This window comes from Magnolia sinica, chromosome 15 (assembly GCF_029962835.1).
Source record: "Magnolia sinica isolate HGM2019 chromosome 15, MsV1, whole genome shotgun sequence".
Classification (NCBI taxonomy): Eukaryota; Viridiplantae; Streptophyta; class Magnoliopsida; order Magnoliales; family Magnoliaceae; genus Magnolia; species Magnolia sinica.
The window spans coordinates 18,572,422-18,644,510 of NC_080587.1; the positions used below are offsets into that span (position 1 = coordinate 18,572,422).

The following is a 72,089-nucleotide window of genomic DNA, read 5'->3' on the forward strand; positions in this document are numbered from 1 at the left end:
TCGCCGACTCTAGAGATAAAAGAGGAGAGAGATGGGAGAAGGGGGGATCGAAGGCGGGGAACGTGAGAGAGACAGGGGATTGCAATGAGAGAGTTTGTTTCTTTTTATTATTCCTATTATTTTTATTTTAATTTGTTTATTCTAATTTTAAGAGATCTAGCCATCCATGTTTGGCTAAACCTCTTAGCTAGGGCTAAGAGGTGAAGCGTGTAGTGTGATGGGAGACCTTTAGCTTATGCCTTTTATTTTTACTGAACTGATGTTGATTTTAGTTAATTAAGGGAATACTTTCAGTTATTTTTAATGGTTTGTTGTAACTGAAATTACAATAGATATGCGAGGGCTTTGAGTATTTCTTCCTCATTTTGATGTTTATGATGTCAGGAAGCCCTATTGTTCACCATCGTCTCATGGGCATGGTCGGATGGCGGTATCCTTCCTAACTTTCATGCATTGTTGATTGGTTAGTAATTAGTTTAATTCTGTTATTTGCTTTGTCTCTTGGGCATGGTTTGATGATGGAATTCATTCTGATTCATATACCTTTCATCTTGTGAAGACTAAATCAAGTAAGTTCAGTTTGATTTCCATGATTCTTGATACAGGCATAAGATCTCCTTGATCTCTACAAGTGGATCCTCTGAATCCCTAGTTTCCTTCTTCTGAATTCCTTAAGTTTTAGATTAATCTCTCTCCATTATTCATCACTTTATATTGGATTTAGATTTCATCTTAAAGGCTAGTTCTATTTCTACCTAGTTTCAGGTAACGTACAAGTATCATCCCTTGGGATTCGACCTCGATCTCACCGAGTTTATTACTACATCACAACCCTATACTTGGGGAGTGAACGGGTTCACCCCCTTGTGGGGCCCAAATCTATGGGTTCCACGAGCCGCCCATCTTGAGTGTGCCCCCACATCCCACAGACCACCCCACTCAAGCCTGGTTAGAAGCCATAGATCAGAGGAGAAAGCTTCGCTTTGATACCAAACTGATGCAGGGAAGGACGTGTTGAGGTCGAGCACCATCTTCCTTAAGGGGTAATTATTCAGAATCCACGGAGCTTCTCTGGACTCCTCACAAAGATGCCTCAAATCCATGAGGAGAGATAGAAAATAAAAATAAATTCTAATTAAATTTTAAATAAATTGATTGATCATTGTCTAATGTGTGTGTCCCTGTTATACCATTAATAAAGAGAAAAAAAATCAAAATTTGTAATTACCAAAAATAACAAAATTCTAGCTCTAATAAAAATTGTAATTATAATAAAACTATTCTAAAACCTAATTTCTAAAAATAAAATTTCAAATAAACTTTTGCTAGAAGAGTCTTATCATGATTAAAAGCTATTTATAAAAAAGAAAAATAAAAAACTCCAAAAATAAGAAAAATATAATAAAAATTGGAATTATTTAAAATAGTAATTTTTTCTTAAATTTTCATTTTTGAGCTGAAAGCTCGTGTGTTTATGGTGAAACGGACAAATGCAACCCACTTTGTGGATCAATTCACCTCGGATGGCCCATTTAGGTTGTGAGTGTCGTAACGATACCCGAATTAAAAGTTATGATCAATTTACAGTCCACCTTCTTTCGGTCCAACCATGCTACCTTCTTTTTGTCCAACCATGCTAGGAATGTATCAGTGCCACATCCTACACCACAAGTAGTGTGGTGCCGTCTGGCTAGAGAGATATTTTCATCTCCTGACATGTGGGCCCTACAAGTTTAATGATGGATGTTTGGATTACTTCTTTAATTGTTGCAAGTTTTTGTGGACTAGTTTTTATGTACTTGGTAATTGGATGTTTCTAACTATCTGATCGACTATCCTCAGTTCTGCATTAGGAAAAAAAGGAACAAGATTACCCGTTTATGTTGAAGAGAGGCTGCAATTATATTGTTAGGATTGTTTGATCATCGAGGCTTTTGGGCTATGGCCCATCCCTAAGAGGGCATATGAGATGAAGAAAACTTGTCTATGGTGATAACTCGAATTGTGTCCCATCACTAAACCCATGGAACAAAAACCAAACTAGATTGCCCCCATCAAGTGACCAGTTGCAATCACAATCACCATACATATATCTACGGTGGAGATTGGAGTGAACACAATTTGAGGTGCCCTATTCCTTTTCTATTGAAACATGAGCATTCAAAAGTATCCAGCATTTTCAAAGAAGTGGCTTACCCTATTGATGATAGGAAAGTGACAGCATTGGCAGCTTCTTGGAGCTTTCCGGGTGCTTTCTTTATCCTCTTCCTATGACTACTTTTTCTCTCACTTGATGGAAAATAGCATATAAGCAATATTTTCCCTTTCACATTGTCATCATTTTCAGTTGTTGGGCATTTTCACCCAAATGAAATGTTGTAACTTACTAGGTCTCTATTATGGTAATCAACATGCATATGGTTATCCAGTTTGTCCATCCAGGAGACTACACTGGTCAGCAAAAAATGTATAGTAATCATTGTGCGATGCTGATAAAATTCATGAGTTAGGAGTGTGGTGCCATACAGCCAGCATGATATTTTCATCTCCCAGCTGCTGTGGATCTAGCAGGGTTGATGGTTGCCTGGATTACTTTTTAAAGAAATTGGGAGAGAGATGTCCGCGATTTAATTTTACAAGGCCACCACTATGATAATTATATGAAATCCACTCTAACTATTAGATGCCACACCAAAATTAGGAATGGAGCCCAAAAATTAATCCTCTCTATGATTCAGGTGAGTCACGCCAAGGGAAATAGTTTGGAGATTAAGTGTTGCTCTATTATCTATTTCCAATGTGTGGTCCACCTGAATCAAATGGGACCGATTTCTAAGCCCTGGGCCTAACATGGGGTGATGCACTTGTTAGTTGAAGTCGATTTCATATAAACATCATGTTGTGTCATACCTAAATCACCATTCTTTGCTTGCAAATTTCCTTTAAACATGAAAACCATTTTATAAAGGTATCAGAAGATAAATTTTATATCAAGTAGGTGGTTTTTTAATGTTTAATTTCCTTCCTTTAATTTAAATGACAGGAATGTAGATATTCATAGTATTTTCGTTCATCCTTCCGTGTAAATGACTGCAAATCAAGTCAACAATGTGCCCTCCCTTATAGTACTGAAAGAAAGTAACCAGCAGCTTCCTTTAGACCCTGTTTGAATTTGTGGAATTTTCTTTTTTTATAGAGAAAATGGTGTTTCCAGGAAAATGTCATTTCTACAAAGCAAATGAAAAGCTGTTTCTCTTTATTGTTTTTTAAGAAAATTTTCTTAATTTTTATTTCATTGCCAAAATTATTGTTTGAAAGGAAAAGAAAAAGAAAAAGAAAAGAAATTTTCGTGAAGATTTTACTCTTAAGGCATTAGATGACATATCTGTGCACTGAAGATGGCTCGTGCAACATGTCCAATTGTTGCCACTGTGCCGCTTGTGTAGGAAATCAATACCATGATAACTATAGCCCCCCTCTAAAATGAAGGTGAAGATGATTGGGTGATGAAGAAGTGTGAGTGATCTCAGGAAATAATCCATCATTTTCAGGTTGTTTGGCAACTTGGAATTGAATGTTTACTTAAAACAGTCCAAATCCAAAATTTTAAATTATGGAGGTTTTCATTATGTAAGTTGTGTTGGGCACCTTGAATTGTAGAAAGAGCAAGAAAGCCATTTGAAATATAACAGTTAATCCCACTATGGTGTGAGTGTGTGGGGTGTGTGTTTAAAGAATAATTATAAAGTGGCCTTTCTGAAGAATCCACAAAACTCCAAGAGGCCAAACACAAGATTGTGGCATGGTTTTGGAATCTAAATCCAAAAGACCCAAAATTTAAGCTGCCGAACAACCCATCAAAGTGGCACTCCTTGGCCTGATCATGTGGATTCTTGAATCCATGAACTAATGCAACTTCAGCCATGGGTGCCATGGGCTTATGAAAGCAAGATGTGGATAGTTGTCTTCTTGCATCCTTATGTGCAGACATTTTTTAAATTATCAGCGCCTGTTGTTTTTTCATCAGATTTAGCTAAGGAACAACGGCCTTCATACCTGCCCGTGTGACTCATTGTATTTCTCGTTTCCCCCCTTCTTTACATCCAACATGGCATCTTGGAAAGAACGGAATGATGGTAGCTTTGCAGCTTGAATTTCAAACCACCGTTGTAGTTGTCCTCATCGCCACTATCACGGTGATTTTTCTTATAGAAGTTGTAAGGCTGTTCTTCAATTACTGTGTTTTCGGACTAATTGCATCTACCTCTCTGTTATATGACAATTTCAGATGTCTCCTCTCTGTTTTTAAATATATATTTTTTAAAGTCCCTTTGTATACATTATTACATTATTTTATAGAGAAAATTGTTGAGTCTTTTTTTTTTTTAAGTCCCTTTGTAAATGCAATTATGATTGAGGGGTTAAAACACCGTGCCGAATATGACATGAAATATAAGGCCCACCTGAAGTTCCATCAGGACACTGTTGATTGTGCATGTGATGATCCCCTGCTCAAACAGACCATTTATTCCATTTATACACAGATGCTTAAAACCTTATGATTTATGCCATTCACCCTATCTAAAATGTTGCAACTTGCAAGGTCCCTGTTTTGGTATGTGGTGATCCAGTTCCTAGTGGACCACACCAATTCGAAAAAAATAATAAATGTACAACAATTTTCACTGAAATTCCAAAAGTTAGAGATGCATTGCCATCCAGCTAACAAGATATTTTCAGGAAGGTATTTGTTATGTGTTTACTTGTCAAACTGTGGGCCCCACTATGATATATGTATTTTATCCACGTTACTATAAGGCATGAGCCAAAAGAATGAGTTGGATCCATACCTTAAGTGGACAACACCAAAGAAAATACCGGAGACAGTGACGCCCACGTTTGAAACCTTTACAGGTCCACCATGATGTTTATTTGTCATCCAACCTACTCATGAGGTTAACATACATGGATGAAGGGAAAACACTAACATTAGCTTGATCTGAAATTTGTGTGGGCCAAATCTCAAGTGGACCACACCACAGGTAACATTGGTGATTGACTGTCCACCAATAAAAACCTACAGTGGATATAAGAAAAAATCATCAAGGTGGGCTCCATGGAAAGGATAACACCCACAAACGCGTTATCACGGGAACACCTTGCCAGCTTTCATTTTCATCTTTCAAATGTGGCGGGCCCTGCAGGGTTATGACTGTCTGAATCCGGCGTGGATTAGGTGTAATGGGGATAGGGTGTTTCCCTGACCTTACGGGCCGGGCATGATCAATGTGTAGTGTATCCATGCTGTTCAACCATCTTTCTATTTCATTTCATGACTTCATCCCTAAATTTAAACAGATCCAAATCTCAGTTGGACCACCGTACTAAAAACTGTGGTGAATGATCATTAAAAAATTATTGTGGCCTATAAAAGTTTCGGATAAAGCTGATCGTCGTATTTTCCCTTCCTCCAGTTCTGTTGGACCTTATCAGCAGGTTGGATGGAAAACAAACACTACAGTGGGCCCTAGGCCCTAGGTAGTTTTTTAATGGCAAACATTTAATAAACATTATTTCTTGTGGTGTGGCTCAACTGAGATTTTGACCTGCTTAATTTTTGGGATCTTTTACTAAAGGATCCTAAAAGGCTGATGGATGGCATTGATATATAATAAATACATCAAGGTGGCCCCAAGGTTAGCAGAACACCCACTAACGTGTTACCAGGCAACACCTGATCCGCTGGCGGCCAGATCAAATGGCAGTCGGGGTCACTTTAAATTATTGTACGGTGAGGAATCTTAGTTAGGTGGGATATATATATATATATATATATATATATATATATATATATATATATATATATATATATATATATATATATATATATATATATATATATATATATATAATGGTATTATGAGGTTGAGCTGTGTCGGCCCACCGTGATGTGTGTGGAACATCTACCCCATCAGCCAGATGCATCATTCCATGGTGGGCCACGGGCTTAAAAATCAAGTCAATCCATAACTTTGGTGGGACACACCACATACAACAGTTGAAAGGGTTTACCCTCCCATTAAAACATTCTTAATCATTTATTGGGCCCACTGAGATGTGATTCACATATCCAGCCCATCCATTGTATGTGTCCCACTTGGATGAGGGGTTAGATTAAGTTTCAGCCGCATTCAAAACTCAGGTGGGCCCCACCGCATCCCACAGGTTAGATTGCTGGGATCGTTTGATCATTTAGGATTTTGTGTTGTGGTCCATCCTGGCCAGGGCACATGAGATGAAGCATACATATCTATGGTGGTCTGTCAAGTTTTGTCCCATCACCAAACCCATGGCTCAAAAACCAAACCAGATGGGTCCCATCATCAAGTTACCAATTGCAATCAATATCATCACCATGCGTGTCCATAGTGTAGATTGTATGAACACAATTCGATGTGTCTTTGAGGTCAGTCAATACATTATTAAGGAAGGTGGCCCACCATAAAAGGATCAGCACTGCCAGCTCTTGTCACTTTCCATGTGCTTTCTATATACTTATCTTTTACGTCTTATTTCTCCCACTCGATAGAAAATATCATTTAAACCACAATTTCATAATTTTTCCATTCTGCATTTTCACTACTTTCTGTCCTTTCCTTTGGTCATTACTACCTGTGTGGAGAGAAAGGTAGCAGAGAGAATTCTTTCTCCATTTTCATCATCTTCCCTCTTCCTCTTCTCCATTATCACAAGTGTGTTGTGGTCCACTTGTGTGAATGGTTTTTTTCACTCTCTGATCATAATACATTATTTGACAGGGCTGTCTTGGCTTCTTTCAAGTGAAATAGTTTGGTGAAATATTTCTTAGTTTAGAGGATCAGATCGGCATCAAACTCTTTACATAAAAATCTATTTTTGCGATTGTGATTGTGCCAAGGTAAGATCTTAACCATCTATCTTTAGATTATCTGTTCTTATCTCCATTCCTGAAAATTTGATACTTAAAAATACTGAGTTTTTGCTACCAACACTGGTTCACTCCACTAAGTAAATGAGATGTCTTATAAATCATGCCAATCCAACCATCAAGCAGTCAACCATGAATATTTGGAGGCTTATGTTGTGGCCCATTTAGCCTAATATTCTCGGTGTCCAATTTTTTGGGTGGAGCATCCTCTGGACGATTTAGATGTCATACATGGACCGTGATGGTCCGATTCTTTTCTAGTGTCCTCTTACACAATAAGAGGGCATTAGGGTCATTTGGTACATATTCCTCTGATCCATATAATGGTGAAAATGATTGTGACTGGTCACTAGTCTTTATTCAATCTTAAATTATTTTAATTAATTTCAATCGTAAATCCAAGCACGGTCTTAGCAAATTGATGTAGGACAGGTCACAAACACTTTCATGGTAAAGAGTAGGACAGGTCACAAATACTTTCATGGTAAAGATGGACCAGAGAAGGCCTGATCCGAGGCAGAAGTGATCCGGACCGTCAGAACCTTAAAATAGCCGTATCTCGCAAACCCAAGATAGTTTTTCGACATATCATATATGATTTTGGAATAGGAGAAGCTACTTTAGCCAACCAACCCACTACACCGAGTTGCCCATGCCGGATTTGCGAGATTCCACATATCAACAGTCAAAAGTCCCTTTTATTTTGATTTTTACCATAAATAGTCATTTTTATCTAGAGTAGAACTAATGATCTTTTGAGTTGTAAGAGGCGGGCCCAACATGAAAATAGCTTAGAAAAGTTGAGTTGGGGGAATAACATGGTTAGCCCAAATTGGACACTTACTATCTTTGGCTGAAAACTATGAAGTCAAAATCATGACCGTCTATAAATAGTAAGTTTACTATTTATAGTAAGTCACGTTTTTAGGGTATTTGAGTTGGATTCTGAGTCTAAAATTACGTCTTAAGTTTGAGTTTATTATTTAGAGGATTGTAATTTCATTTTTTTTAATCAATCAATTTATTTTAAATTTATTAGAAATTATTTCTACTTTTACCCCTCATGGATTGGAGGAAGCTCTGTGAGGAGTTTAGAGAGCTCCGTGGATTTGAAGTAGATATCCCCTGAGAAAGATGGTGATCTACCTCATCACGTCCCTCCCTGCGTCACAAGTAGAAGTATTGATCTTGATGGCTATCCTTGGTTCTTTTAAAAGAGCTTCGTCGTGCCACATGCGAGCATATATTGTCATGTCACGAAATCTAATCTATCCTCCAAAGAGAGAAATGGAGATGCAAATTGAAGTACTGACTATCTTAATGGAAATTGATGGCTAGCCGCCTTTTGCTCAGTCCATTCATGAAGGGAGCATGGTCGGATGATCAAGACCACCCATCAGCTCACCTGGAAAAACAAACTCATGGGAGAATCTATGGGAGAATCTATCTGACATTCTCTGTTATTCTCCATTGAATATGGAATTTAAGCTGATTTTTATGAGTACCAGGATGTTACTTGGAAGGATAGGATCATCCAATTGATGTCATATTTATATAGTGGCCCATCAATTGTAGACTTTGTGAGATTGACATATCAGAGGATCCTCCCATGAGCCACGTTAGCTTTATCAAACAATAGATAAACGTAAAGGTAGGGTTCTGATGCCAGGGAGGATGTGATGAGGTTGATCACCATCTTCCTCGATTGATAAATACCTTGAATCTACAAGAGAAAATCTTGAATCCACGAGAAAAAATAGAATTTCTTAAAAGTTTCAATTGATAGATAATATTTTTTAAAAAAAAAATTTAACACCTTTAAATAACTCTAAATGAACCTTAAAATCGTAATCAAAGATCCCTAATCAAATAAGAAAATAATTTTAGAAAAATACATAAATTTTTGCTACCTGCATGCCTATCGTCGACCTGCCAAGTTGACAGGTCAAAACAACCAAAAAGTGTCCACAGATTTAAATAAAAAAAAAATGTGATTTTTAACCTATCAATCGATTTGTCGACCTATCAAACTAGATTTCGACCCATTGACAAGACCTGTCAACTTGTCTAAACTGGCAAAAATTAGCTAGCAAACAATCTAAAATAATATTTCAACCTGTGGAACAATATTTCAACCTTTCTAAATTGACAGAAATCAGTCAACAAGCAATTCGAAATTTCAGGTGAAATTTCAACATGTCGACCACAAAGGTCGACTAGTCCAATTATGCTGAATTTTTGTTGATTTCTCCTTAGGCTTGGTCCATATGCATTAGGAATATGCTTGATCCTCATAAAAAAAAAAAAAAAAAAAAAAAAAAGGGAGCTAATAGCCTCTTAAAATTTAAGGATTTTTCTAATGGTTGCTGTATTTTGTCCTACAGAATAAAACTTCCTATTTTTAAACTATTTTTTATAGACCCATCTACTGTTTTCACTGTCAAATCTCCATCATTAACATTTAGTCTCTCATTTAAAAACATTTCGAACAGTGCACACTAGCCTCATTAGTGAGGCCATACCCGGCAGTCACGAGCTAGGTGAGGCCCACTGTTTGTAAGAAATTCACAGTATCACCCATCAATTTCACCATATCATTCTAGTTTGTGAGCCTAAAAATGATGGAAATCCGATACTCAAGTTGGCCACATGCTGGCAATAGTAAAGAGGAAAATATGTACCATTGTAACCTTCCAATGGTCTATTGTAATGTTTATATGCCATCCAAAATGGTCATAAGATCATTCCCATAGGGATGAATGGAAAATGCAAAAATACTATCCTGATCCAAAACCTCTATGAACAGTTAGTGTTGGCACCTTCCTGCCTTGTGGCATACTTCAGTTTTGGATCCGCCTCATTTTTTGGCCCACCCCCTAAAATGACAATGCAGAATGAGATAAAATAGTCTTAAACATCATGGTGGGCCTGAGCGTTTCAAGTGCTTCCATTCAATTGAAACTCATTATTAATGCATGCATCATGCATTGAATGCTAACTGGATTACATAGTACTGTGCCAAAAATCTATGGGCCATATGATGTATGTGTTTTATCCATACAGTCCATCTGTTTTACCAGCTCATTTTAGGGCATGAGCCCAAAAATAAAGCTGATCCAAAGCTCAGGTCAACCACACCAATGAAAAAAGTGGGGATAATGAGGCCCACCGTTGAAACCTACCTAGGACCCATCATGATGTTTTTGAGATATCACCCCATCCGTCTGTTTTTCTGGATCATAATAAGGGGTGGCCCAAAAATGAGGCAAATCCAAAACTCCGTGAGCCACATAGGATGAAATAATAAGGAGCGCAATGCCGAGTGTTGAAACGTATTGTGATATTTATATGCCATCTAAGTCGCCTTACCCCATGATGAAGGTAGGGCTCACGATGATACATTTTGAGAAATTCAACCCAGGCATCCATTTTTTAACAACTCATGTTAGTGGGTGGGCCAAAAAATGAAGCAGATCCAAATCTTTGGTGGGCCACATTGAAGGCAACAGTGGAGATTGAATGGCCACAATTGAAAATTTCCCAGGGCCCACCATGTTGTTTATATGACATCCATACCGGCCATAAGGTCATTCCCACCCCCCGGAAATCATATGGAGAAATGATTGGCGGGATGGATATTTCAAAAGATTATTGGGCCTCATAACTGGGCCCACTACCTAAAACGAGCAGACAAAAATGGCCAAGAAGGTGTATTTCTCAAAACATCAAAGTAAATGCAGATTGGGTGCGACGCCCACTAGGACCTAGCTAGAGATGGACAGTCCTCTTGGGAGCTCTATGGAGCCCACCTTGAAGTATGGGTTATCCATGTCTTCGATCCATTTTGCCGGATCATTTTAGGGCAAGATCCCAAAAAGGATGCAAATCAAATGCTCAAGTGGACCACACTACAGGAAGTAATGGTAACAATGACACCTACCGTGATGTTTATTTGCCATCCAATATATTCATAAGGTCACATAGACCTAGATGAAGGGAAAACATAAATATTAGTTTGATACAAAACTTTTTTAGTCCCCAACAAGTTTTCAACAATAGGTGTTGAATCCCCATTGCTTCATGTAGTGTGTTTCACTTGAGCCTTCGAACTGCCTCCTTTTTGCGCTCATACTCTAAAATGATCAGTCAAAATGGATGGAAAGCGTAGATAAAACAGATATATTACAGTGGGCCTTATAAAGCCCCTATCAGGACCATCTCTCTCTAACTAGGTCCTGGTAGGGGTAGTACCCAACCTGAGTCCCATCAGGGTGACGCATTTATGTTTCAAAGGTGCTCCGGTGTAGTTTCAATAGTAGGAGTCCAATACCATTGTTTCAAGTCATGTAGCTGTTGAGTGTTGGATATGCCTCATATTTGGGGCCACCCCCCAATGAGCTGGTGAAATTGTTAGATGGGCTAGATTTCTTTAAAACATTATGCTGGCCACATGAGTTTTTGGAGCTCCTCTAAATAGTTGTTAAATACCATTGTTTTGAGTCGAGCAGTCCACTTGAGTGTTGGGTTGCCTCATATTTGAGCCCACCCTCTAAAATAAGCTAACAAAAATGGAAAATAGGTGGGATTTCTCAAAAACATCACGGTGGACTACATGAAAATTTGAAACTCCTCCATTATAACATTGGGTGTTCAATACCACTGTTTAAAGACATATAGCCCATTTTAATTTTGGATCTTCATCATGTTGGGCCCACCAACTAAAATAAGTTGGAAAAACTAGTGCACGGATTTCTATCACAGTGGAAAATATGAGTTTAATGAGCTGAAGAAAATGGGGGCCGGGGGATCCGATTTTCTATTTGGACAAGCAGCGTTCTGTTAGTCAATTGTCAAATATGGAAAAGGCAGCTGTTTTTTCAGAAAGAGTCTAAAATTGGGCCATTTTGGGATTATGGCCCAAAAGGGAGGTGGCTGAATGCAAAAATATCTAAAATCTATGTCAAGGTTGACCAATCTCTTCTCATAACCAGTCTTCTTCTGAGAAGGATTTCTTTGAATCAAACATGGAATTCCTTCGTCACTTGCAAGGTCATTAGCTGCTCAGCATGAACAGATTTTTAGACACGGGCCCACCTGAATTGGTCCTGATTGTGCCGGATGATTCCCTGCCCAAAGAGATCATTTGTTCCTTTTATACATCTGTATTTTAAACCTTAGAATTTAAGCAATGCATCTAGGAGTCAGAGAGCAAAAAAATTGCACTAGTTGTCACAGTGATGTTGAAAATTCCAGGAGTCAGAGGAGTGACGCCATCCAGCTAGAAAGATATTTTCATCTCTAAATTGTGATGGGCCATGCAGGCTTGATGGCTGTCTGAATCACCTTTTAACTTATTTCAAGCTTCTGCACACCATTGTTTCTGTACTGGGTACTTGATGTTTCTAACCATCTGATCAGTTGTCCATGGTTCTCCATTAGGAAAAAAGGAATATGATTACCCATTTATGTTAAAGAGAGGCTGTAGATGGGATTGTTGTGATTGTTTGATCATAGAGGCTTTTGGGCTGTGGCCCATGATTGACAGGGCACATGAGATGAAGCATACATGTCTATGGTTGTACCTCAAATTGTATCACATCACTAAACCCATGACAAAAAAAAAAAAACAAATGGCTCCCTTCAAGTGACCAGTTACAATCACGGTCACCATACATATCTATGGTGGAGATTGCAGTGAACACAACTTGAGGTATTCTAGCCGGAGAGCTTCCTTTTGGTATTGAAATATGATCAATTAAAAGTATCTGCTTTCTCTAGGAAATTGGCTCATCGCATTGATATTATTAAAGCAACAACATTGGCATCTTGGTGCTTTCCATGTTCTTTCTTTATCCCCCTTTTTATTCATTTTTCTCCCACTTGATGGAAAATAGTATATAGGTCCACAGTTTGATTATTTTCCCTTCCACATATATCACCAATTTCAATTCTTTGGCATTTCTACAGTACCAAGAAAAGATGGCAGAAGTATTTCTCTCCGCTCTTGTTCAGACAATGATGGGGAACTTGAATTCTCTACTTCTGCAACAGTTTGAAACGGCATGGGGTGTCAAGAAAGAGTTGGGGAAGCTGGAGAGCACGTTGTCGACGATCCAAGCGGTACTTCGAGACACGGACAAGCAGCAAGTGCAGAGCGAGGTGCTGAGGGATTGGCTAAGGAAGCTTAAGGGTGTGGCCTATGATGCAGATGATTTGATAGATGAGTTTGTAACCGAAGTTTTTCGGCAGAAAGTGAGGACTCAGTCTGATACAATGAATAGGGTGCGCAACTTCTTTTCTTTTCCGAACTCACTTGTATTTCGCCTGAGGATGGGGAGTAGGATAAAGGAGATTGGGGAGAGATTATATGAGATTGCAGAGGATAGGAAGTTCCATTTGAGTGACAGAGTTGTAGATCTTCCATTCAATATTGAAAAGAGACTGCAAACAGACTCTTTGATTGAGTCGGAAGTTTTTGGCAGAGATGAAGATAAGAAGAAAATCGTAGAGTCGTTGATTGATTTTAGTACTCAAGAAGATATCTCGATCATCCCCATAGTCGGTATGGGGGGCCTTGGGAAGACCACACTTGCTCAATTCGCTTACAATGATGAGAGGGTAACCAAGCATTTTGAGCTAAGAATATGGGTTTGTGTGTCGGACAATTTCGATGTGATGAGGGTAATAAAATTAATCATTGAATCAGCAAATGATAGCAAATGTGATCTCGAAGGCATGGATTCACTGCAGCATAGCCTCCAAGAAAAGCTAAGTGGGAAGAAGTTTTTACTCGTGTTGGATGATGTGTGGGAGGAAACTCCTGAGAAGTGGAATTCACTGAAAAAATCTGTCAGAGGTGCCAAGGGTAGTAAAATCATAGTTACTACCCGTAGTGAAAAAGTTGCTTCAATCATGGGCACTCTCCCTTCACACCATTTGCAAACATTATCAGATGATGATTGTTGGTCTCTGTTCAGGCAACGGGCGTTTGGGCATGAAAGACAAGAACGTCTGAACCTTGTAATACTCGGAAAGGAAATTGTGAAGAAGTGCAAGGGTGTTCCTTTGGCGGCGAAGTCACTCGGAAGCTTGATGTACCATAAAACAGAGGAAAGCCAGTGGTTGTTTGTCAAAGAAAGTGAGATTTGGAATCTACCTGGAGAAGAGAATCACATTTTACCTGCCCTAAGGTTGAGTTATTATCATCTGCCATCACATTTGAAGCAATGCTTTGCATACTGCTCATTATTTCCAAAAGATTATAGAATCGAAAAGGAGAAACTGATCCAACTTTGGATGGCCGAAGGTTTCATTCAATCATCAGTCAGAAGTAACCACATGGAAAACATCGGTGGAGAGTATTTCAATAATCTATTATGGGGGTCCTTCTTTCAGGATGTTGAGAAAGATGACAATGGGAACATAGTATGGTGCAAGATGCATGACCTAATGCATGATCTTGCATGTTTTGTTGCAGGGACTGAATGCTCGACTCTGCAGGTTGAGAATGCAAAGAGCATCCATAACATATCTCACCGTTTGTCCTTGGAGTGTGGGTATAGCAGGAAGGTCCGAACATTCCCCAAGGCCTTAAGGAAAGTAAACCATTTGCGAACACTGCTTCTGCTTGAAGGAAGAAGTTTCAGCATTCCTCGTGATCATTTTGTACATTTTATGTGCTTACGCGTGTTAGATTTAAGCAGATCCAGTGTTACTAAGGAGTTGTTGGTTTCAATCGGCAAGTTGAAACACTTAAGATACCTCGACCTGTCTGATACTGATATAAAATCCCTTCCTGAATCCATCAGCACCCTTCATCATCTGCAAACCTTGAGACTATTGGGGTTGTATGAACTTGCAGAGTTACCCAGGGACATGAGCAATATGACTAGCTTAAGACATCTTGAAATCACTGACTATGATATCTTGACCCATATGCCAGCTAATATGGGAGAATTAAAGTTCCTTCAGACCTTGCCAATATTCATCATTGGTCAGGATAGAGGATGTGGTATAAAAGAGCTGCAAGACCTAAACCTTCGAGGAAGCTTGATTATTCGAAACCTCGAGAACGTGATGAGTAGAGCAGATGCACAGGAAGCAAACTTGAAGGAGAAGCCAAACCTTCATAAGTTATGCTTTTCATGGGGTTCATGGGGTCAGGATATTGATCTTAAGTTGGCAGGAAATGTTGAGGAAACCTTTGAAGGTCTCCGACCACATTCGAATCTCAAAAGGTTGGAGGTCGAAGGGTACGTGGGTGTCAGATTTCCGCATTGGATGACTTCTTTGAATCTGGTTGAAATCTCACTGATCAATTGCAGAAGATGCGAACAGCTCCCCCAGCTTGGCCAATTACCATTGCTTAAGGTTCTTGTGATACAGGGAATGCATGCTGTGAAATCTATTGGCAACCATTTCTATGGTGACAATGTTGCAGAGGGATTCCCGTCACTGGAAGAACTCAGGTTGGAAGATATGCCTAATTTAGAGGAGTGGTCAGGATTCAACGGAAGAGAAGTACTCCCCTGCCTTAATGAACTATCTGTCGTCAGATGCCCAAAGTTAACAACACTTCCATGCCTTCAGTCTCTGAAAATATTGACATTGAAAAATAGTAATGAGATGTTGTCAGGTTCAGTGGCAAACCTAACCTCGCTTTCCTACTTGTGGATTGAAGATTTCAAGGAGCTAAGGTCGTTGTCGGGGGAGCTTGGAAACCTTGCTGCTCTAGAGTCTCTGTCTGTTGATGGTTGTGGTGGGCTGGTATCATTGCCGGAGGAGTTACAAAACCTCACCTCTCTTCAGAAGCTACATATTTCGGAGTGCAATGGTCTAACGTCGTTGAGACTACAAGGCTTGAGCTCTCTTAAACGTCTTACCATTGTGTCTTGTAAAAGCCTAACGAGTTTGATGGGGGGCCTGCAACACCTCACTGCCTTACAATCCTTGGAAATTACGGGATGTCCGGAGCTGGCTTCTTTACCAGAGGATATGCAACACCTAATGTCCCTTCGATATCTTAACATCTGGGAGTGTGATAAGTTGACATGTTTGCCGGAAGGGCTAAAACATGTCACAACACTGAAAGAGCTAAGTATCGGGGGTTTGAAAAGTCTAACGGCTCTGCCGGAGTGGATAGGAAACCTCTCCTCGCTTCAATATTTGGAGATAATCGAATGTGATAAATTGGGGTGTTTGCCATCCGGGTTGCAACTCCTAACAAATCTCATCCGTCTAATAATCTATAGATGTCCCCAATTAGGGAAGCGATGCGAGAAGGAGAAAGGCGAGGATTGGCACTACATAGCACACATCCCATATATCTACACTGGATATACCAAATCCAGATCCGAATCCGAATCACCGAGAGGAGCTCAAGGGTGTGGTCGTCTGTTGAGGTTGAAGAGGAGATAGCATCAACGCGCTCCTTCCCTTCCTTCATTCCTCTTCCCTCCCTTTGTAAGTATCGCACTTCTCAGTCAAACCCATCTATCTTTGCTTTTTAATTTCCCATTTTTTACCGCAAAAGCATGGTTTTTTTATTTTTATTAACTATTAAACTGTGGTAAAATGGCCCAACCACTTGCCTCCTTTCTATTTTTATTAACTATTAAACTGTGGTAAAAGCGTATTGATACGTAGATGCGGCTGTTTGAAATATTCGCGGAAGAGCGAATTTCAGCTCTCTCCACCTCTTAGAAGTGAAAACTGTGGGCCCCACCATGATGTATGCGTTATATCTACACCGTCCATTCGTTATATCATATCATTTTAGGAAATGAGCCCAAAAATGAGGAAAATAAAAATATCAAGTGGACCACACCAAAGGAAGCAATGGGAGTAACTACTCAACAGAAAACAGTGGGTTCTATGGTGGCGTGATTACTCCCACTGCTTCCATTGGTGTGGTCAACTTGAGCTTTGGATATGCTCCATTTTTTGGTTCTTGGACTAGAATGATATGAAAAAATGAATGGAGGGCATGGATATAACACATGAATCTCACTAGTGTATTTGACCTTTTATATATATATATAAGGCATAAATCTTTTTTAAACAAACACTACGCATAGGAATTTGGAAAACAAACAATCCAAATGTAGATTATCCAGGTTTTTGGAAGAAAAAGAAAATGCCAATTTTTTATAGGAAAATTGTGGAAAGAAATGTCTCTTACTTTGTTGTTTCAACCAGCAAGAAACATCACATCAGCATAAAATTCTTTCTTTTTCACAATTATATTTTGGATTCCACTGATGCAAACAAACAGGTAGATCATCCTTTTATGGACATTGGCTTGTTCTTAGTAATTAGATCAGACAAAATTCCATGCTCAACAATTATACATTGGAGGATGTTATTATGCATTAACACACTTACCATCATTATATATACCCTATAATGAAGTAAATTCCAAAGGAACTATGGGTCTCATTTATGCAAACTGAAAAACAAACAAACGGTGTCATACAAATTCCATGTCTATACATTGTCAACCACCTCCTCTTTTGGTAGATGCATTGTATGGTTCCTAATTCCTTTCTATGGTTAACTGATTTTTTAGCAAACAGAACATTTAAACACCATCATTTCGTTGAGGAATGCGAGTGGGAGTGGCTCAAATGACATGGTGAAGGGGCCTAGCAGCAGACGTGACAATGTGGCACTCTTGTGGGAGACTGAACAGGACCACTGGTGATTGAACCAAAAATCAGGCCGGTCTGCTTATCAGGTGGGTGACAAGTCTACTTGAATGTGAAGCAATGGTTATTTTCTTTGAAAACTTTTCATTTTTCTATTACTAGTTTGGTGCAACTGATATGTGGACCAGACCAAGTTTTGGAAGTTCATATTCACAGTGGAACGTCATGTTTACACAATTTGAGGTTTGCTGAGGAGGCACTCTCCCCTTGTCTCACTATGTGATGATTTAGACCGTTCATCTAGAAGTTCACACAAAAGATGGTCCACACAGAGAAAGTCTTAATCGTATAAAAACGACTTGAAACAATGGAACATATGTTATGGGACCTCGAAGATGAAATATTAGTGAGATTTCTCATGTGGGCCATATGTTATAGGACCTTCTAGATGTATGGTTTGGATCATCATATCATGGAGTGAACAGGCAAGCTAATTTGGCAATCCTTGCTAATATATCTCATCTAGTATTACACTGTCAATAGATTAATACTCAACTTCTCTATTCTCCTTACTTTATTTTGAACTCAACTTCTTTTTTTTTTGCCGATATATTTCTTAGACATATTCTAGCGCTTGTTGCATTCTCTTGTAAGAAACTTTGGTTTTGATCATCACAGCCTATTGAACAGTGTTGGGAGGATGATTGAGAAGATCACCTACTACCAGCAACTTCTTGTACCAAAACAGTTTTCCTGCCAACATACCACTTGTGTAAGAAATCAGTACTATGAGAAAAATATATGCCCCCTTTCAAAAAAATTAGGCTGATCAGATCTATAGGTGGGTCAAACCTGTATGTTGAGTAAGACTGTTGTCTGTCTATTGATTCCAATGGTATCGCCCACCTGATGAGCGGACTAGCCTAATTTTTGTGCCAGGTGATCTTCATGGTGATGCCTACCATTTTCATAGTACTGCTGTTATACACAAGCAGTATGTACTACACTGGCAGGACACAACACCATAAGTTTGTTGTACCTTGCCTGTAGGTGATCGGTTCTCGGGCTGATTTCTTAAATTGGTATTTGGTCATTTCTTAATACTGACAGATATTTGGGATTAGAGGCATGCTTAAGGATGGCAGAGACAACATGAAATTTGTCTTTTCAAGCTAATTGGGATGGGATCCTCAAACAGAGTGGAGTTCTTGGCTATTGGAACCGACGAGGAGATTTTCGTGAATTGATAGCCGACGGAGACTCTATAATGCTGTCTCTTTGGCCTCTAGGAAGTGCATTTCTGCTTTGAAGCTGAGCCCTATCTTGAATGAATTAAGGTTGTGCTCCTACTTCTTAGAAATCCGGCCCATGTGTAGAATCCCAGTAGTTCTTTTAATTGTATTGTTGATTTTCTTGCAGAGCAAAATATTGGGGTTTGCTAATTTCACACGGAAGCCCTGCCATCCACATGCAGGCACATGTTCCCCTCTTAAGATCTTCTGCTGTAAAATCAGGCCACCGACAAACAAGATGAATGGATGAGTAGAATTTTCGAGGTACAAATCATGTCTTGGAATTTTTCCAAAGTTCTCTTTAGAATTGTTGAAAAAAAAAACAGTCCATCATACTTGTCCTTTGAGGGTCCTTACTCATGTCTCAGTGGTAGACTCACAAGAGTCTCAACATGAGGTCATGGGTTTCAGTACCCATTGTGGTGAAATTCCACTGCAGTGTGAGTGTGTGGGTGTGGGTGGGGTGTGAGTGTGCGTGTAAGAAAAAAAAATACTTGTCCTCTAGAATTGTCAATTGGTCTTATGTATTGTGACCTGATTAAATTGAATTCATTGTCTGCCTTTTTCATTCTTTTAGGAAATAGTGATTATTTACGAGAACAATTATTTGGGATTTCATACTTTCTTTTGTAGGTAATTGAATTTTCATACTTCTGGAATTGTGAATTGTGATTTTTGTTTTTGCAGACCCAATCTGGTAGAATTTATTGCCTTCATTGTTGTTGTTTTTTTATTGGATAAAGCCCACCTCAATCTTATTACATTTTCAATAAAGAGAATTTATTCTTTATTTTTTATTCTTATCAATTGATGTTCGACATGTGATTTCAAAAAGAACAAAACCCATTCACAAACTTCTTTTATCAAATCAAGAATTGGATTTTGTTTCTTGCTACCTGATTTTGTAAGAAGCATTCTCTTTGTTCTCATTCTTTTACATTTTCAGTAATCTAGAACCCTCAATTTAAAGAGCATCTCTTCAATTATCCTGCTTTCATAAAGTGTGAATTAGGTAATATGTGCTCATTTGAGATGTCTGAGTAATAAAGAGTAATTCTGTTACTAGAAAGAATTTTGAGATGGGGAAGAACAAGATTAAGATAGAGAAATCAGAGATTGCAGGTTATAGACAGAATACATTCCTAAATGATGAACGAAATCTTGAACAAAGTCAACTATCAATTCTATGTGAAACAGATCTTTCTTCTCATGTTTACTCATTAGAAAGCTTACCATCTTCGTTGGACGCAGGTAATTTCTTCTTCCTACATCTATTTTACGAATGCTTAGAACGGAAACTGCAATCTTGACTAGTTATAGGCAAGTTTTTTCTATGTCATAGTTTTAGACTTTTTGTATCTACTAATCATATATCCAGACATCATTAGTTTTCAGGATTTCCTCTCATTTTTATTATTTTCGCCATCTCTCTCTCTCTCTCTCTCTCTCTCTATATATATATATATATATATATATATATATATGTGTGTGTGTGTGTGTGTGTGTGTGTGTGTGTGTGATAAGACACTGTATATTCTAGAAAATTCAGTGTTCAACACCGTTGACACTCAATTTTCTTCTCACATCTAGCAGTATTTATGTACTTTTTGTTTGGGTCATAGTTTTACTATTGGAATACATTTTCCTATTTCTTATGCATATGGTGTTTGGAACCAAGAGGGATTATATGTTAATAAAAACATACTTTGATTGACACTCATTATTAAATACCATGGTAGAGAGAAGTTTCTTAACTTTTTGGTAAAAACTGTGGTGACGGAATATCGCACTCTCCTCCACACACACACAAAAAAAAAAAACATAATATACACACCGACCTGGCGATAATGGATGGTGTCTATCAGCATGCATTTTTAATAGGAGCTCTTCATTCCATATTGACCCCATATGAGGTACCATATAATAAAACAACTTTCAATGTCATTACAATCAGTTGTATGCTGCAACCCAGCTTTTTATACAAAAATTTTAGTTTCCAGACTTGCTTATAAAAATAATATCATATTTTCAAAAGAAAAGTTCTTAGAAAAGGGTGGTGGATGCCTTTTGGAGAGCTGATCATGGACCCTTCTTTGCCAATCAACCATTTAAAGCCAACCCCAACTTACTGGGAGAAAGGCTAAGATGATGATGGTGATAATATACTCATGAGCCTTTGCATGTCCATCTTTTAGATTCTCCATACAAAATGGAGAACAATCTCTGTATACAAAGCTATGTATCATTCCTTCCCATTGAGGCTATAGGATCTATGGGTTTGGATTTTATAGTACCTAAAACAGTAATATTAGTGGAAATATTTCTGAAAATGTTTGGCCATGTCTACAGGGGCATCCTTGTCTGCAGATACCTATTCATGGAAACATACGGAAGCTTAAGTGAAGATATCGACTTTCTGAGGGCTCAATGGTACATGCATGGTTTTCTTAATGCCTGTGGATAATAACTAGTTTTAGAGAGAAAAAAATTAATCCAAGTTACTGTTATGTTGCAGAGATGCCACCTACTTGGTGGAATTTTCAGATGCAGGTTGAATCTCCAACTGCAATTCACCATTGACAAACGGGATACAATTTTTCTCCTTCCAACAAATACCGTTCTATTAACGGATCTGACCAAACTTCCATTCAATACAACAGCTTGGATTAGACAAGCTAGACCTGGTGCCTCTCATCCGCGTTCAAGTCTCTGAGGTAAAAGGGGGATACAAGTCAAAGTAAAGGTTGTCTTCTCTGCAATTGAGTGCCTATGACTCAGTTCATTCATGGATGAGGCCCACTTGACTGCATGATCAAATTATCAAGACCAGCACCCATCTGCTTGCCCCTACTGTTGAGGATGATTGTACAGAAGACTCACTTGAGCTGCCTAATTAAGCTGCATAGTCAGATGATGAAGACAACACGTCTGCTCACATCTATCGCTTGTGGGTGATTGTACACAAAACATGTGGATTGGAGAATACTACCTGTCTGATTTTCTCTGCTGAGTGTAGACTATTGGCTTAATGTTTTCATCACCTGTTTCCTTGAAGGCTGTTACTGAGAAAGATAGGATTGTCCTATTGATTTGATATTTATACAGTTGACTGTCAACCACAGGACTTATAAGATTGACATACCAGATAATACACATACACCCATGAGTTGTGCAGGCCCAGTCAAGCAGTGGACCCTTAGACATAAGGGCAAGCTCCAAATTGAAAATGAGTCAATAGGTCTCTTATTTGTTAAGGGTGGGCAATTTTGTCTTCAAAAGGGATTCTTCAAATTGAGCATAGATGTTCCTCATCACTTGTGAGTTCATCAGCTAGCTAGGCTTCATAAATAGCTTTTGGGAAGGAATGGTCACTTTACTGTTTGTAGCTTTATCCATGTGTTCAGTTAGAAAGCCAATGTATGTAAAACAGATCTGCAGTATAACCGTTATGCTTATTACAAGTAATCAAACAGGTTTTATGTGTACTGTTTATGTCAAGGAATTGATCAGCCATTGTATTTATTGTTTGGTTGTGGATATCTCTGTTTAACCTTTTGTTCATACTATGAAATTTGCTGAGTTCAGTTCAATGTTGATTCAATTCAGTTCAATGTTGATTCAATTCTGTTTAACCTTTTGTATCTATTGTTGCAATATTCTTGTTTGTTTACATTATTTGCCCCTCTTTAAATCCTGGATTCTTTAAGATTTGTAAGATCTGTTCTAATGGGATGCTTTTCTCTTCTAGGCTTGTCTTCTTTCAGTAATTTGAGTAGTCCTTGAAAGATATCCAGTGATAAGTGGCCGAGAAGAGCAAAAAGGTGATTTGTTTTATCTTGTTTGCAACAAGCAACATAATTACTCATCATTTATTTCTCCAATGAAATGCATACTGAAATATTTTCATGTACTAGCAACAGGAATAACAAAATTATAAAAGTAAGATTGAGATTGTGCTTTGTTTACCATCGGGAGTACTTATGTGTTGTTGTGTTTTGATATAGTCCCATTGCTTCTTATATTCTCTTATGATTCCTTACCTAATTTTGTCTGTCTGTATCTCTTGACTGTCAATTTCTCCAGAAATCATTCATAAGGCAGGATTGCAAGATTGATGTAAAATCTTTTTTCAATGAAAGGTAGAGTTATATCTGCAGACATTCAATACAAGTGTCTCACAAAAAGTTGAAACATATGCTGCTGACCCAAGCCATTCATCACATGGACCTCATGATGAATGTCTTCACCTAGGATCAGGACTGTCCATTCATCAGGTGAGCCACACTTGTTTTGAGAAAATGGATACTTAAAATATGGATAACCAATGGTACACGGGTGGCCCACCTATCCACCTTATTAATGGAGTTACCGTTTCTCCACAAGGACAATTTCGCCAAGAGGTAGACCTGATGAATGCAATGGATCTGATACACGTATCGCGTATGCCACGCTAACACATGTGAGGGCCTTTCTGTTTGTCCTCTGCAGAAGTGCATGTACAAGAAGCACTCCTCTTAACTGCGAATGTAAAATTTCTATGCAGGAATTGGGAAATCGGTTACAACGGTTGCAAGAAATGCTCAGTGATGTGAAGTGTAGATTGAGTTGGTGTTTTGTTTATAGCTGGAGTTCCTAGGAGTTAAAAGCTCTTGCACTGTTTGTGTTTGTACTGCATGCATAGAAGCTGACACATTTGGCCTAAATATTTTTGTGAGCATGAAATGTTTTTAACAACCTATCAACTTGGCAAGAGAACAGAATACTGGAACTAGGCAAAATATTACATTTTTTAATTTAGAATTATTTTTTTTGGCAGCTGTTGGACCATACCAGGAAGTGTCAATAATGCAGCCCAAGTTGGAGCAGTGGAAGAATATGTAGTGATTTTTTTTTTATTCAAATAAAAATACTAGGTAATTCTATCTTCTCTATTTTCAAGATGTGTATGCTATTTCTAATGTAGTACAAGCCCCATAGGCAGTAGCTTTTGCCATATTTTCTCTCTAACTAAGGCCTTCATCCAAAGAACTGAGAGATTATATGGCTGGGATCAGTTATAAAAGGACTTAGACTGATACATTGTATTTAAAGAGATAAAATACTATTGGACACATGGTTTAATACTTGTACTCTATCTTAAGGGCATGTGTACACCGTAAACATCAGCTAAATTTCAAAAGGACGGATCACCTACAATCAGTTGTATGCTAAAATCCAGCTTTTTATGCCAAAATTTCTGTTTCCAGTTTTTTCATATGAAAATGATATCATTTATTTTCAAAACCAAAGTGCTTAGAAAAGGGTAGCCAATGCCTGTTGGGTGGCCAACCGTAGACCGTTCTTTGACAATCTACCATTTAAAGTCAACCCCAACTTACTGGGAGAATGACTAAGATAATGATGTTGATTGATGAGATATTTGCGAGCCTTTGCATGCCCATTTTTTAAATTCTCTCTATCTAAAATAGAGAACGGTCTATATATACAAAGATATGCATCATTTCTTCCTATCTAGGCTATAGGATTTATAGGTTTGGATTTTATAGCACCTCAAACAGTAATATTAGTAGAAATACTTCTGAAAACATTTAGCAATGTCTACACTCTACAGGGAGATCACTGTCTGCAGTTGCCTAATCATGGCATCATACGGGTGCTTAAGTGAAGATCTCAACTTTCCGATGGCTCAATGGTACATGCATTGTTTCCTTAATGTATATGGATAATAATTAGTCCATACAAGGTTATAGAGTAAAATTTTAATCCAAGTTACTGTTCTGTTGCAGAGATGCCACATACTTTGTGGAAATTTCAAATACAAGTCGAATCTTGATCGCCAATCTCCCTATTGAAAACCTGGCTACAATTTTGCCCCTTCCAACAAATACCATTCTATAAATGGATTCAGTCAAATTTCCTTCCAATACAGCATCTTGGATTAGAGAAGCGGTGCCTCTCATCCCTTTCATGTTCAAGTCTTTGAGGGAAAGGGGGGTACTAGTCAAAGTAAAGGTCATCTTCTCTGCAATTGAGGATCTGTGGCTCAGCCCATTCATGAATGGGGTCGACTTGACTGCATGGTCAGATGATCAGGACCACCACCCAACTGCTTACCCCTTCTGTTGTGGATGATTGTATAGAAGACAAACTGATGGTAGAATCTGAGCTACTTGACTTAAAAGCTACATAGTCAAATTCTCAAGACCACATCTGCGCACACCTACCATTTACAGGTGCTTGTACAAGAAGCACACAGATAGGAGAATCCTAGCTTTCTGATTTTCTCTTGAATGTGGACTATTGGCTGATTTTTTTCATCGCCCGGTTGCTGAATGTTGAAGGCTGTTACTCTGACAATAGGATTGTCTGATTGATGTGATATTTATACAGTTGCCTGTCAATCACTGAGCTTATAAGATTGACATACCATATGATCCAGCCTCAAGCCATGCATGCCCAGTCAAGCAATAGACCCTTAAGCATAAGGGCAGGCTCCAAATTGAAAATGAGTCAATAGGCCTCTCAAATTCTATGTCACGGGTGGGAAATCTCGTCTTTGAAAGGGATTCTTTGGGTCGAGCATGGATTTTTTTTTTTTCATTGCTTTCGAGTTCATCAGCTTCTAGGCTTCACGAATAGGTTTTGGGAAGCAAAAGTGACTTTACTAGCTGTTTTTAGCTCTATCCTTGTATTGAATTAGAAAGTCAATGTATAAATGAATGTTTGAGTAGAGGTAGAAAGAGAGCTTGTATTTATTTTAAAATGCATGAAATACATATTTGTAGTCTAACTGTTATGCTTGTTACTAGCAATTAAATAGATTTTATTTGCTATACTTATGTTAAGGAATTGATTGGCCATTCCATTTACTGTTTGGTAGTGGATCTCACTGTTAACCTTTTCTTCGTACACACTTTGAAATTTACCGATGTCAAACAATTCCAATTTGCTGAGTCGGTTCAGTGTCAATTCAATTCAGTGCACTGATTCTCTGCGGTTGTGTTTAGAAATGCAAGTGATTTGAATTGAAAACACTCATAGAATCAATAAAAGACCAAATTAACTAATTTTCCAAGTTCAATTCACTGTAAGGATGTGTTTGGATGCACCAATTTTAGGCCGTTTGAATGCCTGTAAATGGGCTAAGTTGCAAATGATTTACAGGTAAATCATTTACACTGTTTGGATGGCCTTTTTTTTGCCTGTAATTTATAGGCTGTAAATGATTTACAGCATTTACCCCCATCTCGTTTACAGGCAAAAAGTTCGGATTTCATTTACAGGCTTTCCATTTACAGCCTAATGGTTATAAATGGAAAGATTGGCTCTCCATTTGCAGGACTCGAACGATTTACAGGCTATCCACTTAGTTGCATATCGGAAGGTCCAAATGCATCCTTAGAGAATTAGTGCGCCACATTGAATTAGCAGCAAACTGAACTCAGCCAACTACTTCGAAAGCAATCCCCCTTTCTTGATAGGATGAGTTTTTATCAGTTGTGCATCCAAATGAAGTCTCAGTAGAATCAATGTTTCAAATTGAATTTAGGGGTTGTTTGGATGCCAGTAAACCATTTAAGTTGTATTACAGGTGTAAATCAATTACAGCTCAAAGCCAAACAACCCCTAAATTCAATTTGAAACATTGATTCTACTGAGACTTCATTTGGATGCACAACTGATAAAAACTCATCCTATCAAGAAAGGAGGATGCTTTCTTGATAGGATGAGTTTTTATCAGTTGTGCATCCAAATGAAGTCTCAGTAGAATCAATGTTTCAAATTGAATTTAGGGGTTGTTTGGATGCCAGTAAACCATTCAAGTTGTATTACAGGTGTAAATCATTTACAGCTCAAAGCCAAACAGAACAGGCTGTAAATGATTTACACCCATAAATCATTTACAACTTAAGCGGTAAGTGCATGATGATTTTCATTTTCACTCATGTTTATTATTTTTATTTTTCTCAATATCAAAATGCTCATGCAAGGGCCTGTGCCAAGGACTGAGCCTGGCCCAATTGACAATACACCCTAAAGGGGCTGATGGGCCTCAATAAACCAAGGCCAGACCTGAGCTGATTAATAGACAATTGATCTTTCAAGTCTAAGCCCATCCCTGGGTTTGGAACCAAGCCCAAGCCCGTATATGGTTGGACTAGGCTCAATAGCCCAGACTGGATGTTCTGATCCATTTATGGTGGTATTGGGTCTCAATGAGAGACTTCCCACGCCTATTCAAGGTTGGTGCAGCTAACCTGAAGCAGGGGCTTGCCTTTTGCGAAGTGTTCTTTCCATCTGCCATTGAGGTTTTTGCCGAGTGTTTGTTACTACCTTGAGCATATCCTACAATTCTTACCCAAATATGTATTCATGCATGCATGTTCTAGTTGATGCTGTTGCATGGTATCAATACACAACATTAGCTGCACCGAAAGATGTCATTAACACACTAATATAAAGTTTTGTATGTGTCCAATGTGCATCTAAGTGTGTCGAAGCATGTTTATGTGGATATGAGTGTGTTCCAAGTGCATCCAAGCATATCGCACTTTACCAAACTTAAACACACTTGGACATATTTAAATCACTCTCATGCACTTAAATTCACTCAGACAAACATTGTAAACGTGTAAAGCTTTGTATTGGGTCGGGTTCTTTTGTAATTATACGGTGGACTGAAATATCTTCCAAACCCCAGAATCAAGAGGGTAGTGTTATTAGAACACTTTTTGAATTCCTCCAGTCCAAACGACACCTGAATGTTCTTGGAAGCTAGGAAGATGAAGAACTTACTCTTGAAAATCTAATTAATTAAAAGCATTTTTCACATCTCATCTTCATGGTATGGATCTTTATTTGTGTTCTTTCCTTCATTACTTTCATCTATATAAAATGAGGTCATATCCACTAAAAACCTTTGCACGATAACCTTGACCTACAAATCATTTTGTGGGGCCACTATGATTTTGTATTGACAATCGTATTGACAATCAATCCGCCTATCATGTGTGCCCCCTGGGTTCTCCTTGGCCGCCAAAATCAGACAAATCCAAAACCCAGGTGGGCCACACCAGGAACAGACCGCATGGATCCTTACAAGAGTTTTCTTGCCAATTTTATTTATTTTTGATAAACTGACAGGGGATTGAATAGTTTTCGGGTCCAAGGTTTCTACAATCCAAGCCCAAACAGACGATGTTCCTCTGGCGGGAGCTTGTTCTTTTGTGCATTCTTTCATTTTAAAAATAAAATTAAAAAAAAAAATTATATATATATATAAAAAAAAGCTCCTTTAGATTTTCGATGAAATGGATTGGATTTTGTCAATGTCCAATGTCCGCCTGAAAACATATGACGAAATATCTCATCAATCATGGAACTAATTATAACCAGTTGTGGGGCTACGCAATATGTTACCGCATCCATCAGCTGCTTGACTTCTGATTCGTTAAGTTTCGATCCTAATCTGGACAGCCCAGTTTTCAACTCTTCATCCATAATTGTACCACTGATCCATGTCCATATTTTTTAACATTTCTTTTAGACTCTTGATTTCTTCCTCAGAAAGATTTTCCGCAATGACCTTAAAAAATCCACAAGGCACATTCATGATCAGAGCAATGCAGGTGAAAAGAAATACACATGGGTTGAGTAACTGACTGACCTTTAGAGCAAGTTTCTTTAGCTTGTTCATTGCCCTGAATTACTTCATCCTAGTCAGCACCGCGCTATCGATAGGTTTGTCAGGTGCTTCACCATCTTCTCTCATCCACGGATGCTCTGGTTTATATATCAAGATAGCAATTATATAATGGCTCTAGACACTATACTTACAAAGAAAAAGAAGAAACAATTTAGATGGGAATAAAATAAGTTCAGGTGTTGCATTCAAGTACACACATATGCCACGAGCATCAACTGAAGATGCTGGGGGAAAAAGATGGGTAGAATTTTTCAGGAAAAAAAAAAAAGAAAAAAAAAAAAGGGTGAAATTTGTCTGTTCCACACACTTTAAACCTCTGTTTCTCAGGCATGGGTAGGGGTGTCAAGTACAGGTAGATCTGGGCATCAGACCGAGTCAGATCGGATTAGATCCAACTCGACCCGGTCCGGATTCCTCATGGGAAAACTCGAACTCGGACTGATCCAGGACCGAGTCTGGGTTAGCTGACTCGGACCGACCAGAACCTCTGCTCATGAATATCGAGTTGGATCGGATTGATCAATGTTTGGATCAATATATCCTTTTCTGGATAATTCATTGTGGACCCTACCTGATTAATGGCCCAGTTTCCAGTGTGGCACAAAGACAATCCTCAATCTCACACACGCTAGGCCTGCTCATAATCAATATAGTTGGCATGTTACCTGCTTTCCAGAAGCAACAGCTGGTTCACCCCATTCCATGGCCTTCTTCTCAAGTGTCTCAAAATCAGCCTTCCCAGCCTGCGTAAACACCAAGCCATCCATAAGACATAAAAAAGAGATAGGACAGAGGGGATGACTTGAGATAAGTCGCAAACCTCGATCAGAGCCCCAATTTCTAAGTCGAAACTCTGGTATCACTTTCGAACAAGCTCATCCAAAGAACCATCCTTATAATCCATGAAAATCCACAGTCAGCAATCCCATAAAACCCACACAAGTCAATGGTTCTGTCAGTGAATTCACCTCAATTAGCTTGGCAGTATTGTGGAGTCCGCGGGCCATGGTATCAATTCCAGAGATGTGTGATATGAAAAGGTCCTCAACATCTGTACTCTCTCTCCACCTACGCTCAAGTTTTAATCAAATTAAAATGAAGGGCGTCGGGCGTCGGGCACTGAAGAAGCAAAGGAGACTTGAGAGGAAGAAGATCAGGAAGGGGAGGTTGGAGACTGGAGACTGGAGAGGAGAAAGAAGAAGAAGAGGCTCGTTCGTTTGAGCTAGGGCAAGAAAAGAGGGGAAAGGTGAAAACGAGCTAGGGTAAAAAATTAAAAGAAATATTTATACTACCCACTCCGGGTCGGGTCTGGTCTGTTCGGGCCGGATTCTTTCGGTTCGGGTATTCGGGTCGGATTGGTCCGGATAGACCTCTATCCGAACCCGACCCGAAAAACATTCAGATCTTGATTTATACAATTGATCAGGCCCGATATAGGCCATCGGATCTGTTCGGAATGGTTCTGATCAGGTTTGATCGGGTCGGATCCATCGGATCAGGTCAGAAATGCCCACCTCTAAGTACAGGTATGGACCAAGGTGTTCCAAAATGGTAACAGTGGCCATAACGGCCACCACTGTTGCCATTATGATACGGGCCGTAATGGCCCCCGTATCGGCTGTTATGGCCGTTTTTTATTTTATTTTATTTAAAAAAAAAAAAAAAAAACTGTTATTGGACCATTAAGGGACCATTATGGCCTCTTTTTCTGTAATGGTCGTTTTGACCCCGTAATGCGTAACGGCCGTTACGACCGTTACGTAACCAATTTTGAATACCTTGGTATGGACACTAGTCCAAAATCTCAGACTACATGGGCATAATTTTTTATTTAATGTTTTAGTACTTCCTATGATAAAGATCCCCTACAACCAGTTGCATGTGTTCAGATGCAGCCCGGCTCACATGTGAAATGTGCACGAAATCCGAGCCAGGCAAAAGTTAGCCCACGCTATGAAGATTGCCCAGCATGAAAGTAAGGCAATCCTGGTCCACCCATCAGTTGGGCCAAACATGTAAGTTGACTTGGTCCTTTGTCTGGTTTAGCTTATACCACACACTGTGGCCCTGCATGATGGGAGGACTGGCCCAATTCTTAAATAAGCAGGTGTTCATAATAAGACCCACCATGGGCACACTAGGGTTTTCTATGCATGTTGGCAACTGAGACAGGTTGTATTTGAAGTTCACCATTAAACCATTTTGTAAGTGATGACTTCTCATTTTCTAGTGGTAAATGGTTTAACGTATTATGGATTTACAATTTAAAAAATAAAAATCGAGAAACATTTGGGAGCTGAACCATATCAGATGCGGATCCCATACATTAGTGTCCTGTTTGACGTTCACACATTTGAAGGATCCAAGTATCAAATGTTAAACCATCAGCAACAAGACATCAAGGCCACTACACAACAGTACACGAACAGCCAACCTTTAAAATACAAGCTTGAACTCACCAAGGACTTGGGCGGCAGTTATACGCTTTTTTGGATCCTGCGTTAACATCTTCCTTATGAGATCCTTTCCATGATCAGATATAGAAGGCCAAGGTGCGCTTTTGAAGTCGATTTCACTTTGTAAGATAGCATCAAATATACCTTTCTCTGTCTCTGGAGTTTATTTAGTCATTGAGGTATCACATTCAACAATGGAAGGTTCAAAGATGTGGAAATATTAGTTTCATGAGAATCCTAAAAATTTCTCTAGAAATACAAACTAAGAAGTTCATAAGTCCACCCACACCACCAGATGTACCTATACACATGATCACAAGTGACAACATAACACTTGATACAGACACAAAGAGTAGGCCAGCCCCACTGGGCACATGATCTGGTCCAAAGATCAGGCTGTCAACTCATTGTTGACTGCACATCCGAAAACAATAGATCACAGGGATTGCTGATGGTCCACGTTCAACTTGCATGTGGCCTGCTGAATGACAGGACAGAAAAAATCTTTTGGCCAGGTTGTGTACCATGTGTAGCATACCTAGTGACTGCATGGATGACCACAAAACGTCCAATTGGAACATACGGCCATGTGTAGAGGTCCAGTGAGGACATTGCAGGTGGGCTTCTAGTAAAACTCCCAACACTTAGGTGCCGCTTCATAAAACTTATTTTCATATCCTTTGGCAAATCAGATTATTAAGTGCTTAAATTAATTTTCACTGAAAATACGGGTCTTTTTTCAGCTCCCCTGCCTTCACTCAATGCTAAAGGCTGAACACTGAAAGTGGTGGTGCATCACATTAAAATTTCTTTTCACTTCTGACTAGAATATCACTAAAATTATTTCAAAATTACAATTCAGCACTTGACTTAATTTTCAGAGCTTCTGTTTCAGTTTATCAAACGAAAACTTAAATAATAATTAATGATTTTACTTACCAGCCCAGAATGGGGGCACACCACTGAGAAGAATATATAAGATGACTCCAGCACTCCAAACATCGATTTCTTTCCCATAGTTGCGGCGTAACACTTCCGGGGCTACATAGTAAGCACTGCCCACAATTTCCTGGTAAATTTTCCCTGGACATTTATTTGCAGTGGCATATGTATTCAGTAAAAGGGAATACATATTTTCCAACCAAAGGATACAACAAGCTTTCAGGAGGCTTTTATGTACGGATGAAATAGAATGAAAGAAGATACTTTAAAAACTTCCAAGAACTGACAAACACAGGTACAGTTATGGAGAAGGAAAAGAGAACAGAGAAATCATGAACCCATGCATTTGATTGAATATACTCTAGTATCATTGTGAGCCATACCCAGTTCATTAAGGAATACCTGAAATTTTATGTGCCTGGCCTTCCAAGAACAGGTCATCAGTTTCATCCAAGTCCATTGCTTGGTCAATCCTTGCATAATGACAAATCTCGTTCTTGCCAATTTCTCTGCCAGGAATTTCTCGGGAGATAGGTTTTTCTTGGGATATTATCAGGAAAACCTTCCCAAAAATATAAATATTTTATTTTTTTATTTTTTATTTTTTGAAAGGCAACAACACCACCAGGGCTTGAACCCCAGATCACTCACACACACTATACTCTCTACCAGCTCAAAATATAAATATTATAGTGATATCGACTGAAAAATATTTATTGTAAATTAATAAATTCATTTAAATATATATATATATATATATATATATATTGTTGGAGTGATAAAGTCCCTTGATATACATTGATACACCACACTCTGACAGCTTAAACTTTTGGAGTAAATGGTTGTTTAACATGGTATCAAAGCGGAAGGTCCTATGTTTGAATCTCGAGAGCAGCAAATATGCCTCGCAAATATATTATTCTCCCACGGGGGGTCAGGAAATATCAGGTCCCTCCACCCTCGTCAGTATGTTCCCGTGTGGAGTTCCCACCCCGCACACCCTGACAGCTTAAGCTTGTGGAGTAAATGGTTGTTTGACATATACATACATACATATATATATATATATATATATATATATAAAAACAAATTCCTTAGCATCTTACTATTTTCCAGTTGATATCACAATAATATTATTGTGAAAAAAATGTGATATTATAAAATCTGCCGATATTTCGAAAATCTCACGATAATATCGTTTGGTGTATTTTTCACAATATTTGTCAAACTGAATCCTTCATACAATTATCTCCGGTGAAGTGGCAATCCATTTTATATGGGTGTGATCCGTCAACAAAGTATTGGATCAGAGATTGTTGCCAACAATTCTGTTTTCATGATCATGAACTTCGGAACTATTTGGCATCACCAGCTTAAGAGAATGACCATATGATCCATACAAATTCAGTAATAATCAAGGTCGTTGCGCAATACTTACCTTCAACACTTGATCGGGTAATATTTCTAAATTTTATTTTTCCATATTAAAAGATATCCTCCAACAGAAGCCCATGGCATGTAGCAGGTCTGATTTTGTTACTTTATGATAGCCTTGAATTTTTTGTACTAGACAATGGATACATTTGAAACGCCATGTTAACTGGTGGTGATTCATCCATCGTAAGTGTGACATATGAATGTTAATACCATCTAAATTGTGCAACCCAACATGGATGGAACACCGCCCCCGAGACTGCTAATGATTGAATGATCAGGTCAGCCAGTGGCCATAAAATGGATGGTTAACAGGAAAATGGTCAGTGACCCAAGTAAAAAAGGAAAATTATATGTGTATGCTCATCTGATTGGTTTGACTTTTGGGCCATGCTTGATACACAATAGGGCCCAGGATCAAGTTGTGGTATAAACTGACATACATGTATGCCAGTGCATAGCAGCCACCAATTAATAGTGCATTCTCTACCGAGTTGCTAATGTCCCTATGTCCCCAAAGATTTTACATGACATGTGGGATGTACAATCATAATCCGGATTGTGAGCAGACTATGGCAAAAGAATCACGCTAATCAGATGATCTTAACCCTTTGAATGGGGCCATTTTCTTTTTCTTTTCTTTTCTTTTTTTACAACCATCTATTGTTTACGAGCCATATATCACATTGTTAGAGTCATCAAACCAAAGTGATGTTTCCAAAATGATGATTGGACCTATTTTGATTCTCTACTCAATCTTGACAGTCCATTTTTCATGCTATTGATCGGATGTTTAGGATCATCCGATTGGTATGATTTTTGCAATATAGCTTGATCCTAGTTGTATGAATGAATAAACAGTTCAAATCCATGATAGGCCATCCCACATGTCATTTAAAAGATTTGGGGACATTGCTAACATACCCATGAATGAGGGGACGTTACAAGTGACCCATCTGGTGTATCTGCTATTCATGTGTCTATGTCCACACATCTTATCCTTTTGATCATGGATCTTTGATACCGGCACCATTGATCACATGACTGGACAAGAATGCAATTTTCTTTCATATTCCTACTTTCCCCATTATATTAAATTGGGTGATGGATCCTATTTCAGAGTTGCTGGGAAGGGATCTTATTGGCTCAATTCTTCTTTAGAGTTACTTTTTGTTCTTCATGAACCATGTTCCATTTTTTCCTACTAATTTTCTTTTTGTGAGTGCTTTAACTGAGCAACTAAACTGTCTCATTACGTTTTTCCCTTCCCATTGTATTGTTCAAGATCCACGGTCTAAGAGAAGGATTCATGGTGGACATGCTCGAGTGGTGTACCTACTTTTTCAGAGTCAGGTTTGCATAATAATGAACGTGTACAACTTTGGAATACACACATGGATCATATGCCGGTCAAGTCACTTGTAGTTTTGTTTCCAAATAATTTAGCGAGAATGTTCACCTTCAATGTGATAATTATTAATTTTTTAAACACTGCCTAACCATTTATTCTTTTAGTGATAATAGCATTACTTCCTACTCCAAGAACTTATGCCTTCAGTTGTAAATATTTCATTTCATTCATGATTATTCCCGTTTTACTTTGATATATCTTTTGTAGAATAGAAGTGAGGTACAATCAATTCTAAAACTGTTTACCAAAATGACTCAGACAATTTGAGACTCAAATTGAGGTTTCCCAAGTTGATAATTCTAAGGAACACATGTCATGAGCAATGTTCAAAGTATTGGTATTGCTACAAGTTTCGCTGGCCAGAGATACGGAAACAACATCGATATCACCGATAATATCATTGATAACTGGAAATATGGGGAAACATGAGAAAAACAATAGTTTTTCTGCAAAACTTCATGAGATATTAAAATGTACAAATTTGCATGTTTAGAAATGAAAAAATTTGCAAAAAAGAATGTATATATAATAAATTTCCATTTAATGGGGCCTTAAAAGCATGTGTTGTTGTAAGAAATTAGTTCAACTATTCCATCCGGCTTATTTAACCATCTAAACATCCATCGATATTGAAAAATATCAATAACACATGATATTTCATCAAGAAATCATCAACAATTGGAAAGGAAACGAAAGAATATTGTGGTCTTAATATCGCATGTTGCGATATCGATAATATCAAGATATTATCAATATTATCAATGACAAATTAAACACTACATACAACCATGTGCCAATGGAAAAAAAAAAATTGAAATATATTTTTTTAAAAAATAAACAAAATTTTGATGATATTAATACGTTGGCGATATTATTGAAATATCGTCGATACACTTATGATACAATCATTACCTAGAATTTACATAGTCAAAAATATTGGGAATACATTGGTGATATTGATGCATTGGCAATACAAGTGACACTTAGAACTTACATAGTTGAAAATATTGGCGATTACATTTGTGATATTGACACGTTAATGATACTTAGCGATACATTGCTAATACCTTAAATTTCTAATACTACCAGTGTTATTAGTATCACTACCTATGTTATCAGTATCATTGAGCTGGAGATAAAGATAATATCGGAGATATTTCGAACACTAGTCATGAGATCTATAGTTAACTCTATGAACATGACATTAAATTTCAAACTTCTTGTCCTCATGCACCTCGATATAATAGAGTCGCTAGATACAAGAATCAGACATTCACTTGATCCATGTTAATAGAGATGAAGGTTCCAAAAGCCTCCTAAGATGAGGCAATTCTAACTGTCGTATGCAATCAATAGGTTGCCTTCACCGTCACTTGGTGTAACACCCCGTACTTTTTAGTACACGAGTGTTACTATGGATACCCAACTTAGTGTAAACATAGACCTAACCTATGTAAACATTTAACGTCGTGTTAGCCTGAATCCTACGGTCAGCTATAGTTGTCATCCATAAATTGAGTCATCCATCCTTTGATTCTCAAAATGAATCGTCAAATAGTCACATCCTTAAACAACCTGAGGACCTAAGCCGTACAACTAATTGGTCCATGATCTATATCCGGACTAGGGTATAAATCCCATCATTGGATCCTTCGAGATTGGTAAATAAAATCCTAAACCCACATTTTTTTGGTGGCCCATTCAGGGATTAAGATATTCTGGCTATCAAACTAACCATCGAAGTATAATTTCACTAACTTTGGAAACCTATAGAACCACTAAGATCAAGGTTAGAAGCTATCCGACCATTGAATTTTATAGAATCAACACCATCAACCTTGATAATAATAAATCAAACCAATTAGCCCATCCAAAAGTTTAATACCAACTAATCTTCAGCCTTAGGTATTTAATGATACTCCAGAAAGGAATGGACGGTGTGGATCGCACTTTCAATCGCGTGGATCCCACCTTTAAGGTCGTGCATGAACACAAACTATGTGCACCCGCAAAACGCTGGACAATGCACACGGTCAAATCGGGCTTGACCCGATAAAGCCAAAGAAAGGCAGGGAATTTCTCCCTTTTTCCCGCCGTTTGAAATTCAAACGGCAGGGATTACTTTTACCCCGAAACGGCCCACCATCAAGGGCCATATATAAAATCCAAACCGTCCATCACACTCAACAGGGATCACCGACCAAAATTATGGTGGAAACCACCGGTGATAATCACTTCTACAACCACGAGCTAGGGACGAACTCGACTAGCGCACGTAGCTTCTGACGGAGGAGAAAAACCACGTCGCATTGCTCTGCTAGCGGTTTCATCCACTTCGGAGACAGTCGGAGGCACTTCCACGTACCCCGTAAAGGCCAAGTCACTCATTTCCATAAATATCTACTCCCAGCCGAAAGGCGGAAGGAATATTTCCGTTCTTAGGCTGGGAATATCTCAACCATTCCATGTCATCTGGAAGGTTCTCCTTGACGATCCGGGACGTCAAAACTAGGGCTGCAAAGAGCCTAGAATCAGGACGAGAAATTGAAGAGGTGATGGCGAAAAATCAAAGCGGCGCGTGTCATTCTTCTTCTTAGGACCCCACATATGTCCTAGGTGTCATCTCGTCCATCCAAACGACCCTGATCGATGGTTCAACCGGTCAGTTGGAGAAAGCCATGATCGTCAGGTCTTCTTCTCCAAAACGACCGAAAAACCCAAAATACGTAAGACACGTCTGTTGGCGAATCTGAGCCATCCAAAGTGTGTCCCACCTCGTCAAAAGCTCATCGGAAACAACTATCCGAGCCCATACAGTCACTGCATCAGATGTAGAAACCCGTAAGAAGAATTCTCAGCTTTTCTCCCACTAATAATCCTACTAATCCAGCGTTTAGTGCGGAAGCTGCTAGAAACGGAATAAAAGGCTATAAATAGCCGGTTATTAGGGCATTTTTCGAGAAAAGGAAAGAAAGAGACAAAAAGAGAAAGAGAGGGCCGGCCGCTGGAACGAGTCGCATGCTCGACTCAGTTATGTGGTCCGTCTGCTGTGAAGAAAACAGAGAGTGAGAGAGAAATAAGACAGAGATATGGGAAGTTCTAGGGAGTGAGAAGGGTGAAAGATGGGAAGAGGTGCGGCTGGGGAGAGTTCCAGCCGTCCATCAGGGACCGGGCGACCTCCTCTGTTCAATTCAGTCCAGAGCCAGGTCTCAGCCATCGATATCGACTCGAGCCAGTCAGGACTGGACCTTCGTGATGCCGGCAATCCGTTTCACTCCTGATCAGGTAACCACACCTACCCTCCCTCAGTTCTTGTTGAAATCCGCCTGCCCGGTTGACTGTATTCACAGTCACCTCAACTCGGTCACGAGTTGAGTGAGTCAGCTGCATTTCTAGGTGGAAAAACTCAGATCTGGATCCATGGCAGTGATCGGCCTGCCTTGCACAAGGATTAACACCACGATCCGATCTCCGATGACTTCACCTAGTTACACGCTGCTAGCCAAAGGAACTCGGCTGGATCGAGCTAACACTGAGTCAACTCAATGCTCAAAGTCGGGCCGACTCGGTCAGTTTCCCGACTGAGTCAGGTCGACTCCGATCATCTGGTGATGATTTGAAGTTGCATGGCATTCTAAGGATTTGCAACCCAACTTTGATGATGGTAGATTTATTAAAACTAACTCCTCTAATCGTTAGTGAAAACTCCATCTGAGTCAACTCAGTCATGACTCACTGGAATTTTGAAATGCCTCATCCAAGTACTATTTGTGACCGATATCCTTGGAAGACACTCCATCCTTCAATCAGTCCAAACCAGCAAGTAGAAGTTATATTCTATGTAACTATTAAGCTAAATGTGAGTTAAGATTAGAAGTTAGAACTTACATTTGTTTGGATTTTAGGATCATCACACTCACCACTTAGGAACATTGCAAATAAGAGAAAATACCCCCAAGGTGAGGGATATCCCACATGGCTTTATTCATTTCATTAAATTCTAAGGTTGTTTAAACTTATAGAGATACTATAATTGCGTAAATAGTACTTGTGCTTTTTACTAGGAATTGATATGGATATGCATGTGGGGATACCTAAGAATGTGTGACTCTAATCCATTTCATGAAAATTGTATCACGCTCATTATAACCCATTTGAAGTCACTCAAGTACTTTTCTATTTGTTAAGAACTCTAGTCTCCCACTCTAATGTTAAGTTTTCTCCACTCATCCTCACCTAGTTAGGTTCGTTCTAATTTGAATACCGCTATATATGAGCAAGTTAATTCTCTAGTTTTCCATATGAATATGATGAGCATGAATTAATACATTAGTTCCATTACTCATACCTCATATTTGATAATTCCGGAGTTAAAACTTGGCTTTATACTATCTTTGATAACTTGGTAATTGCATGATGTTGAGCATAATCCCACAAGAAATGACAAGGGTTATTAGATCTCATCTTATAAATCTAGGTTATGTATGGGATATTATTTTCCATGAGAAATGTGGATAGTTGTGATTGTGTTTGGATAGTTAGTATATTGGGATCTTTGATAAATAACCTTGTTAACATTTTGGAGTTATATGAGTATCATGGTGCATGACATTCACGCATGACATATGAGCTTTTCCGAGTGATCAACGTAAACCACACTCTGTTTAATTTACTGTAATTCCTGTTACTTCAGTTAAACTCTCAGGGCATGTGCATTTGTGTCACTTTGGGTGCTCTTTCTCTTCATGAGGTTTTTCCTGAATTAGACACTCCTCGGGCGTACCCCGTGTATTTTTTCAGGAGATATCCTTAGGTGCACTCTCTTACATGACTTTTTCCAGGTAGATAATCTACTGCGGATGGTCTGCATGGTCTTTTCCGGGTGGCCATAGTTCTCCTTGGGCGTACCTATGATTATTTTTTCGGGTGACTAGTCCGCCTTGGGCGGCCCTTTATTTTGAGAGTTGGATGTGCATCCCCAGATCTGTGACTTGTACATACATTCATACACCCATACATTTATTTATAATTTCATGATTAGTCTCCTTGTAATTTGAATATGTTAATTTAAACTATTTGGGAATGATATGATATGCATAAATCCTTGCAGGAAGTTCCAACTGAGTTTTCACTCACCCAATCGTGCAGTTGCACCAAATAGGCACAAGTATGATGAACAGGTGGAGACCCCTATGACGGGATCCCAAGGATGGCTGAGGTGGAGTTAGGTAAGGAGGGCCTCTATGCCATTGCAGTTGAGCCGTTGGAGCTCAACCGATAATTTAGGATTTACTTGCTTTCATATTTCATATTTTGTATCTTGTTTGAATTGTAATAAAATATTTCCCTTGTTGTGAGATTTCATTTTGCTCTCATTCATATGTATTAAGCTTCTTTGTTGTTACTCTTGATATCCTTAGTTTATGCAATGTTGCCTTACTCCAGGTTATAGAATTTGCCGCTATTTATATGTATGTTAGTCCACCTCATAACGTAACCCTCGGGTTCTCTATGAGGAGCGACTATCCTCGGGTTTTGAGACCCAAGGTGTTACACTTGGCAATAGTTAACCCCCTTCATATCTTAAAGCTCAATTCTCCTCTGTTCAAAATTCCTCCTAAAGTGTTTGGGTGTTTGTGCTTTGTTCATGCATTGGGATTTGACAGTGATAAGTTAGGATATCAATCTTCTAAATGTATTTTCTTTAGGTATGCATCAAGAGAAAAGGTGTGTAAGTGTTATTCACTTGAAACGAAGAGGAAGTATATCTCAAAAGATGTCACAAGTTTTAAGAATGTACAATACCTCAATTCAGGGGATATTGAACTTGCCCCTTCATTTGGTGAGGCATTTCTCCTTCCTATCACAGAAGATGATAGTCCTTTTTCATGTTCCTCATGAGTCCATAGAAAAACCTCTTTAGGTATATATCCACAAGAAGAAAGAGAGAAGTCTTCAAAGATGATCAACCATAGCCTCTCTACCACCTCAGTGCCAAAATAGGACAATTATTTTTTTCCTTCTGAGCAAATTCCCTCTGCAACTCCATCCGAGCTTATGATTGCTCTTTACAAGGCTAACTAAGCACATATAGTTTCAGAGACGATACAGAAAAATATGATGTCCCAACAGCCAAGGGAGCACTGAAAATACAAATATATTCTCTAACATTTATAGAACTACCCAAACTAATACTGTGAGCATTGATATTACAATGCTACCCTTTAGAAAACATAACATTTTGACAATTGGCAAAGTCTCCTCTATGTAAGCCAAAACCTCAAAGAAATATCCAAAAAGCTTCTTTTCACCTTAATTGCCTATTCTAGCGCCATAGTTTACCATCTTACCATCAAATCTAACAATCGAGAAAAGCCACTTGAGCTAGATGACACATCAAAGGTGGTCATGAGGTCAATTCATTCTGGTGACATCATCAATTAGTTATCTCCTAGAGCGCTTTGATTCAATAAAAGTGAGTCTCATAGAGTGGGACAATACTTAAATGCTTTGGATCATTGACAAAAAACTAAGTATGATTATATGCTCACAAAATGAAATCCACAAGGATAGTCTTTTGAAGAGTCTCTACAAGAGGAGAACATTGCAATCAATCTGCAAGTAAATTATGCACGCATGTCATCTTGTGAGTGTCTATAGCATCTTTCGATTTTATTTTTTAAGAAATGATTTTTTTTTTTGACAAATAAATTGAGTATGTTCATGTGTTCACAAAATGGAATACACAAGGGTAGTCTTCTTTCTTTTTGGGATTAGATTATCCGACTGGAGCAGATTTCAGTTGTATGTGTACAATCCTGTATGGGGACAACAATTTGAACAGTCCAGATTGAAATATATGTATGTAGTATGCTTCATGAAAATGCATGCTAGACCATACATAAGGAAAAAGGGCAGCCTAATCTGACAAGTTAGAAATACAGGAAATGGAAAACCAATTTTTTTTAAAAATAAAATAAAATTGGAGGCTAATACAAATCAGCATCTTACCCTCCTCAATGAAAACGGAGAGACCAAAACCTGTCGCCTTGAGCGGCGAGTCATCCTCCTTACTGACCAGCAAGAAATTCTCCGGCTTGATATCCCGATGCATCACCCCCATAAAATGGCAGACGTAGACCACATTGATGATGGAACGTCCGATGGCAGCAGCGACACTGTCACACCCCAAACTCGGAGACCGGGCTCACAAAATTTTCGATCGCCGAATCCAGCTCCGATAGCCTCCGTAGAACCCCATTCTCGGCTCCCAGCGCCTATTCGCCAGGTTCCGATCCTGGGATGCTACGAGGAGGATTTTTCAACATCAGTCTGATTCGTAATAAGCATAACCAAAGGCATAACCCACAAACAACAATCAAAAACTCCATCACATTTCCACTATGATCAAAAACTTTACAAGTACAATGAGCATAAAGGAAAATACAATGAAGATGAATAAAACTCTAAAATAATCTGCCACGTGCTCAAGCCTCAGCGCTGCTGCGATCCAACGTCACCTAAACGCAACAGTCGTGCATAAGCTTATAGAAAGCTTAGGGGGTGGTGAAAGTGTGTGCTCAAGGTGATAATGCAGTTATGCAGTATCAGAGTAATGTGGAACATGTTGATGAATGCCAAGAATACCATTAGTCGTACCAAGGTCATGCGGTGCAAAGAATGATGTCGGCCATACCAAGGCCATGCAATGTGAAATGCAACTCAAGCATACAAATCCTCATCTAAGTCCACATATCGATAAAGCTCAAAATCTGAAATATCACCGGGGTCTAGTACACTCCAAGTTAGATTGCAGCACCATCGCGCGCAATAAGGTGAGTGGAAAAGACCTCACTATCCGCCTGCCAATATCGGGCTCGGCTCGTCAATAGCGGACCCATTCCTCAAGCTGGTCAGACTTAGCCTAGCATTGCCCCCTACTCTCGGGCGGGTAAGTTCGCACCCTCTTCCAACTGACCACAACACAGTGGAAAGCGCAATCGTCTGGTAATCGGCACTCGGCGCTTATGCACCCACTCGGTCTAGACGTTGGAGCAACATCTTGGTACCATAAGGGTTTAGGGACTTTCACCCAGGGATATCTATAACACCCCATGTAGAACAATATTTTTGGTATCCAATCCTGCCAACCATGATACGCCTGTGGAGGCTATGGCCCTGATGTCGCTAGGGCGTACAGTACCATATCACACAATGCGAATGCATGAATCACACTATCCAGTCATGCAGCAGTCCTGCGCATATTGTGCGCTCATGTAGGGCAACACCCCCTATCCGGGAGCCCCTAAACAATCTGCCCGAAGGCATATGCGATGATCAGTCATTTCTCATATCAAGCATGCATATGATGCATATAATCATGAATCATGGAACTAAACATGTTATATGGGATGGATGATGTTCATAACGAAGATGGGCCTAGACGGCCTACACATAACACGTACGAGCCTAACAATGGGCCCTATGGAGAGTTGTAATGTGGACGTCAAACCACCATTGCTCTCAAGGCATAGCCCGTCGTAAATATCATTACATAAACCATGTTGGGATCACACATTGCAATGGACCTTAGGTACATCCCATTGGGCCTTCAATATATCAAATGGGTCATATCATATGGGCCTTATATTTATCAAGTGGGCCACATCAATGGGCCGCACCAATGGGCCTTATGTACATTACAATGGGCCATAACCCGTGGGCCTTAGAATGCATCAAAATGGGCCTTGTAATATGGGCCTCGTATATACATATCAAGGTAGGCCTTAATGGACGGCCCACAAACACATTAAGATGGGCCTCAACACATGGCCTTAAATAAATTTCCAAATAATTGGACGGTTTAGATGAAACACATGCATCATGGTGGGTCCCATAAAAGCCCACCATCATATACATGTATATATATATTTAATATAATATATAATATATATAATATAATATACTATATATATAATATAATATAAACCACATCCAGGCCCTGGACGGCCTGGACAGTGATGTATAACATATATAATATATATACTATAATAATGCTATATATAATATATACCATATATATATATAATATAATAAAAATAACATCGTCCAGGCCCTGGATGGCTTGGACAACACATATATCAGGTGTAGCCCCACGTGGGGCCCACCGAAATGTTAAAATTTTATCCAATCCGCTGAGAGGGAGGACCTAGAAGAGTTTCAATGGCAGCCACTCAATCCCACTATTTCTTATCATGTGGGCCACCTGAGATTCGGATGGGTCTGAAATTTGGAGGGGGCCCACTGCTGAGAGCGGCCCACCTCGTGACCGGGTTGGATGACAAATAAACATCAAGGTGGGGCCCAGCTGCTGTGTCAGAAAGGAAGTAGGCGCTGCCTGCGCACCAGTGCCCGGGCGGACGGCGGATGGGCAGCAACCCACAGCTCTAGCCATGGGCCCCACCTTGATGTTTATTTGTCATCCAACCCGATCACGAGGTGGGCCGCTCTCAGCAGTGGGCCCCCTCCAAATTTTAGACCCATCCGAATCTCAGGTGGCCCACATGATAAGAAATAGTGGGATTGAGTGGTTGTCATTGAAACTCTTCTAGGTCCTCCCTCGCAGCGGATTAGATGAAAATTTAACATTTCGGTGGGCCCCACGTGGGGCTACACCTGATATATGTGCTGTCCAGGCCATCCAGGGCCTGGACGATGTTAATTTTATTATATTATATATATATATATATATATATATATATATATATATATATATGGTATATATTATATATAGCATTATTATATTATATATATTATATATGTTATACATCACTGTCCAGGCTGTCCAGGGCCTGGATGTGGTTTATATTATATTATATATATAGTATATTATATTATATATTATATTAAATATATATATACATGTATATGATGGTGGGCTTTTATGGGACCCACCATGATGCATGTGTTTCATCTAAACCGTCCAATTATTTGGAAATTTATTTAAGGCCATGTGTTGAGGCCCATCTTAATGTGTTTGTGGGCCGTTCATTGAGGCCCACCTTGATATGTATATACGAGGCCCATATTACGAGGCCCATTTTAATGATTCTAAGGCCCACGGGTTATGGCCCATTGTAATGTACATAAGGCCCATTGGTGCGGCCCATTGATGTGGCCCACTTGATAAATATAAGGCCCATATGATATGACCCATTTGATATATTGAAGGCCCAATGGGATGTACCTAAGGTCCATTGCAATGTGTGATCCCAACATGGTTTATGTAATGATATTTACGACGGGCTATGCCTTGGGAGCAATGGTGGTTTGACGTCCACATTACAACTCTCCCTAGGGCCCATTGTTAGGCTCGTACATGTTATATGTAAGCCGTCTAGGCCCATCTTCGTTATGAACATCATCCATCCCATATAACATGTTTAGTTCCATGATTCATGATTATATGCATCATACGTATGCTTGATATGAGAAATGACTGATCATCGCATATGCCTTTGGGCAGATTGTTTAGGGGCTCCCGGATAGGGGGTTTTGCCATACATGAGCGCACGATACGCGCAGGACTGCTGCATGACTGGATAGTGTGATTCATGCATTTGCATTGTGTGATATGGTACTGTATGCCCTAGCGACATCAGGGCCGTAGCCTCCATAGGCATATCGTGGTTGGCAGGATTGGATACCGAAAATATTGTTCTACATGGGGTGTTATAGATATCCCTGGGTGAAAGTCCCTAGACCCTTACGTACCAAGAGGTTGCTCCAATGTCTAGACCGAGTAGGTGCATAAGCGCCGAGTGCTGATTACCAGACGGTTGCGCTTTCCACTGTGTCGTGGTCGGTTGGAAGGGGTGCAGCCTTACGTATTTGTATTTTTTTTTTATTTTCAGTTTTTCGATGGTTTTCACAGGTGGGGTCCACATTTTGAGAATCCACTCCGTCCAATGGCCCTCCATGGCTCAAAACAAGCAAAACAAGCCTAATATTGGGCATATTTCGGCGTATAATAATATCAGGGAAGGCTTCAATGGTGAAAACTACCATTTGATATGGTGTGGCCCACCAGAACCTCGGATTGACTCTGTTTTTCGGTTCAACGCCTGAAATAGGGTTGAAAAGGGAATGGACGGCGTGGATTAAATACATGCATCAAGGTGGGGCCTACAGGAATGGACCACCCCATTTAGAAACAAGCTAACACATTTTTTTTCTTCCAGTGACGTCCAGCGTCCCTGGACGTTGCACATGCATGGAGGCTTTGCTCAAGTGGGCCACCTCATGATGAATGGTGTGTGTACAACACCTAAAAGGTGGGCCCCACTTCTAGATATTTTGGATAAAAATACATACCTCGTGGAGGAGTCCATCTAAGTGGGCCACACAACCATATCATAATCTCATAAAGAAAAAGAAATAGAGAGGAAGAGAGAGATAGAGAGTGGGACATGCGTGATGGAAGGACCTCGGCACTATGGGCCCTCCCTTCAATGATCTACAACATAAATCAAGTGGGCCATTACATGTGGGCCCATTAAATCGAAATTCAACGGTGGAGATCTCTTCTCCACTAAAATAGACGGTCTAGATGACCCTAAGTATGCAAGAAAAATAAACATCATGATGGGGTCCATGGAGAATGGCCCCATCATGGAATGATCATGATGATCCAAGTGGGCCATCGGCCACATCTTAGGGTCCAAAGTGAGATCCAAACCATTGATCGGTTGGCCTCACTTGGCCCATCTTAAAAACATTAAAAACTACCCTATCAAAGCACCCACCGCTTGTTCTTCTTGCTCCCTTGGCTTCCTTAGCTCCTTGTGCTTCTCTTTGATAGAGGAAGATGAGAAATGGATGGCTAGGATGGGAGATCTAGGGATGGAAAGGTGAGCCTCACACATGCATTTTCTCACCATGGGAGGGCTTAGACGTGAGGAGCTCTTGGGTTGCTTGGATTGAAATTTGAAAATGAAGGGGAGAGAGAGTTGTAAAAAGAGAGGGATGGGTGATAGATGTGTGATGTGGTGAGTGATGGGTGTAAGAGCCCTTTTTTGACTTTTGTGGCAAAAGTTGTAAGAAAAGCATAGGTTCTAAGAAACTTTTTGACTTTTGGGGCTTGCTTAGGAAAGGGTGAAAGGTGATGTGTACTTGACATGATGGGATTGATTGATTGATGTGACATCTTGAAGAGATTCTCTCGAAATTTGTACGAGCGACGTTTTTCTCGCACCGAACGCTGGCCCACATCTCCTGGCTAGAGCATCGTATCGGCACGCAAGTCGCGACATTTGAACTGCGGCGACGGCGCGGTCGCTAAGGTACAAGTCCTGGGTTGAGTCGACTTGGGTTGACGGCATGAGAATCAGGGTCGCGCGCAAATACCGGTTAAGGGTTGAAGGTTACCGAAATTCGACCGGGAAGTGTTGAGGGTCAAATATTGCATATCAGACCCCAGTAATTACCCGATTTTATGAATATGATACTGTTTGACGGCATGTTTTAATCGTATTTGTAATACAGGACGCATTTACAAGCATGGATTGAAATAGAAGGCTAAAAATATGGATTTAACATTCAAGAATCACCATGACAAGGGCCAGACTCCAGGGGACCAAGATCAACGCCAGAGATCCAAGAAAACCGAGAAATTGAAGCTCAAGTGACCTGAAAAATGTCCAGAATGCAAGATCATAGGGTTCCCACCATCTGATCAGTTCAAAACTCCATACGTGGCCTGAAGACCATAAATGAACCGTACACGTGAAATTTCAGCTCCTGGATCACTGTGGAAGTAGCCCAACGGACAGATCAGCTCCTTTAATCATTATGTGGGGCCCGCCTGATATCTTGATATACTTCAAAATTGGTATGGACGGTTTATAGAATGTGACAGAATGGATGGACGGTACAGATGTCTCTCGAACATAACGATGGACCCAGATGTACATTGCATGTACATCGGGTACATGTGTGCGAGCAATGCACCGGACGGAGAGTCCGGTCAAAAAAATCGCTGACCCGAAGTCCCTGTTTCGAAAGGAAACAGCGACCGACGCTGTTTCGCCGGGCGCTCGATGTGGGCCCCACTCGCGCCTCATTTCGAAGATCGGGACCGTTCATCAGGCTTGAAGGGGCCCGTTTATCACAACTTAGGTGGAATTTTTCCTAGAAGGAGTACGGAGCAGATTTCAACCGTTCGAACGAGGTGCGAACGGTCAGGTGATAACTCTGCGAGCCACATCAACGGACGGCCAAAAACCTTCCGCTCCCGACCAAAATTCCGAGAGCAATCTGGTGGACGGCTTGGATTTTTCATTTGAATCCGAGTATGGACCCCACTAGCGTCACAGCGCAACGAATAGCAGTCCCTGTTTTCGCGTCCGGGCGCAGGCCGACTTTTGCGGGCTGTTGTACGATTTCGGTGTTGATCAAAACGCTGATCCAAACCGTCCAGATGATGCCCAATCTAGGATTTACCCTAGCCATGAAGACGTTTGCAAGATCTGGGACGGTCAGCGTCCCGATCATTCATCCAAACGCAGGTGGTTTGGAGAATCTTCTGCATAACATGCGTCGGCCCTGCGCATGAATTCCGCCGGAGCTGTTGCTGCGTATACAGCCAGCCACACCCCTTTTCTGCTGCTGTTATAAAAGGAAAAGAGAGGGAGAAGAGTGGGGCATTCAGGGAGGCTGGAACGGAACCAGCGTGAGGAGGTGTTCTTTGGAGGAATTTGGCTGCTGTTGCTCGGTCGTGGGTTTGGAACGTGAGAGAGGAAGTCAAGCAGGGTGGGGGCTTAGCATTGAAGGAAGAAAGGAACCAGAAGCGTAAAGCGGTTCTTTTTCTCTCTTTCCTTCTTGTTCTTTTCTTTCCCTGTTTTATTTTATTTTGCTGTTTTAATCAGCCCATTCATGTGTAGCTAATCCTCTTAGCTAGGGCTAAGAGGTGAAGCCTGTAGCGAGATGGGAGACATTATTTCCTGCTTTTCATTTAAATTTATGAACTGAGCTTGGTTTTGAGTTGATTATTAAAAGAATATTTTCTCAGTTTTTAATGGTCTGTTGTGACTGAAATTACAATGGGTTTGCAATGGTTTTGAATATCTCTTTTTCTCTTTTGATGTTTATGACGTCAGGAGGCCCTGTTGTTCACCATCGTCTCCTGGGCATGGTAGGATGACAGTACCTTCCTGATCTTTATAAATTGTTGATTGGTTGCTAATTAGTTTAATCCCGTTGTTTGCTTTGTCTCCTGGGCATGGTTAGATGATGGAATCCATTCTAATTCATATACCTCTCATCTCTTGAAAACCAGATCAAGTCAGTTTGATTTCCATTTTCATGATGCAGGCATAAGATCTCCCTGATCCCTACAAGTGGATCCTCTGAATCCCTAGTTTCCTTCCTCTGAATTCCTTAAAGTTTTAGATAATTATTCCTCAATTATTTCTTAAATTCTATTTGGTTTAGATCACATCTTAGTCTAGTTTCATTTCTACTTGGTTTCAGATAACGTACAGGTATCAGTCCCTGTGGATTCGACCTCGGTCTTACCGAGTTTATTACTACATCACAACCCTATACTTAGGGAGTGAACAAGTTTTTGGCGCCGTTGCCGGGGACTGACGGTTACATTTTTTTTTGAAATTAATTAGTTTTAGAATTAGGTTAGGATTAGGATTTTACTAACTTTAGGTTAAAAGTTTTTATTTTATTTTATTTTTAGAAACTAACCTGTTTTCCTGTTTTGTACGATCCTGAAATAACTTCTCAATTGGTAATTCCTTCCTAATCTCTCTACTTTTTCCTATTTTTAGAATTAGGATTTAAATTTTAGAAATTAACTAATTCTAGTATCCTCCTTTCTGTAGGAAATAGTTTATTTTAGAAATTAGGTTATTTCCCTTTTTAGAAATTAACTTTTTATTTTTATTTTAGTAACTTTCTAATTTTAACTCTTTTAAAATCTAATTTGTTTTCTAAATTAGTTTTAGAATTTTTGTTTAGAAACTAACCTTCTTATTTTGCAGGTCCTTAACTTAGGGGCTTCAATTTGGTAATTTCTTTCCAACTCTCCCTCTCTTTCTTTCTAGATTTTTTTTTCCTTTCTTAGGATTAGGTTTTTAATTAAGGGCTGCGAGTGTTTTCATGCCCAAGTGGGCCCGTGACGACACTCGACGTCTCTTGACTGAAGGAGGATTGGTTGAGGGGTTGACTATCCATCGCAGGACTAGACACCGCTCGAAATCCCCTGAGTTAACTGAGGTTATTGCTGAAGACCAACCTCCTCCACTTCCACCCAGGGTGGAGGATACCCAAGATGAGAATGAGGTGCAACAGGCACCCCTGCCTCGTACTTTACGAGATTATCTACAACCGGCGGGAGTGAGTATGCCCTTATGCATGATTTTTCCTGAAAACACAGGACAAATGGACATCAAGCCAAGAGTTATCCAACTCCTTCCCAAATTCCATGGACTTGAATCAGAAAGTCCATATTTATATTTGAAAGAGTTCGATGAGATTATAGCTACATTATGTTTTCCTAATGTATCTGAGGATACAATTAGGCTGAAACTCTTTCCTTTTTCCTTAAAAGAGAAAGCTAAGACGTGGTTACATTCACTGCGTCCTAGATCCATTGGCACATGGAACGATATGCAGAGGGAATTCATAAAAAAATTCTTCCCACATCATAAAACGATTACCCTCAGAAAAGCAATCATGAACTTTGCCCAAAAGGAAGATGAAACATTCTTCCAATGTTGGGAAAGGTTCAAAGATTTGGTCAGTTCATGCCCACAACACGGATTTGAAACGTGGCGCATTACAAATTTTTTCTATGATGGATTGACATCTTCCATGCGCCAAATGGTCGAGATAATGTGTAATGGAGAGTTCATCAACAAAGATGTTGACGAGGTATGGGATTACCTCGATAGTCTCGCTGAAAAAACACAATCATGGGACTATTACCCAATGGCGAACACCACGTCTAGGCCGACTCAATTAAAGGAGAAATGTGGATTATATCTCTTGAAAGAAGAGGATGATCTCAAGTGTAAAGTGACTACGCTCATAAGGAAAGTTGAGGCCATGGAAGGAAAGAAGGATAAGGTCAATGAAATTGTTTGCGGCATCTGTGATTGCAACATTCACACAACTGAAAACTGTCCTACAATACCCGCCTTTCGAGGAGTGTTGAATGAACAAGCCAATGCCGTAAACAACTATCAAAGACCTTTTACTGGACCTAACTCCAACACATACAATCCTGGCTGGAAAAATCATCCAAACTTTAGTTGGAGGAATGGACAAACGGCGACTCCTCCAGGTTTCTTCAATCAAAATCCAAATCAAGTGAAACCTCAAGAGGAACCGGTTCAAAATCCCATACAAGAGCTGGCTCAGGCAATGCGGGGAATTACAGATTTTATGCAAAAGATAGATTCTCGTATGACGGTTATAGAAAAGGGGATGCTTCCTGCACAACCTCTCCCCAACCCTAAACCACAGTACGAGAATAATGATCCCAGCTCTTCAAATCAGATGGGGCATGCTAAATCCATCACCACTCTTAGGAGTGAGAAGATCATTGATAAAACTCTTCCGGTTAGGCCCGAAAAGCCTCAAGAACCAGAAGAGGACAACAATGATGGATCCAGTGATGCCCCACAAGAAGTAGAACCAGAACTTCTAGAGAAGCCAGTTGTTCCATTCCCCCAACGGTTGGTTTCACCAAAATCTCTCTCTAACTCTCAGGATATCCTAGAGGTGTTGAAACAGGTGAAAGTCAACATTCCTCTACTTGATGTCGTTAAACAGATACCTTCATATGCCAAATTCTTGAAAGACTTATGCACGACCAAAAGACGAAAAATTATTCAAAAGAAAATCTTCTTGACTGAGAAAGTGAGTGTCATCCTGAAGCAAGACGTGCCGCAGAAATTCAAGGATCCCGGTAGCCCAACCATATCATGTGTAATCGGGATTCATCGAATTGATCACGCACTTCTTGACTTAGGAGCGAGCGTCAATCTGATTCCCTACTCGGTATACAAACAGTTAGGTTTGGGTGAATTAAAACCCACTCTAACCACATTACAACTTGCTGATCGTTCTGTTCGTGTACCAAGAGGGATAATTGAGGATGTGTTAGTCCAGGTCGATAGATTTTACTACCCTGTAGATTTTATCATCCTGGACACCGAACCCATCAATAACATGAGCACTCAGATTCCTGTCATTCTTGGTCGCCCATTCCTTGCCACGTCAAATGCAATTATCAATTGCAGGAATGGTATCATGACTATGTCTTTTGGAAATTTGACATTGGAGTCAAACATTTTTTTCAATAACGGCAGCAACGCAGAGGATGATGACGATTTCCACGACATTAACATGATTGACTCTTTCGTGGAAGATACGACACCTCTGACCTTATCCTCCGACCATCTGGAGACGTGCCTGGCCCACTCCCATGATTTTGATGATGACATGCTTAGGGAGACGTGCGCCTTGCTTGATACTGCACCGGTACTTGAAGTTAACCGGTGGAGGCCACAATTTGAAGAATTGCCACGAACCGATGTAGTGCCTCTACCGTCTAACCTCAAGCCGCCGAAGCTTGACCTAAAACCTTTGCCCTCTGATTTGAAATATGCCTATTTAGGTCAAGATGAGACATACCCGGTGGTGATCTCTGCCCACCTGGAGAAAGAACAGGAGAGTATGCTTATATCTACTCTCATTGAGTATAAAGGAGCCCTGGGATGGACGATAGCGGACCTCAAGGGAATCGATCCCTCGATTTGTACTCACCACATATATCTTGAGGATAATGCAAAAACTGCTCGGCAACCACAACGTAGACTAAATTCAAACATGAAGGAAGTGGTTAAGGCCGAGGTTCTTAAACTATTGGATGTGGGTATTATATACCCTATATCTGACAGTCAATGGGTGAGTCCAACTCAAGTGGTCCCTAAGAAGTCCGGAATCACCATCGTAGCCAATGCTAATAATGAACTCGTGCCAACTAGAGTCACTACTGGTTGGAGAATGTGCATTGACTACAGGAAATTGAATACCGTCACGAGGAAAGACCACTTTCCTTTACCATTCATTGATCAGATCCTTGAAAGGTTAGCTGGTCATTCCTATTATAGTTTCCTTGACGGGTATTTGGGCTACAACCAGATAGAGATAGCCCCTGAAGACCAGGAAAAGACCACATTTACATGTCCCTACGGCACCTTTGCCTATCGAAGGATGCCATTCGGGCTATGTAATGCCCCTGCCACCTTTCAGCGATGTATGCTTAGTATCTTTTCTGATATGGTGGGGCAATACCTAGAGGTCTTCATGGACGACTTCTCTGTTTACGGTCCATCTTTTAGCAAGTGCTTGGAAAGTCTTAAATGTGTGCTGAAAAGATGTGAAGAAAAGAACTTGGTACTTAATTGGGAGAAGTGCCATTTCATGGTTCAGAAGGGAATTGTCCTTGGGCATATCATCTCGTCCAAAGGAATCGAGGTAGATAAGGCAAAAATCGATCTTATCTCTAACCTACCTCCACCCAAGAACATCAGAGACGTGCGATCCTTCTTAGGACACGCAGGATTTTACAGGCGATTCATAAAGGACTTTAGTCTTCTCTCTCATCCTTTATGTAATCTTCTTCAAAAGGATGCTCCGTACGAGTGGACTGAGCAGTGCCAGGAAGCTTTCACCAAGCTTAAGGGCACGTTAACCACTGCCCTATCATGCAGCCACCCGACTGGAGCCTTCCTTTTGAGCTTATGTGCGACGCTTCTGATTATGCTCTTGGAGCGGTCCTAGGCCAGAGAAAAGATAAGCGGCCCTACGTCATTCATTACGCAAGTAGGACTCTAAATCCTTCCCAGTGAACTACTCGACTACGGAAAAGGAACTCTTAGCTGTAGTGTTCGCCTTGGACAAATTTAGGTCCTACTTGATCGGATCCAAGATCATTATTTACACAGATCATGCGGCACTTAAGTATCTTCTTTCTAAGAATGATTTTAAGCCCCGCTTGATACGATGGATCCTTCTACTCCAAGAATTCGATTTGGAAATTAAAGATAAAAAGGGAGTAGAAAACGTTGTGGCCGATCACCTTTCTCGCCTTAATACTTCTGATTCCCTTGAGACGCCCCATATCAACGACATGTTCCCTGATGAACAACTGTTCAGAGTCTCCCATTCACCTTGGTTTGCTGATATTGCTAATTATCTTGCTACAGGTGCCATACCGACACAGTGGACTGCGCAAGATAAGAAGAAATTTTTCACCGAGGTGCGCAACTTTTTCTGGGATGATCCTTATTTATTTAAATATTACCCAGACCAAATTCTAAGGAGATGTGTACTAGACGATGAGCATCAGAGCGTCATCTCCTTCTGTCACTCAGAGGCCTGTGGTGGTCACTTTTCTGCTAAAAAAACCACGGCCATGATTCTGCAGTGTGGCTTTTACTGGCCCACTATGTTTAGGGACACTCATGAGTTTTGCAAAGCTTGTGAGCGTTGTCAGAAATTGGGAGCATTGTCCCGTCGAAATATGATGCCTTTGAATCCCATCCTTATCATTGAAGCATTTGATTGCTGGGGCATCGATTTCATGGGACCATTCCCCCAATCGTTTGGGAATCTGTATATTTTGCTCGCCGTGGATTATGTCACTAAATGGGTCGAAGCGATTCCGTGTCGAAAGAATGACCATCGCACGGTCATTAAATTCCTAAAAGAAAACATCCTTTCTCGATTCGGAACGCCTCGAGCCATCATTAGTGATGGGGGCTCACACTTTTGTAATAGACCATTCGAGAGCTTAATGAAGAAATACGGTATCTCTCATAAGGTGAGCACCCCATACCATCCTCAGATAAGTGGACAAGCTGAGATTTTCAATAGGGAGATCAAACACATTTTGGAAAAAACGGTTAACCCTGATCGTAAGGATTGGTCAATCCGATTGACTGATGCCTTATGGGCATACCGTACTGCCTTTAAAACCCCTATTGGAATGTCTCCCTTTAGACTTGTCTATGGGAAAGCTTGTCACTTGCCTGTGGAGTTGGAACATAAAGCGTACTAGGCGATCAAAAATCTTAATTTCAATCTGGACAACGCTGGCTCGCTACGCAAACTTCAATTGAATGAACTTGAGGAAATCCGGAATGATGTGTACGATAATTCGAGAATTTACAAGGACAAGATGAAAGCATTTCATGACCAACACATTTTGCGAAAATCATTCACGCCTGGTCAGAAAGTCCTTTTGTACAATTCTCGACTACATCTCTTTCCGGGTAAGCTTCGATCTCGTTGGACCGGTCCTTACATTATTGTCACTGTTTTTCCGCATGGGGCCGTTGAGATAAGAGATCCCGACAATAGCAAGGAGTTTAAAGTTAACGGACATCGATTGAAACCATTTGTCGAGAAATTTGATTCAGAGGACATGTCCATGCCTCTGACTGATCCTGTTTACCAGGATTGATCTCCTAGTCTAATGGAGGTATAGGTAGGTTTCCTGTTTTCTTAGGACTAGGGTAGTTGCTTTATTTGTCTGGCTGAAGACAGTAAACTTAGCGCTCCTGGGAGGCAACCCAGTTCTTCATTTCATGTCATTTTTATCATTGTCAGTTCAATGTTTGTGGGTAACATTACTGCAAACCCTCACGAGACTACAACTCATCCACTAGGGGTAACCTAGGGGTTTAAAGGCTTGTTGCATACGCTAAATGCAATCGAGAGCACCTGCGAAAGTGGTATAGATAGGATTTTATTTTTGTTATTTTTGTGTTACCTTCTTTCTCGTGCTGACCGACGCCCATGCTGCGATCTTTTGGAAAGCTTCTTGATTCCTTCGTCCAGGTACTATCTTTTCATCACTCCTCTTATATTTCCGTTGTCCCATGTGCATTGCATGCTTATTTCGTTTACATTGAGGACAATGTAGATTTTTGGTTGGGGGTGGGAGATTAGGTTTCCTAATCAGTGTTTTCTTGGGCTTGTACAAAAGTTGTGAAAATTTTAAAAATTTTCTGACATTTTGTTGAATTTGAAGTGATTTTGACAACCATCTTGGATTTAAAATTACAAGATAAGTGAAGTTGGTAATTTATGACTCTTAGATTCAGTTATCTATTATATTAGATTTCACAGTTAAGTTTGAAGTATTAATCTATAATTGGAAGTTTTAAACATTGATTGAGTTATGAGTTCACATGTCACATCTCGCTTTCACATTAAGATTTCAGTTTGATATTGAAGGGTTAACTTGGTAATCACTAAGCATGTAAGGAACCAGCTTGGAGAATTTGCCCGTCATGAATTTTAAAAAAAAAAAAAAGAGAAAAGGAGAGAGAGATACCTTTGGAAAAGGTTAGGCGAATAATTTTCACCATAGGTTTGCTCCCTATAGGTGCGGATTCAATTCTCCTCTCCCTCGATGACTTAAAAAAAAAAAATCTAGAAAAATGAAAGAATGATCTGCGAGGCAAAGTTCTGGCTTAGGTGATGGTAGTTATGATTTTTTGATTGATTACCAATGATGTCATGAAATCGACAATTTGATCTCTTAATGATCGATAAGCCAAGATTATACTATACACTTATGGAACTCAATGTTTGGAATTTTTCTAATTGATGGATTAATACCTTGATTTTGACTATGAACTTTATTGTGCGCATGGGTCTAGAAGAAAGAAATACCCAACATTCATGAATCTTAAAATTCTAGGATCTGGATTGTTTTTCAAAAATAATAAAAAAAATAAAAAAATAAAAAAATCACTTGAGTCTCTAAAAATTGTCATGTAATTCTCAACTTATTTTTCGCATATTTTGCTCGGGACTAGCAAAATGCTGGTTGGGGGTTGTGTTGAGGGTCAAATATTGCATATCAGACCCCAGTAATTACCCGATTTTACGAATATGATACTGTTTGACGGCATGTTTTAATCGTATTTGTAATACAGGACGCATTTACAAGCATGGATTGAAATAGAAGGCTAAAAATATAGATTTAACATTCAGGAATCACCATGACAAGGGCTAGACTCCAGGGGACCAAGATCAACGCCAGAGATCCAAGAAAATTGAGAAATTGAAGCTCAAGTGACCTGAAAAATGTCCAGAATGCAAGATCATAGGGTTCCCACCATCTGATCAGTTCAAAACTCCATACGTGGCCTGAAGACCATAAATGAACCGTACACGTGAAATTTCAGCTCCTGGATCACTGTGGAAGTAGCCCAACGGACAGATCAGCTCCTTTAATCATTATGTGGGGCCCGCCTGATATCTTGATATACTTCAAAATTGGTATGGACGGTTTATAGAATGTGACAGAATGGATGGACGGTACAGATGTCTCTCGAACATAACGATGGACCCAGATGTACATTGCATGTACATCGGGTACATGTGTGCGAGCAATGCACCGGACGGAGAGTCCGGTCAAAAAAATCGCTGACCCGAAGTCCCTGTTTCGAAAGGAAACAGCGACCGACGCTGTTTCGCCGGGCGCTCGATGTGGGCCCCACTCGCGCCTCATTTCGAAGATCGGGACCGTCCATCAGGCTTGAAGGGGCCCGTTTATCACAACCTAGGTGGAATTTTTCCTAGAAGGAGTACGGAGCAGATTTCAACCGTTCGGACGAGGTGCGAACGGTCAGGTGATAATTCTGCGGGCCACATCAACGGACGGCCAAAAACCTTCCGTTCCCGACCAAAATTCCGAGAGCAATCTGGTGGACGGCTTGGATTTTTCATTTGAATCCGAGTATGGACCCCACCAGCGTTACAGCGCAATGAATAGCAGTCCCTGTTTTCGCGTCTGGGCGCAGGCCGACTTTTGCGGGCTGTTGTACGATTTCGGTGTTGATCAAAATGCAGATCCAAACCGTCCAGATGATGCCCAATCTAGGATTTACCCTAGCCATGAAGACGTTTGCAAGATCTGGGACGGTCAGCGTCCCGATCATTCATCCAAACGCAGGTGGTTTGGAGAATCTTCTGCATAACATGCGTCGGCCCTGCGCATGAATTCTGCCGGAGCTGTTGCTGCGTATACAGCCAGCCACCACCCTTTTCTGCTGCTGTTATAAAAGGAAAAGAGAGGGAGAAGAGGGGGGCATTCAGGGAGGCTGGAACGGAACCAGCGTGAGGAGGTGTTCTTTGGAGGAATTTGGCTGCTGTTGCTCGGTCGTGGGTTTGGAACGTGAGAGAGGAAGTCAAGCAGGGTGGGGGCTTAGCATTGAAGGAAGAAAGGAACCAGAAGCGTAAAGCGGTTCTTTTTCTCTCTTTCCTTCTTGTTCTTTTCTTTCCCTGTTTTATTTTATTTTGCTGTTTTAATCAGCCCATTCATGTGTACCTAATCCTCTTAGCTAGGGCTAAGAGGTGAAGCCTGTAGCGAGATGGGAGACATTATTTCCTGCTTTTCATTTAAATTTATGAACTGAGCTTGGTTTTGAGTTGATTATTAAAAGAATATTTTCTCAGTCTTTAATGGTCTGTTGTGAATGAAATTACAATGGGTTTGCAATGGTTTTGAATATTTCTTTTTCTCTTTTGATGTTTATGACGTCAGGAGGCCCTGTTGTTCACCATCGTCTCCTGGGCATGGTAGGATGACAGTACCTTCCTGATCTTCATAAATTGTTGATTGGTTGCTAATTAGTTTAATCCTGTTGTTTGCTTTGTCTCCTGGGCATGGTTAGATGATGGAATCCATTCTAATTCATATACCTCTCATCTCTTGAAAACCAGATCAAGTCAGTTTGATTTCCATAAATCCGAATGCAGGCATAAGATCTCCCTGATTCCTACAAGTGGATCCTCTGAATCCCTAGTTTCCTTCCTCTGAATTCCTTAAAGTTTTAGATAACTATTCCTCAATTATTTCTTAAATTCTATTTGGTTTAGATCACATCTTAGTCTAGTTTTATTTCTACTTGGTTTCAGATAACGTACAGGTATCAGTCCCTGTGGATTCGACCTCGGTCTTACCGAGTTTATTACTACATCACAACCCTATACTTGGGGAGTGAACAGGAAGACCGCGGAATCTATGGAATGGTACGGTTTAGGATACGGGGCTTACAGGCATGCTCCAAGTAACTATCGTTGGCAATGATCCGATCAGAGAACTTCCCGCCAAAGCAGAGATCCATGATTAAATGGATGCTTTGGTAGTCCTCATACGCGCCCTTGAATTCGACAATGTTTGGGTTGGCCAGTCAGATGCTGCATTATGAGGATCTCTGGGCGTACGCCCTCTACGTCGCTCTCGTGGACAAGCTTGCACTTGGAGATGGATTTGCAGGCGTATTTAAGGCCGGTAGACTTCTTAATACAAAGATAGGTGACCCCAAACTGTCCGCGGCCCAATTCCCTGTCGAGAGTGAAGAAGGAGTTGACATCTGATAAGGATTTTGAGAGGATGGTTCTAGTGTGGGAGGATGTTGGATGGTTTATGAGGGATGTATCAGAAATGTGAGTTCTTGGTAGTGGCAAGTGTTGTTGTTGTTGCTGCTGCTACTGTTGCGGTTGAGCTTTCTTTTGTTGTTGGAGAGGAGGGAAGTTACCCATTTCGGGAGATGGTTTTGGTTTTCTTGCCTGCTTTGATTTGTAAGAGAAGTCTGCTCAAGACAGATATCTTGTTTAGAGACAGAGCTTTCATGGCAATACATTCTGAAACAAAGGGTAGAGTGAGATTCGAAGCGTTTTCTAAGCTTGTTCACTTTGCGATGGGGATTTTCCAAAAATGTCCTTGATAGACAATTACTCGTTTTTTTATAAAGCGCCGGGAGTTTCAATGGTTAGGGCATTATTGTAATTCGAAAGCTTGGTTCGAAATTCGAACCGCATAAGAGAGCGGATTTTATACGCTGGCAGACTTTTATTGCGATGGCGTACACTTGCAATATATTCTCTCAGTCAAACCGGAAACGGATTAGCTACTCCCCTTGCCACTAGCCAATGGCTGGCGGTCGGTGCTATGTCGGCCCACCATCCATTCCGTCCATCTATTTTTATAGATCATTTTATGTTACGAGATCAAAAATGAGGTATATCCCAATCTCAAGTGGATTGCATTACAGGAAACAGTGTTGAATGAGCATCGACTATTAAAAAGTTTTTGGGGGCCATAAAAGTTTTGGATCAAGCTGATCTTTGTTTTTTCCCTTAATTTCGGTCTGTATGACCTAATCAACAGATTGGATTTCAAATAAACAGTACAGTGGACCTTACGAGGATTTTAATGGTGGATTTTCGGTCACTATTGTTTTCCTGTGGCGTGGTCCACATGAGATTTATATCCCTCTCATTTTTGGCATCAAGTCCTAAAATGATATGTAAAAACGGATGAATGGAATGGATGAAACACATATATCATTGTAAGACCCGTATCCTAGTCCGTTCTGTTCCGTCGAATCCCGCGATCCTTCCTGTCGAATTTCGGCAACCTGTGACGTATAATCGACGTTGCGATCGACCATAAGCCTTATGATGTGCATTTGAGTCGGCTTAAATCAAGACTTGTACCATTGCGACCGCACCGTCGCCGCGGTTCCGACACCGCGTCTCTCGCATCGATCCGATACCCTGGCAGGAAGATGTGAGCCGGCGTTTATTTCGAAGAAAATGCCGCGCGTTTGCAATCCCAAGAGAATCTCTACAATATGTCAAATCAATCCCATCAATTAATCCCATCCATCACCTCATGTCAAGTACAAGCAACCCATACTTTCTCTCTCCAAAGTCAACCTTTTCTCACCCTCTCTCTTACACACCCATGCTAGTCAAGTACACATCACCTCACCCATCACTCACATCCATCACTCTCTCTCTTTACATCCCATCTCCCTCTCTCCCTCTCTCTCTCATTTCTCAACTCAATTCCAAGCAACAAGTGAGCTCACGTCCAAGCTTCTCCATGTGAGAGAAATGTGATTTTGGTGGCCCACTTTCCCATCCCAAATCCTCCATCCTAGCCTTTCACTTCTCATCTTCCACCATCAAAGTGAAGCTTAAGGAGACCGGCATTTCAAAGAACCGAGAAGATCGACCAGTGGGTGCTTCTATAGGCTAGATTTTCATGTTCTTATGATGGGCCAAGTGAGGCCTACCGATCAATGGTATGGATCTCACTTTAGACCCTTGATGTGGCTAATGGCCCACCTTGATGCTTAAGATCATTCCATGATGGGGCCATTCTCCATGGACCCCATCATGATGTTTATTTTCTTACATGAATATGGTCATCTAGACCTTCTAGTTTGGTGGAGAAAGGATCTCCACCGTTGATTTTCAATTTGGTGGGCCCATATGCAATAGGACCCACTTGATGTACAATTGGATGCTTGAAATAGAGGGCCCATAGTGCCGGGGTCCCTCCATCACACGTGTCCCACTCTCTTTTTCTCTCTCTCCTTCTCTTATTATGTATGTATTTTATGTATGATGGGATGGCCATATGGTCCACCCGAATGGACCCCACCATGAAGCATGGTTTGGACCCAATCCATTTGTGAGTGAGGCCCATCTTGCATGTGTATGTGATCCACACCACCCCACCATGTGATGGCCCGCCTAAGCGGGGCCCACCCCAATGTGTGTGAAATGTCCAGACGTCCAGGGACGTCCCTGGACGTTAATTGAAAACACAAATATGAGCTTGGTTCATGAGTTTTGGAAGGGGTTTGTCCATGTAGGCCCCACCTTGATGTATGGGACTAATCCACACCGTCCATTCCATTTTTCAAATCATTTTAGGCGTTGAGCCAAAAGATGAAACTGATCCAAGCTTCTGGCGGGCCATACCTTTCAAAATAGTGATCTCACCATTTAAATTCTCTTTAATTTTTACTATGCGCCGAAATATATTCGATGTTGGACTTGTTTGGCTTGTCCTGAGCCATGGAATGCAATGAATGGAATGGATTCACTTGATATGGGCCCTATGTATGATAAACCTCAAAAAAAAAAGAGATTTCAAAAAAAAAAAAAAATACATTAAAGAGGCAGCAGCACTGCTGCTGCTGCTGACGCCAGGACGCACGGCGTCCTGCGTTTGACGCTGAAGGCAGAGGAGTGGGTCCCATACGTGGGCCCACCGTAGTATGTTTTGTACATCCACACCGAGCATCTGTTGTGTCCCCTGTGGGACAGTAGGCCACCCAAAAATCAGACCTATACATGGCTCAGGTGGCCCACATCATATGAAACAGTGGGATTGAATATATACCATTAAAACCCTTTTTGGGTCCACGGAAGTTTTTGGATCAAGCTGAAATTTGTTTGTACTCTTCATCTAGGTCTGAGTGACCTTATGGACGGATTAGATGCCATATAAGCATTATGGTGGGCCCCACATGGGACCCACAGTGATGTATGTGTTCTAGGCCCACCGTCCACTGCTGTGGACGGTGGATTCCACCCAGATATGTGTTTCACCACAGTCGTCCAGTGACTGGACGGCCAGTGAGCCCCACCATGATTTATGTGTTTATCCACACCGTCCACACCTGGACGGTGGGACCCACCATGATGCGTGTGTTGCATCCAAACCGTCAATCCATTTTGCAAACTCATTTTTGAGCGTGAGCTAAAGAATGAATCAGATCCATGGTCCATGATGCATGTGTTGCATCCAAGTCATCCAACCACTTGAAAGCTTATTTTAAAGCCTGAGTTCAAAAAAAAAAAAAATGAGACAGATCTATGAATAGGTGGACCACATTATAAAAAGTAGTGGGTTTGAAGGCCCACCATTAAGACCCTTGGTCTACTAAGTTTGGGACCAAATATGATATTGGTCTTTCCTTTTAATTCAGATCTGTGAGGCCTTATAATCAGATTGGATGAGAAATAAATATTATGGTGGGCCTTAGAAATTTAATGGTGGAAATCATTACCACCACTTGTATTTGGGTGTAGCCCATTTGATATGCATATGGCCCATGCGATGTGGCCCACCTGTCATATTTAAGGCCCATTTGAAGAGGCCCACCTTGATATTTATAAGGCCCATTTGAGGAGGCCCACCTTGATGTATTTGTGGCCTGTTGTTGAGGCCCATCCTGATATATGCGAGGCCCACTGTGATGTATTCAAAGGCCCATAGGACATGGCCCATTGCAATGTACATAAGGCCCATTGATGTGGCCCACTTGATTTATATAAGGCCCTTATGAGGCGGCCCATTTGATGTATTTGAGGACTATGGGTCGAGGCCCAATGAGATGTATATAGGTCCATTGCAATGTGTGATTCCCTATGGTTTGTGCAATGATATTTTATGGCGGGCCATGCCTTGGGAGCAATGTTGGTTTGACGTCCACATTGTAGGTACAATGTTGGTTAAATGTCCGCATTGTAACTCTCCTTAAGGCCCACTAATAGGCCCATACTTGTTGATAGTTCATTACTTTATAACATGCTTAGTGCACTTCCATGATTCATGCCCATTCGCATCATATGTATGCTTGATATGAGGAATGTTTGATCATAGTATAAGCCGTTGGGCTGAGACATTTACGGGACTCCTTATGAGACGGAGTGCCCCACATGATCGCGTGATACACGCAGGATTGCTGCATGATTGTACGGTGTGACTCATGCATCTCGCATATGTGTGACTTGATCACTGCATGCCCTAGCGACATCAGGGCCGTGGCTCCACAGACACATCGTGGATGGCCATATCAGATACCGGAAATGCTTGGTTCTAGCACTGTGGGCACTTAGGATGTCCTTAGGTGAAAGTCCCAGAACCTTTTTGGTACCAGGAGATGCTCCAACGTTTAGACCGACTGGATACACGAGCGCCCGAGTGCCGAATACCAGTAGGCCGCGTCTCCCACTGTTTCGTGGTCGGTTGGAAGTGGGTGTGGCCTTATCCGCCCGAGTGAGGGGGCTATAAGCTAGGCTGAGTTTGACCAGCTCGCAAATGAGTCCGCTATCGACGAGCCGGGTAGATATTGGCAGACTACTGGTCAAGCGGATAGTGTGGTCTCTTCCACTTGCTTGACTGTGCAGCTAGGGAGGAGGCAGTCAGTGTGAGGTGTATTAGACCCCGGTGATATCCAGAGAGGAACTGTACTGATATGTGTACTTGATGAGGACTGACATGCTTGCTTCGCATCTTGCATATGGCATTTGGCTACATAGGCCTCGCATCGCATGGCCTTGGTATGGCGATAGCATTCATGTCTTGCATCATATAGCTTTGGTACAGCTGATAGCATTCATGGACTTATCGCATATTTCTGCATTACTCTGATACTGTACACTTGGCGCTGACCTTGCACACACACTTACACCACCCTCTAAGCTTTTGTAAGCTTATGCACGATCGTTGCGTGCAGGTAGTGTTGGACAGCAGCAGCGGTGAGGCAGGAGTGTACATCAGTTTATTTTGAAGCTTTTGATCACCTTGTATTTCCCTTTCCGCATTGTACTTAAAGATTTTGATTTAGTGGATATGTGGTGATGTTGTTTTGTGACTTGGTTATGCTTGTGGTTATGCTCTATTAAAAAAAAATTATACTGAAAATCCTCCTTGTAGGATCCCAGGATCGGAATCTGGCATGAGAATGCCGAAATCCGAGAATGGGGCACTACGGAGGCTGTCGGCACTGGATTCGGTGATCGAAAATTTTGTGAGCCCGTTTTTCGAGTGTGGGGCGTGACAGAAGTTGGTATCAGAGCATAACTTGGGAATACCTGAGGATCACATCACATATCTGCTATGAACTTAGAATGTATAGGTTCCAAGTCGGAATAACTTCGCGATTTTTCGACTTAGACCCTTAACCTTCATGCCTTCGAGAATTCTCAAGGCTGATAGGCCCTTGTTCCTTCCTGTAGGACAAATGGCTAGAAGATCGACCCGAGCGAATCCCCCTCCGCCACCTGCGACTCCCGCTCCTCCACCAGCTGCTGCTCCCGCTCTACCACCGGCGACTCCCGTTCCGCCACCAGATATTCCTGATTTTCAGCCCGAGGATACCACTCCTTTACCTGAGACCGGTGCGGATCCGACCGTACCCGTGAGTGCCACCCAGGTGCAGCAGATGCTTCAGGCGATGACCGCTATTCTTCAGGGGCAGAGTAGGCGTCCCACTGTTACACCAGCCGAGGCTGAGCAGGAGCGAGCGAGCGCCCTTCTCAAGGACTTCCGACAGCACGATCCTCCGCGTTTCCGAGGCGAGCCTGACCCTACTGCAGCAGAGATATGGTGCTCCGAGGTGGAGAAGATATTTGACACCATGAGATGTACGACCCAGCAGCGTGTCCCATTAGCTGTATTCCTTCTCCAGGGTGAGGCTCAGCATTGGTGGGCATCTGTAGCCCGATCTGTAGCCACTGATTTTGAGTGGACTTGGGAGGACTTTGTGGACCGGTTTGACCGGAAGTTCTTTCCCGAGCATGTGCGACAGCAGCGTGCACTAGAGTTTGAGACTCTGGTACAGGGGGACATGACTGTGTCATAGTATGAGGCTTGTTTCGTCGCACTATCGAGATTCGCGACGTATCTTGTTGATGATGAGGGGCGAAAGGCCCGTCGTTTTGAGAACGGTTTGCGTCCTGCCCTCAGGAGTCGTGTGATCGGACACATGCTTCCGACTTTTGAGCAGATTGTGGAGAGGGCTCAGATTTATGAGTCGGATTGGGCCAGTTTGCAGAGAGCCCGTGACCAGAGGGGAGATCAGAAGAGGAAGGCGCCCTCCATTAGCTCCCAGCCACAATAGCATCATTCACAGCAGCGACGCACGACCCGCCTAGCATTTCGAGCACCAACAATACCCCAGCACCACCTTCGGGACCGTTCGTAGGTACCTTCTTTGGATGCGGTAGGACAAGACATTGCATGCACGAGTGTCCCCATCTACCGGACAGTAGCCGAGGACACAGCATCGGCCTCCTCGATAGCCACCACAGTAGCAACAACAACCGCAGTATCAGCAGAGACCTCAGAGGGGACTTGCACCTCCCCAGTAGGCCCAGGGCAGATTTTATGCTGCACAGCAGGACCCTCAGTCATTAGGAGGGGTCGTCGAAGGTACTCTCCCTGTTTCTGCATACATTTCACGTGTATTATTTGATTCTGGTGCATCGGATTCCTTTGTGGCCGATGATTTCTGATGATCGACTGGTTTATCGATGGAGTCTGCCCGTGAGGGTTTGTCAGTATCGACGCCCTTAGGGAAGACTGCAGTATTATATCGATTTTACTCGTCTTGCCCCGTTCGAATTGGGGATATCTTTTTGCCTGCAGACCTATTATATTGTCGATGTCTGATTTTGATGTTATCCTAGGCATGGATTGGCTCACCGAGTACCACGCCATATTAAACTGCTCCGTGAGGACAGTCACGTTCTGTATACCGGCGTGCGAACTTCGATTTGTTACCGAGCCCAGGAGAGCGTTTTCTTATGCTGCTATCGTGTCTTTGTTGAGGAACCGATTACTTTGAGTATCGAGCAGTGCCGGTTGTTTGTGGTTTTTCCGATGTATTCCAGGAGATTCCGGGGTTACCACCTCGTCGGCACACCGAGTTCCAGTAACCTGTGTGGTACTGCGCCTATTTCAAAGGCCCCGTATCGTATGGCACCGTTGGAGTTACGGAAACTGCAAGTGACGATTGGACGAGTTGCGTGAGTTAGGCTTTATCCGTCCGAGCAGTTCGCCGTGGGGAGCGCCGGTACTCTTCGTGAAGAAGAAGGATGGCTCGTTGAGGCTTTGCGTAGATTACCGCGAGCTCAACAAGGTCACAATTAAGAACAAGTACCCGCTTTCCAGGATCAATGATTTGTTTGATCAGCTGCAGGAGGCGCAGTTCTTTTCGAAGATAGACTTGCGGTCTGGTTATCATCAGGTTCGGGTTCGAGATGAGGATATCCCGAAGACAGCCTTCAGGACTTGCTATGGTCATTTTGAGTTCCAAGTCATGTCTTTCGGACTGACTAATGCGCCCGCAGTATTCATGCAGTTGATGAACGAGGTCTTCCGTCCGTATCTTGATCAGTTTGTTGTGGTGTTCATCGACGACATTCTGATCTATTCGAGGACCCATGAGGAGCATGAGTGGCATCTAAAGATTACATTGTAGACCCTCCGTGCATACCAGCTTTACGCTAAGCTAGAGAAGTGCAAGTTCTGGCAGGAGGAGGTGAAGTTCCTCGGTCATGTGGTGACAAGGCAGGGTGTCGCCGTGGACCCCTCGAAGATTGATGTTGTGCGTCAGTGGGACCAACCCACAAATGCATCCGAGATCCGCAGTTTTCTTGATTTGGTGGGCTACTACCGACATTTTATTGAGGGATTCTCTCGCATTGCAGCCCCGTTGACCAGGTTGACCCGGAAGGGTGCCGAGTTCGTGTGGAGCGATGCTTGTGAGCAAGCATTTATGGAGCTGAAGGATCGTCTCACGTCTGCTCCTGTCCTCACTCTTCCCTTTGGGAGTGATGGATTTGTTGTATTTACCGATGCCTCGCGAGTTGGTTTGGGTGCTGTCCTGATGCAGCACGGGAAACTGGTGGCTTATGCGTCTCGTCAGCTCAAGGTCCATGAGCTGAACTACCCTACGCATGATTTGGAGCTGGCAGCAGTAGTCTTCGCACTGAAGGTGTGGAGACACTATCTTTATAGGGTGAGGTTCGAGCTCTTCTCCGACCACAAGAGCTTGAAGTATCTGTTCTCTCAATCCGAGTTGAACATGAGGCAGAGGCGTTGGATGGAGCTCCTAAAGGACTATGATTTTGATCTCCAATACCACCTAGGCAAGGCGAATGTGGTGGCGGATGCCCTCAGCCGTCAGCCACGAGGCCTAGTGGTGCACATGATGATTCAGGAATGGAGGATGCTCGAGGATATAGCAGAGTACGACTTCGAGTTTGGTCTGCAGTCTTCTATCGTTCAGCTATCGAGCCTGTCGATTCAACCCTCTTTTGTCGCAAGGGTGATCGAGGCTCAGCAGACAGACGAGTCGTTACAGGATTACCGAGCAGAGGCAGCATCTGAGAGTCAGACAGATTGGCTAATTGGTTCTGATGGTGGACTTCGTTTCAGAGGCCAATTATGTGTCCCGGATATTCCTGAGTTACGCCGAGATCTTATGACCGAGGCACATCGATCGTGATTTTCTATCCACCCTGGCTCGACGAAGATGTATCGCGATATGAGGCATCAGTATTTTTGGGCGGGGATGAAGCGCCAGATAGCCAGCTTTGTGGCCGAGTGTGACACATGCCAGCGTGTCAAGGCCGATCATCAGAGACCCCCTGGTCTATTGCAGCCATTGAGCGTTCCGATGTGGAAGTGGGAGCACATATCTACCGATTTTGTCATGGGTTTACCGAGGACTCAGCATGGTCATGACGCTATCTAGGTTGTCGTGGACCGTCTGACGAAGTCGGCACACTTTCTTGCAATTCGTGAGACTTGGCATACGGACCGGCTCGCCAAGATGTTTGTTGATGAGATCGTAAGACTACACGGTGTTCCTGTCTCGATCGTTTCAGACCGAGACCCGAGGTTCACGTCTCAGTTTTGGAGGAGCTTTCAGAGAGCGATGGGGACTGATTTGCAGCTCAGCACCGCGTATCATCCGCAGACCGATGGCCAGACCGAGAGGGTCAACCAGATCCTTGAGGATATGCTTCGGGCCTGCGCGATTGATTTCTCGGGTAGTTGGGACGAGCACCTGCGATTGGCTGAGTTCGCGTACAACAACAGCTATCAGGCGACCATTGGCATGGCTCCTTTTGAGGCATTATATGGTAGACCGTGCAGATCTCCCAGTTGTTGGACCGAGGTTGGAGAGCGGCGTCTCTTAGGTCCTGAGCTTGTGCTGCAGACATCAGAAGTTATCGACATCATTAGGCAGAGGATGCGCACAGCTCAGAGCCGGCAGAAGAGTTTTGCTGACCGTTGGCGTCGTCCCTTGGAGTTTACCGTTGGGGACCATGTGTATCTCAAGGTTCACCCATGAAGGGTGTGGTTCGTTTTTGAGCGAAGGGCAAGCTTGCCCCGAGATTTATAGGACCTTTCGAGATCACCGGGCGCGTTGGCGCCGTGGCCTATCGGCTTGCCTTGCCATCTCAGTTGTCTGGCGTCCACGACGTTTTTCACGTCTCTATGCTGAGGAAGTGTGGGTCAGACATCGTGCCTGTTATTGATTGGCAACCGTTGGAGGTTCGTGAGGACGCTTCTTACATTGAGCAGTCAGTTCGTATCCTCGATCGAAAGGAGCAAGTCCTGCGGACCAAGGTCAATCCCTTGGTGAAGGTGCAGTGGAGCCATCATAGTGTGGATGAGGCGTCTTGGGAGCTCGAGGCGGAGATTAGAGAGCGTTATCCCCATCTTTTCGATGTTTGACTGTATGATGTATGGTGTTTTGATTTTATATGATGTTATATTCTTATTCCCTTATGAGTTATGTTGAGTTGTGATGGTAGTGCAAATTTCGAGGGCGAAATTTCTTATTAGGTGGGGAGAGCTGAGTTGGACAGCAGCAGCGGTGAGGCAGGAGTGCACATCAGTTTATTTTGAAGCTTTTGATCACCCTGTATTTCCCTTTCCGCATTGTACTTAAAGATTTTGATTTAGTGGATATGTGGTGATGTTGTTTTGTGACTTGGTTATGCTTGTGGTTATGCTCTATTAAAAAAAAAAATTATACTGAAAATCCTCCTTGTAGGATCCCAGGATCGGAATCTGGCATGAGAATGCCGGAATCCGAGAATGGGGCACTACGGAGGCTGTCGGCACTGGATTCGGCGATCGGGAATTTTGTGAGCCCGTTTTCCGAGTTTGGGGCGTGACAATCATAGTGGGTCCTACAGAGCATCGACCACTAGCCTGGCCTAGGGAGTAGCCAATCCGTTTCCAATCGAACCCGGGAAAGCTGTGGGGTCCCGTCTATAATGGTCCCATTGATGTTAGGAAAACCTCAACTGTCCAAATTCAATGTGTCTGGCATGTGAGACACCTCTATTTGGACGCTTGGATTGATGGACTTGTGAGCTACGTGATGAAGAATTTGTGCATGTATACATATGTTCGCACTTTGTTGGTAGTGCTGTACAGGAGCAGAGTTAGCTCCGTTGCTCGCTCACTCGACTCAACTCGGATAGAAGTTAAGTTCGAACCGAGTCGAGCTGATTTTTGGAGCTCGAAAGGAGTTCGAGCCGAGTTTGATCTTGACCCAGCTCGACGCGACTCGAATATTGCTCGAACTCAGCTCGACTCAGTTCAACTCAGCTCGACTCAATATAGGGTATATATACCTTTCAAAAAAAAAAACCTACTCATTTTCAAAAACCATCTCAGCCCACCTGAACCCTAGACTCTCCTCCCTAACCCTCTCTTCCTCCCTCTCTCTCAGTCTGCTAAGCTAACCTTCCTCCATCTCTCTCTCTCTCTCTCTCTCTCTCTCTCTCTCTCTCTCTCTCTCTCTCTCCTCATCCTCCCTTACCCACATGGCTACACCGACGCATAGCCGTCCAATCTCCCTACTCTCTCCCTCCTCCCTTACCCGAACAGCCCTCTCTAGTCATGTCTTTCCCTCCTCCTCCCTTACCCACACCATCGCACAGCCGTCATCCGATTTTTCTACTCTCTCCCTCCTCCCTTACATGCACGGCCGCCGTCAGACCATTTTCCTAAACCCTAAGTCTGCCATTACTGCCTGAACTCGGCTCGAACTCTGCTTGAATTCAGTCGAGCCGAGCATGAGCTACTATTCCGAGCTCGAAGGCCAAGCTGAGACTCGAGCAGTCCGAGTCGAGCACAAGCTGGGCAAAGCTCGGCTCGACTCGACTCGTGTACACCTCTATTTGTTGGAGTATATTTCTAGGGTCACGGTTTCGGTGGATCTATGACTGTGGGGCCCACCGTGATGTATTTTCCTTACATCCACAATGCATATTCGCTTTAAAAGCATATACAAACCTCATGTGACCCACATGACAGAAAATAGTGGTGATTGGCTATTAAAAACTTCCTGGGAGAATAAAAGTCTTGGAACAAGCTGATATTTGGAGGCTCGCTTCACCCAGAAATTAGATTGCGTGATGAGTTACTCGGTACGCTCTTATGGTACTGAGTAAACTCAGTTGGGCCAACATTGAATGTATTTGGTTTATCCACACCGTTGATCCGTTTTTCCATATCATTTTAATGGTTGAGCCCAAAATTGAAGCATATCCAAAGCTCAAGTGGACCATACCACAGGAAACAGTGGGAATAATGATTTCCACCGTTGAAATCTTCCTATAGCCCACAGTGATGTTTATTTGTCATCCAACCTAACAAGAAGATCACAAATACATGGATGAAGGGAAAACAAAAATATCAACTTGATCCAAAACTTCTGTGGCCTCCCATAATTTTTTAATGGTAAACGTTCAATTCAAATCGTTTCCTATGATGTGGTCCACTTCAGAATTTTATAGGCTTTGTTTTTTAGCTCATGCAATAAAATTATCTGCTAAAATGGATAAACGAAGTCGATAAAATAAATAAATCACGATAGACCCCACAGATTTTACTCAAGTTCACTATATATATATATAGGGAAAAGGTACTATGAGCTCGACCTCACGATAAGCTCCTGTGAGGTCGAGCTGTGTGGGCCCCACCGTGATGCGTGTCGACCATCAACACCGTGCATTTGATGGGTCCCCTCTAAATTATGGGTTATCCCAAAAATCAGCCGTATATGGAACTCAGGTGGGCCATACCATCTAAAATCATGTGAAAACACCGTTAAAACATATAAAAGCACTTGGTGGGGCCCACTTGAGTTTTGAATGCTGCTGAAACTTGGTTTGAACCCTCATCCAAGTGGGACACACATAATGGATGGGCTGGATTTGCAAACCACATCTCGGAGGGCCCAAAAAATGAATATGAATGTTTTAATGGTGCACGGCCCCTTCCCACTTCTGTATGTGGTGTGGCCCACACAAGTCACGGATTGACTTGATTTTTGAGATCTAGGCCCACGATGGAATGGTGCATCTGACTAATGGGGTAGATGTTTGAAACGCATCACAGTGGGGCCCACACAGCTCGACCTCATTGGACGGTCTTGTCAACTCGAGCGCATAGTACCTTTTCCCATATATATATATATAACCTAAATCATAAAGACACTACTATTAAACCAACT

The 72,089-nt window shown here is 41.4% G+C and overlaps 1 protein-coding gene, 1 long non-coding RNA gene, 1 other non-coding gene and 1 pseudogene across 6 annotated transcripts; 2 read left to right on the forward strand and 2 right to left on the reverse strand.

Moving 5' to 3' along the window:
* The first annotated feature begins 12,938 nt into the window (after positions 1 to 12,938).
* On the forward strand, positions 12,939 to 16,384 carry LOC131226840 (putative disease resistance protein RGA4). The gene has a single exon (XM_058222560.1). The coding sequence runs from the start codon at positions 12,947 to 12,949 to the stop codon at positions 16,382 to 16,384; it is 3,438 nt and encodes a 1,145-aa protein (XP_058078543.1). The 5' UTR covers positions 12,939 to 12,946.
* A 669-nt stretch (positions 16,385 to 17,053) lies between these two features.
* LOC131227650 (uncharacterized) lies at positions 17,054 to 25,099 on the forward strand. Of its 4 annotated transcripts, none has more exons than XR_009162408.1 (9): positions 17,054 to 17,702; positions 18,724 to 18,950; positions 19,033 to 19,169; positions 22,654 to 22,726; positions 22,989 to 23,044; positions 23,449 to 23,615; positions 23,722 to 23,818; positions 24,517 to 24,597; positions 24,692 to 25,099. It is a non-coding gene; the product is annotated as an uncharacterized LOC131227650 (long non-coding RNA). The 4 variants fall into 4 exon arrangements; XR_009162410.1 differs by having other exon boundaries at positions 17,058 to 17,702; positions 23,449 to 23,500; XR_009162407.1 differs by having other exon boundaries at positions 17,055 to 17,702; positions 23,449 to 23,818.
* Positions 25,100 to 28,252: 3,153 nt separating this feature from the next.
* LOC131226841 (calcium-dependent protein kinase 19-like) lies at positions 28,253 to 59,078 on the reverse strand (annotated as a pseudogene).
* On the reverse strand, positions 50,581 to 50,687 carry LOC131228469 (small nucleolar RNA R71). The gene has a single exon (XR_009162972.1). It is a non-coding gene; the product is annotated as a small nucleolar RNA R71 (small nucleolar RNA).
* Positions 59,079 to 72,089: the final 13,011 nt, after the last annotated feature.

Excerpts from the sequence above, each read along its gene's own strand:
- LOC131226840 (XM_058222560.1), top strand. The coding sequence starts at position 12,947 with ATGGCAGAAGTATTTCTCTCCGCTCTTGTTCAGACAATGATGGGGAAC.